Consider the following 72089-nt stretch of genomic DNA (forward strand, 5'->3'; position numbering starts at 1 on the left):
TAGGCTATACAAAGTACATGTGTTTTCTTTGCAAATGGACAGCTGAGCTAGGGATACACATTATGTTACCAAAGAGTGGAAGAAACGAGCCAACTTAACTCTAAATGGGAAAAATATTATTTATGACCCATTAGTTGAACCCAAAATAATATTTTTACCCACTCACCATCAAGTTAGGACTAATGAAAAATTTTGTAAAAGCAATGAAGAAGGATAGTCCCGGATTTTTGTACAACAGGCAGAAATTTCCGAATGTTTGTGAAGGAGAAATTAAAGAAGGAATATTTGTTGGTCCTCAGATGATGTATTTAATTCTATGTTAAATAATGTAGAAAGTGCAGCTTTGACTTCATTTAATAACGTTTGCAAAAATTTTCTTGGTAAATAATTACCACGACATTGTTCATCAACTTTCTACTTTATACAGAGCTATGGGATGTAATATGTCTTTGAAAATACATTTCCTCCACTCACATCTGGATTTTTTTCTGGACAACCTCGGAGACGTAAGTTACACACACAGTGAACGTTTCCACCAAGACATTTCAGTGATGGAAAGCTGGTATTATAAAGGGAACTTGAATACTAACATGCCAGCCGATTACTGTTGGACATTAATTTGGGATGTGCCTGAGGCTATTTATAAAAGAAAAGCATCAGTGAAATCATTCTAACACAGTAATGGCCGTGCAAAATTATAAATTTTACAGATTTTAACTATATTTTCCCTTAATTTTTTTGAAGTGTAATTTATTTAAAAATAAGGGTGATAGAAAAATTGTATTCACATATCTCTAATGTACGCAAAAATGCATATCGATAAGTGTTATCACACTTAGAGAAACATTAAAAAATTTGTTTTTTATCTATCAGTGTAATTCAGGTAACTTAATCTAAGTGTCAGGGCAGCTAAGTTAAAGCATCTAAAATCAGGAGCCATGGATATATAAACAAAGTTAGAAGGAAACTTTTAAAATTTGTACATTACTTGCGAAAAGTAAATAAGTTGATCATAGTTTCTTTTAAAAATAAATTTAAGGGTCCACATAAAATAACTAATTATGATGCAATCACTGAAATCTAGACTGTTGAAAATATACTGCTTTTAACTGTAAATGAGCTAAGAAACTCTTTTTAACTGAGGGTCAACTAACATAACATCAAGAACAAAATACTGTTTAAAATAACTCAAACTTATAATTAACTCTATTCAAAGAATTTCCTTCATCTTTTATTTCCGAATTTATTTTTTATGCAAATAAATTAAGGGTACATTAAATTGATGTTAATTACATGGTTCATTTATCTTTAAAAACAACTTGAGTTAATAAATAATTTTTATAGATCATTTACTATTAAAACATTAAAACTCGTAGAATTTAGATAACTTCTGTGAGATTTTATAAGAGATTTTCAAAAACCTTTTTAATTAGCTGTTTTAAGTGCCACAATTTAATATCAAGTCAGTAGACATTCAACGTATTTAAAGAAATTTTAACTATTCAGTTGAAATAGAAGATTAAAAATCCAGTATTTCAATTTATTCAAATATTGACAAACAATATACTTTTTTTTGTATACAATTTACAATTAATTTTCCACAATTTAAATAATTTTCAAAATGATCCTACAACTAAACTCAGAATTCAATTAATCTCAGTATCAAGAAATTGAAATACCTGGAAATACAGCTTCAACATATAGTGCCAGTACAATGAAAATTATTGAGTCCAACAATAAAAAAATCATGAGAAACCCTATGCTCCAGAATCTAACAGATTTTGGTCTAGTAAAAAGGTTAAAAATATTTACTCCTTCTGCTTTTTCAAATATTTCTATATACAACATTTCTGCAATTAACACTGCATTTGGATTAAGAAACTGAAAATAAAATTAAAACAAGGTATATAAGAAACATCAATTAAAGATTTAAAAAAATAATAATTATATTTAAATCTGACATTAAATTTGATACTACATTCAATAAGTCCCCTTACTCCTTTGCAAATATATGTTGTAGACTTACTACATATTTTGAACATTTATTACCTACTCCATGATACCCTGCTCTTGAAGAAGAGGTATCTCTTTTCAACATTTGCAAATAAGAATAACCATCACATACTCTTCAAAATTATGCAACAAACAAGTATAATATCATCTGAGTCTATATCATGAAGCGTGATGGATTAGTTTCCAACGTGCACACAAAATGAGTTTTCTCTTTAGTCCAGGAAACCACATTCCTAGCTCATAAACAAAGAGAAATTGCACATTCATCAGAAAACAATACCCTTATAAGGACACTGATTTGGAAACTGTGCTAATAAAGCACAGCAAGCTACATCACATTCTATGTCTCCAACCAATAATTCATGACAAAAATTGGGCACTCCAGCACATCAGTCATTAATGAAAATGTTGAAAAAGTTAAAAAGATTGTGGAGTATTAACAAACTATATTAGGCTTTTTGAGTAAAATTAATTTTCATTTATGAATATCTTGTATTATTTATTTAGAGCAAACCCAATTTTTTTTTCATACAAATTTATTGACAGCAATTATTGAGTAACAATAAGATTAGAAGAATAGAAAATACCTTCAAATTATCTCCTGCAGACAATGCAACTTATAAGTTGTGTGATGAAACAACATATAACAGGACCACTAGAGTAATTTCCTTTTCAAAATTAAAAAAAAGAATGAAACCGTCTTATTTGAGTAAGAAATTAAAAAAATAATTCATTAATTGTTAAAAAAGTGTGTGTATATATATATATAATTTTTTTTTAATTCCTTAAATAAGATGATTTCATTCTTTTTTTCAATTTTGAAAAGGAAATTACTCTAATGGTCCTGTTATATGTTTTTTCACCACAACTTATAATAAGTTACATTTTCTGCAGGAGGTAATATGAAGGTATTTTCTATCCTTCTTTTTATTGTTGCTCAGTCACTGCTGTCAATAAATTTGTATGAAAAAATAAAATTGGGTCTGCTCTAAATAAATAAATACAAGTTATTCAAACATCAAAATTAATTTTTCTCAAAACGCTAAATATAGTTTTGTTAATATCCCACACAGACACACATATGAGGCAATCAAAAGCCAAAGTGATTAATTCCTGAATACCCAGAACTGAGGAAACATGAACTAAAGTTAATCAACTCTTCATTATTACAGACTGCTTTTATTACTGTAATAAGTTAATTAACATGTATAATACAAAAATTAAAAGCTATTTACATTAAATTTAAACAATTTCATTAGCATTTTATCATAACTACAGTAAAATTCTGCCCATTTGTTGGAGTTGTATACCGTATCACCATAATCGACAGAATCATCAGTAGTATCAAGTTCACTAATCGTACGAGCTGTAACTAAATTTTTGTAGTATCCATGGCGTACAGATGGTATATACCACAACAACAACATATCTTTCTTCTTTTGCATTGTAATTGATAGAATTTCAGGGTACAGTAAATTTTGCTCTGTTGAAGAAAGTGATTCTTGTGGCCATCCTGTAGTAGATTTCATTATATTAACTTTTTTAAATGACATAGACTCTGTAAAGCAAACCTTAATTAATATTGTCAGAGTTTCTTTTTTCAACAGTCTTATCCATCTGATTTTGAGCCAGTTTACATGACTGCTGTCAGTAACTGTCTTGCAGTTTACAAAAGAACCTTCCAGATTCTTAGTGGAAAGAATATCTTCATGTTTCATTTCAGTAAGCGTGAAACGTTTTTCTTTTTTCTGTTTTTTACCTCCAACTATAGTGTAATACCATTCCCAAGTAGAAAAAATATTTTCTTTTTTATGTGCACGTTTCTCAATGACACCAAAATCCACATCATTTGGTAGGTAACTGTGCCCTAACAGAAGAAATTTGAGGTCAATACATTCTGTTGTAATCTGAGAATTAGCCAATAACTTTAGTAAACTTAAAACAAGCTTTATTTTATATCTGTTTTGCCCTGTGCAAGAATCACAAAAGACAACAATATTTTTATAAGTTTTAGTATTTAAAAGTAAATGTTTCTTTAGGCAAGCAGCTATCTCTTGAGAACCACGAGAGCCTTCAGTCTCAAGCTAAACATACATAAATCCCTGGTTGGTGTTACAGCAATGACAACCAAGGTTGTAAATGTATAGATTGAGCTTATAATTTGCCATAGATGTGGACAATTTCGAAAATGCTAATGCCTTTTGCAGATCAAATGTAAAAGCACAATAATTTGTATTGCACCTTTCTTTATCAAGTTGCATTTTATTTCAAACAATTTCTGCTTCAATAAGATGAATTTCTTTTTCATTCTCAACCATTTTCTTTTCTTCATTTTGAAATGCCTCAAGGATCCTATGATAACCAACACAAACCTGGCATTTATCCTTGGCAGGAGGTTTAAAATGGAGGTTAAACTTTGAAGAAAACATGTGGTAATACATTATTTGTTTTACTGGATTGACATTTTCAGATTTACATTTTTCAGCGTATAAATCGCACATATTTTTTATCGTTAGGTCTGAATTTAAATATTTGCGGTTGGGATTATGAGCCCTTGTATAATGACTGGCATATGCAGGAAATAATTTTATACGTGCAACCATACCAGAAATATCTATTTTGTTTCCAGGCTCATGCTTCCCTCTATTATCAACCACACTGGAAACATCGGATTTTGAACAAATATTGTAAATTTTATCATCACTAACTTGAAATATTTCTTACACACATCTGTAGTATCAGCTACATGAATAAAAAATTTAAATGATTTATCTCTAGGAGGCTTGATTCCTGATGATGGCCGTCACCTGGTAATGTTTTTACTTTGACACAAACTTCACATAAATATATTCTGTTCGGTAAGATCTAAAAGCTTGTAAAATGAAATAAGGCCATTTTTCTCCATTCAGATGAAATTTTTAAATTACATCTTTTTTTACAGTGCATGGAACGTCTTTGAAAAATTTACATCGATGAATTCTTCCAGAACAACTTTTACAAGTGCACCACTCACTCACTCTGTTGTTACTTTTCTGTTTCCTCTTCCAATTTTCAGGATTTCTAGGCCTTCAGCTGACAAAGAAAGTGCTGCACTCTGTGACCAAACAAGCCATGAATAAAAATTTGTTTCTACATTAATAAGCATCCATATTTGGCAAATATTTTGAAATTGGAATTAATCACTTTGGCTTCTGAGTGCCTCAAATATATATATATTGTTGCCACATATATGCGCCTATTTTAATATCGGCGGACGAACACTGTAGAAACTCACTGGCGCATACTGTATACTGGCGCACAGTATACGGACGCGCTTATGTTTACACAGCATCACTAGCGCCGCGCAGTTCTCCCACCATAGCGGCCTCACACTCTCAGGCTCCAATGAAGAGCATGCACGAGTGTGAATTTTCAATAATTATTCCATCCTTGGCTTCCGAAGTGAAAGGTTGTGTTTTATTGTGCTCTGTGTTCAGTGAGTTGTGTGCAGTCCAGACCGGTCCTCAACAGTGCTTCTACCTGAGTCGCCAGACAATGTAAGGAGGTACCCGTTAGGACACCCGCCGGGCGGCCAGCTACCTGGATTCCAGGCAATTCAGATAAGATTAGGATAATCCTTTCTTTTTATTCTTTTATAATAATATGTAAAGTGAACTTTTATTAGTCATTTGTATTACATAGTTTAATAGCCTATTATTATAGGACTGTTGTTATAACAGCATTTTAAATTATTCGACAGGAATCATTAACTTTTAATACAATCTGTTCCTATTTAGGTTTCCAGTTATATCTTTGATTTTTCTTTTGTCAGTGTTTTTATTTTACAGGAAGTGTAGATCTAAGCAGTTCTAATTTAATTTTTAATTTTAATTTTAATTTCTGTTTTATTTTTCTTTCGAAATGGAAGGACCGCCTCCACTCCGTTCTCCCTCACGAATTTGTCCGATGCAGGAGAGGAAGGCGGGGCTGGAGCTAGGAAACGCCAGAAACGACGGGACTCCGCGCCTCCTATGGAGACGGAGTCCGTAGCGGGGCTGCAGCCGCCACCCCGCAGGCTGATGATGGTGGCCCATCACAGCCTGCTATCGTCAGGCGGGAGAAAATCCCGCCGATAATGCTGGACTGGCCAGCACTATCGCGTGACATAAAAGCAAGGATTGGGGGGCGCCTGGGTGCCAAAAGCACCGGGCTGTCCATAAGGCTGCAGCTTGGCAGCGAGGCGGACTACCGGGCGGTCCAGAGTTTCCTGCACTCAAAGGGAGTTGCCTTCCGCTCCTTTCAGCTCCCGAAGGACAGGGAGCTGAAAGTAGTCATACGGGGGAATCCCTTATGGGGCTACCCCAGAGGAAGTAAGGGAGGAACCCCCTCCCTTGTATTTGAGGTGACTTCTGTGAAGAAGCTCTTCACCAGGGACGGCCGGGAAACCCCGACCTGCTTAGTGGCCCTTAAAAGGACATCCAACTCCAGGCAAATCTATGACCTCAACAGTATCTTTTACTGCAAGGTCGCAGTGACAGCTTTTCTGTCACGAGGGGGACCGCCACAGATGCCAAAAATTTGGGCGCTCATCGAATTATTGCCGGAGAGCCCAGCAATGTGTTAAGTGAGGTGGGGACCACGACACTGCCACTTGTATTAAGCCGCGTGAGGAACCAGCCTCATGCGTGAATTGTAAGGAGCCGCATCCGGCAAATTACAGGGGCTGCCCCTATTACAAGGAGCAAGTCAACAGGGTCAAGGGAATTAAAAAACCCGCGACTGTTGACGGCCGCAGCTGGGCCCGCGTTGCCGGTGGGGGAAAAGCAACCCCCAAACCGGTGGTGCCGGCACCTATAGCAGCGGTAGTGGAAAAAGGGGAGGAACCATCCCCAACACCCGCCAAGCCAAAACCGGCGGCAACCACCAAAAAGGTGGTAAAACGAAAGCCTGCTAAGAAGGCTGCGGCCAAGCCGGCCCCGGCTGGGAAGGTCAGGCAGGCAGTCAAGAAAACTGAGGCCCCGTGTCCCATTAATAGGGCGCCCGCAACCAATGGCGCCTCCAGCGGCAAAGCGAAACCGGCTACCCCGAAGGAGAGCCCTGGCATGGATTTCCTTTCACAAATGACAGTGAGGGATGCTGCCGGATATCATGATGGTCATGTCACGCCTGCTCCAGGCAAAATCTCTCAGGGACTGTATTCAGTCCTTGAGAGGACTGAATACAGTCCCTCATCCCCTGATCCCCTGAATCCCTCATGGCTATACTGTCTAGGTATGGTTAGGCCCCTGAATACAGTCCCTCATCCCCTGATCCCCTGAATCCCTCATGGCTATACTGTCTAGGTATGGTTAGGCCCACCCTCAGACTTGCAGTGGAACGCTAACTTGGTTAGCGATTTAGTAGGCCGGACGGAGGAACTATGCCGTCTGGCCGAGGATCTACTGGTAGACGTGATACTGTTACCAAGCAAGCAACTGACCCTTCGGAACTATTTCACATATAGGACGGATAGGCAGGCCAGTACGACCTGGATACCCCATCGCCGGTTGAACCGCGGTTTTAATCCATACGCGCGTTGTTCTTCATACAAACGTGATGTGTGCATGTGGAGCATCTAGGCACGGTGTATCGGCTGGTTTCGGCTTATAGCACACCAAACGATGCGGTAACCGGCGCAGATCTGGATGCCGTGCTGGAAAATTGGGATGGGCCCATGATACTCATGGGTGACCTCAATGCCAAACACGTGTCATGGAACAGCAATCTGAGAAACGCGAATGGCAGATTGCTGTACGAAAGGGCGCGAGCCCGCCGTTTGGTTGTCGTAGGCCCTGAGGTGCCCACATTCGTTCACAGCACAGGCAGACATAGGCCTGATGTGTTGGATATCGCAATCATGAAGGGGGTTCTCTCCCGTTCATGATTGAAACGATAGAAGACCTCAGCTCGGACCATTCCTCTGTCCTGTTGGAACTAGGACAGGCAGGGGGCGGCCGAGATCCCCCACCTATACCCCGAAGGTCAGTTAACTGGAAAAGGTTCTACGAGACCCTCCAACGGGAGTACAGGCCGGTGAATCCTGAGCTCCTGAACACCCCGGAGGAAATCGACGACACTGTCGAGCGCGTCACGTCGTCACTGACCAAGGCCCTGTCAGGCAGTTCATCAGCCAAAGCTCGCACAGTTGTTCGAAACGACCTCCCTCATCATATCTCCGACGCCATAGCGGAGAAACGACGACTGAGAAGGAGATATCGAAGCACCCTGTCCCCCCGTTGATAAACGGGCCTTTTATAATCAAACGGGGCAGCGAGGGTTTCTTGCATATTCGGAGGCGAAGAAGGCCGAGGTTTTCGCCGACACCTTGGAGGAGCAATTTACTCCAAACCCCCCTCCCGCCACGAACGACGAGCACACAACCGAGGTGGAGTCCTTTCTTGTAGATTATTTCTCACAGGTGGAGGACGCCTCTAGAATTTGACCAAGTCACTGAAGCGGAAGTTTCCGCAGCCATTAAGGCCACAAGTCCCGACAAGGCCCCGGGTGTCGACGGGATCAGCGACCGTGCATTCCGGAAGATACCGGCCTCCGTGATTACAACTATTTCGGTGATATTCACGTCCATTTTGTACGTTGGATATTTCCCGAATTGTTGGAAAACGGCCAAAGTCGTATGTTTACCCAAACCGGGGAAAAGTTTACTTTTCCCACGGAATTATAGGCCAATCTCCCTGTTACCGGTATTGTCTAAGTTGTTCGAGAGAATTTTCCTCGAAAAACTGAGGCGATACATGGAGGGAGAAGTGCGGCCGGAGCAATTTGGGTTCAGGGAGGGTCACTCAACGACCCTCCAACTGGTAAAGATAATAGATGACCTTGTCAGAGTCCTGAACAGGAAAGCGGTGATTGCAGCCGTTTTCTGGATGTGGCCAAGGCCTTTGACAAAGTTTGGCATAGCGGGCTGCTTTATAAACTAGCACAATCGGCGATTCCATACCGCTATGTAAGACTGATGCGGTCATATTTGCTAGACCGACGTTTTGTCGTGCGCGTAGGGGAAACAATTTCCTCCACCAGAAAAATAGCCGCTGGGGTTCCCCAAGGAGCAGTGCTTTCTCCTTTCCTGTACACTTTGTACATAAACGATATGCCGCTGTCGGAAGGGGTTAAAACGGCCCTTTATGCAGACGATACGGCATATTTCTACGAATCCGCAAATGTGGATTACGCGGTCCGGAGGCTCCAAAGGCAACTGGACTAAGTGGAACCGTGGCTCGATATGTGGAGAATCAGGGTCAACGGTGAAAAATCGGTGGCCGTGATGTTCACATACAAGACACGCAAACCGGCCAGGCAGCTGGAAATCTCAGGGGAGAAAATCCCTTTTGAGAAAACGGTTAAGTACCTGGGGGTGGTCTTTCACAAGCGGCTTACCTTCGGCGAACATGTTAATTATGTGACCCGGAGGGCTAAGGCCGCCAGAGCCTCACTATATCCAGTGCTGAACAGTGCCAGCCCGTACCCACTGGCAACTAAGGTACTTATTTTTCGGCTGTACGTACTGCCGATTCTGACATATGCTTACCCGGCATGGGGGGCAGTGTTGAGCTCCTCGCTTCAAAAGAAGATTGAGTCCGTCCAAAACATTGCCTTGCGGACGATATTTGGAGCTCCGTGGTTCGTCAGGAACGCCACTCTCCGATCCCATGCGAGATTACAATCCGTGTCCGAGGTGGTGGTGGCGCAGGCACGCAGATTGTTCGGGAGAGCGGCTGTGTCCGAACACAGTCATCTTCGGGACATCTGCCGAGAGGACCCAACCCCGATAGTTGTAAGGAAGCGGCCTCACGCCGTACTGGACGAACCACCGTGATGGTGCGGTGCGGGAGCCGTGAATCGACAAACCAGGCTTAGGGGCCTCCACACGCGTCAGAAACGTTTCCGGGGTCGCGAGTGAATAAGTTTAGAGTATTAATTGTGAAACAAGGCAACAAGTTATACTGTCTCGATAAAAGACAGTAGAATGCGGTAAGTTTTTTTTCCGCGTGTGTATGCTCTGTTTCTTTTGTTACAGATACGTGAGGTCGTTGGATCACCGAAATAGAGAGGGAAACGCCTTTTCTTTTAATCCCACCATCCCAAAAGAAAAAATATAATATAATTTTTTTTTCGTGTATGTTCTGTTTCTTTTGTTACAGATACTCACAACAGCCACCTCAACAAACAAACAAAAAAAATGGTTTCTTCACTGCGGCCACGCGGTCCCCCCCAAACCCTTCCCGGACACACGTGTGTCTGGAGATTAAGATTATGATATATAGTAAAGAACCTGCTTCTTCCACGAAGGCGATCGCCGCCCCATACCCGCGATCGCGAATAGGTATCATCAAACATTGTAAGTTCCCTATTCCCTTTCGGCCACTGACTGAACAGAAGAACGAAGAAAGAAGAAACCTGCACTTTTCCCCGTTCAGTCCTTCGGGGCCACGGGAATTTCAAGGTTAATGGCATGTAACCTCGGTTACTGCCAATTCTCGGAAAGTGCAGACCAAAGAAGAACGAAGAGGTCATCGGAAGGAGAAGAAGATAGAAGACCGTCTACGCGATCCACGTCCCGGACGAGAGTCCGAGAAAGAGCCCAGCAGAGATGCGTCCTGAAGGGCAGCCAACAAAGAAGCGGTGAAGAGCTTCTTCTCAAACTTTCCCTTAAAACTTACAATTAAATTAGTTTAAATCAGCAATTGCGACTCCTCCGGAGAAGGGGGCGCATTGCTCCCTCCATATAGTTAGTGCCCCGTTGTGGCGTATTCCTGCTAGCCTATGTAGCGTTAGCACCGAAAGGACTTCAGTGGACGGTCTGAAGGGAAATTACGTCGGGAGGACAGGTTTTCAAAAGCCTAGTCTTCCGCGGTCGGCCCATAAAATGGGTTCGATAACGCCGGTTTAACAAAGGATTGGAATGCAATTAAATCTGTCCTTAAAATCAAAATATAAAATAAGACAAATTGAAAAATTAGACACGTCATATAAAATAAACCTTTAAAAACACGCCCGATAGAATCATCCAGCAGCAAGGGACACCGTTTAGGCTCTGCAATCTGTAGGGAGAATTTATAAACTCCCGCCAACTTTGCATTCCATTCCATTCCGAATTTTTAATTCGTCATCGACCACCACCTGGAGAAGAACAAGAAGAAAAAGATGGAAGAAGACAAAAGAAGTTCCCGGCCGGCTCAACGTGGGACCTCCCGGCGGTTGCCAACATCCCCGCCGGAACAGCAGGCCTGGATGACCCGCCGAGAGAGCCGCTGGACGCTACCTTCCCGCTCCAGCTCCAGCTCGCCGGGCTTCAATCGCCCTCGTTGGCGGACTCAGCAGCAGGAGCCACCCCAACGTTGGATCGCTCGTAGAGAACCGCCTTGGCTGCGCCGGCGAAGGATGACTGACGCAGACCTGACACTGCAGGGCTCTGGGGGCCACCACTGCCTTGCTGTAGTGGGGACCCAACTGTCGTTGAGGGAAAGCCCGGTCGAACTTCAATGGAGTAGCCGCAACTCCCCAACTTCGCCGGAGACCAGCTTCCGGACACAACAGCTCTTCTCAGAGCTAACGCAATAAAAAAACGGCCCTTTTCAGGGCTAATATAAGGTTATGAATTACATGCTGTCGAAGCCATTCGGCGACAATATATATATATGCCTACACAAACTCATTAATATGAGTGTTGTATCAGGTGCTTATCATATTGTGTGTGCGTGTGTTTTCATATACAAGTATCCTAGAAAACAAAAATAAGGCAGTAATTTTTTTATCACTTCAAAAAAAGATTTGACTTCATTAATCACATAGTTTTAGATCAATCATAAGAAAATTTTAGATCGGTTTTAAAAAAAATTGTTGAAATTACTATAGTATCAAATTATAAATACTGTTTGAGTGTCAAATAAACCATCATTGTTTCTCCAAGAACATTGTTCCAGACACAGTAGTCCCAGTCTCAGTGTATTTTCAAACCACTTGTTTTAATTTTTCTAAATGATTTATACAATATAATAACTCTTACTATAAAGATTTTAATAAGGATATAAAAAAAACTGTCCTCTTTGACAATGTACCTACCAATTTTGTTGCACAGTAGCATCCATTTGTAGAAGAATTAAAGTGGTTGAGAAACAGCGCCTTACTTTACCAGATGCCAGCAATTTTCCCACTGAAAGAAACTTAGCATGAAAGCTAATTTTCTTCAATACCACACAGTGGCATAGCGTAGCAGGGGGTAGCAAAATATCACAATAAAAAATAATATCTTATAATCTGAACAAAAAATTTGGACCATTTCTTTTCATATTTTTGTTGCCACCTATAATTTGGACCGATTAAAATGAGTACGGAACTTTTTATTATTTAATCCGAGACGTAACTGGAGAATCCCCTTTTTTTTAAGTGAGTGCAATCATCTTGCTTGCTCTAGCGACTGGTTACACCATCTGTACTAACCAGCTGCCTTGTGATAATTCCCTGTCTTTTATTTTGCACTCGGATTGTACACGATGAGTATTCAGTGAGAATTAATTCTTTCATAGAATAAGAGTTCAATATTGTCTAATAACACCTGCAACATCAGTCGTCCAATTCACATTGATTCAATTAACCTCAATTCATGATTTTCTTTAAGTGCGTGTTTTGATTGTTAAATCATTGAACTTAGTCGAAAGATTTTGTTATTAACTTTACGTAATAAAACTTAATCTTGACACCTATCACAGATGTTATGATATCAATAAGTGGCATACGAGTAAGAATTTTTGTACCAAATGTGTTTTTTATATTATAAAACATACATACATGACTTCTTTATTTCTACCTTGTACAATACACAATATTTTTTTTTTCTTGGTGAAAAGTACTTTAGAATTACTGTAAATATTGGAGCCTTTTGAATTTAAATATCTAAATAAGGGAGCAGCAAATTTGGTCTGTGCCCCAGGTGGCTGAAACCCACGCTACACCACTAATACCACATTAGAATCCTACATTTCTAATGACTTAAAAATTTTCAAAAGATTCTGAAAAACTCATCTTTCTTGGTGTGACTACTAAAACTGGTATTTCTGGAAATTTATATATATATTCTCTGTTTAATAAAATCTGACTATGGTATCATTCCCGATTCAAAAATGTTTGAGAATCAGTCAATCAATGTAGTTTTGTGAGTATACCAAGCCTAACCTACATCGATTCAGTATTTTCATTATGGTATTTTGTTTTAGGTAGTTCTAATTCTATTACCCGTACATTCCAAGCTTTAAAAAGAAAAGAAAAAGATTATATGAATAATCTTTAAAAAGTCCAAACCCTTTAATGTAATCTTTGCAGGAGATATGTAATTTTAAAAGTGCCTTTTATATTTATCTCTGAGATAGTAGGTTTATTTTATTACTATCCAGTGAGAAATGGCAGAAATCATAATCATTACATCTATAAGACACAAATTACATAAGTTTCTGAAATAACTGGACTAATTTTTATGAATCACCATCACAATATAAAGAGTGATTCAAAGAAACGGGAAATTTTGAAAGTTGTGTTGGTAGCCGTGGGCGATTGGTACCACTTGGTAAGTGGCGCCAGCCTCTCTAACCTAACCTGCCATTTAGTTGTCATGGATCCTTGGAGTGGTGCGCAACATGCACTTGCTATCATTGTTTTACAAAAACAATGAGAGTGTGGAGGGAGCGCGTAGAGAATTTCGCCGTCATTTTAATCTGGGGCGGTACGACCGTGTTCCATCAGCACGTGCAATTAAAACATGGATATCTAATTTTGAGGAAACCGCTTCGGCAAGGAAAAAGAAACCTACAGGCCGTGAGCGAACCGTCCGTACACCACAGAATGTTCAAGCTTTACAAGATGCTGTCACACGAAGTCCACATCGGTCAATCCGTCGTCTCTCAGCATCTTTACAATCGCATAGTTCAAGTGTTCGAAGAATGATAGTGAAGGACTTGCAATTCCATCCGTACAAGTTGCAGATCGTCCAGGAACTGAAACCGACCGATGCAGTTGTGCGAGCACAATTCTGTAATGTAATGCTTCAGAAGATAAATGATATCGAAAAGTTTGTTTACGAACTGTGGATGTCAGACGAAGCGCATTTCCACCTCAGTGGATTTGTTAACAAGCAAAATTTCAGATACCGGGCACAAGAAAATCCTACGTAGCTACACCAGCCTCCGTTGCACAGCCAGAAAGTGACCGTGTGGTGTGCTATGTCATCTTACGGTGTTATAAGCCCTTATTTTTTTGAGGATGACAACGGTCTTGCGATTACAGTGACGTCGGCTCGTTATGTAGCCGTGCTTGAAACCTTTGTTGTGGAACAACAAAAGAGATTACCACCGATTCTTAACACAGCCTAGTTTCAACAGGACGGAGCAACGTCACGTACTGCACGAATATCGATGGCAGCTGTACGCCGATTGTTTGGACAACGTGTCATTTCACGAAATGGTGACATTAGATGGCCTCCCAGATCGCCTGATCTCTCAGCTTGCGATTACTTTTTGTGGGGTCACCTTAAAAGCAATGTGTTCCACAGTAGACCTGCTACAACGGAAGAACTGAAGGCAAAGATCAGAGAAGCAATTGCGGAAATTCCAGTTGAGATGTTACGTCAAACCATGAACAATTTATCGAAGAGACTTCGTGAGTGTTTACGTAGAAGAGAAGGTCATCTGGAAGATGTCATCTTTAAAAATTGAACTAAAATGTATGTATCCTAAAATGGCGACATTTGTACAATTACATGAAATAAAATTAATTTTCTAAAAAAAATTTTTCATTAACGTTATTTAATTTTTTAAATTTCCTGTTTCTTTGAATCACCTGTATATTGCCAACAAAACAAATATTTAAAATAAAATAAATAACTAATCTAAAAGAAAAAAAAATTGCTTTTTTAAATGAATATTTTGATAGGTAATAAAATCTATTACATGACATTAATCAGATGGCTCTTTAATTAATATCAAGGGAGATTCAAATATAAGCAGGATTTTTCATGTTCTGCTCTTACTGATTGCAAGGTAGACATAATAAAAATTTAGAATTTGATACCAATATTGCTGGCTGCTCTAAAATGGCTAAACTGGTACACACCCAAGCTGCGCAAAAAATTATTTTTAATTTTTTTATAAACAAGTTAAATTTAATTTCAGATTTAAACAAGACTTGAAAATGAGTTCAGGTCATTCAGAAAGTTGAACATAAACTGCATGAGAAATAATGAACATGTCACGTTATTGCACCCAATAAATAATATAGCATGAAATTCTAGTTTATGTAAGATCTCTTTCTCATATTATGAAAATTCACAATTTAACTGTGATAGCATTCGTTTTATATGATTGAAAAGGATGGTTGAATTTTTTTTTTAGTCTCATCGCTTATTGATTTTAATAGTAAAGTTAATGATAAATAAACCTTTAATAGTAAATAAAAGTTTAATAAATGAAATGAGGAAAAATGAATAGTTCTACTGAATGTTTGAAATGACAAGTTATATGTCATTTAACTTGCAATAATATCTAACTACTAATTAATCTTTTTAAAGTAGATTGAGTCATAATTAAAGAATTAGAATACAATGAATAATTAAATGTTACTGTTTTTTTTTGACATAAAATTAGTAATGCAAAGAAAAAGAATCAGAATAAAATATTAACAATATATCATATATGATAAATTTACTAATTAATTAATTCACTTAGAAAATAAAACCATTCACATTCATTTATTCTTTTTTTATTGCATTCACGCAATAAAAAACTTGTCTTGTTACAGCCAGAATTAACAGCTGCCATTTAATAATTACATTATACAAGTACAAAGGTCAAATCTTAATTAAAAAGTAATAAATCATATTACCATTAAAGATCTCCATAAAAGCGAATAATCATCTCCATATTCTCTGGTTGTAAATAGGAAAGGAAAATATAAGATGAAAAAAAACATCCCAGCATAAATAGAAGCCACACTTGTTGAAAAGAATGAAGAAAACAAAAATGCCAGACATACAAAACTAATGCAATAAAATGCCAAACAAAAGAAGATAATAAAAATGTCTGAATTTTCAAATATTTTACCAAACTGCAAAAAAAGATGTTAATTTAAAAAACTGAAAATTAAATAAGGCTAATTAAATAATATATAAAGCAAATTAAAAAGTTTTACTCATAATTTTCAATCTGGCAAAGCCAGTTGAAAAACCAGAGAACTTGATTTATTACTTATCTTAAGTAAAATAATTTGTGAAATAGATAATAATAATACATATGTTTTAAACATGATCTTACCATACTAGCAGTACTCTATCTGATTTAATACTTCATTACCTTTTTTCTGTTTAGCCTCCAGAAGAACCATCAGGTATTACGTCAGAGGATGATATGTGCGAGTGTAAATGAAGTGTAGCCTTGTACAGTCTCAGGTCGACCGTTTCTGATGTGTGTGTGGTTAATTGAAACCCAACCACCGAAGAACACCAGTATCCACAGTCAGTATTCAAATCCGTATAAAAGTAACTGCCTTTACTAGGATTTGAATCTTAGAACTCTAACTAATTTGTGAAGATGTGTTCACCACTAGACCAACCTGGTGGGTTAATACTTTATTATCTAAGAAACTTATTCCTTCTTTCAAACACAAAACATTAATTATACAGGATGTACAAAAAACTAATATCAGCCTTTTCAACTTTGACTTACAGCAATGAATAAAAAAAAGTGAAAGATTAAATCTTACAGTTCTTCCCTACAAATGTTCAATGTGAGCACCATTCAGCAAGCAGCATATTTCCAACTAAAAGGAAAGTTCCTTCTATACTTGAACTAGCATGTCTGAAACGGAAACGAGGACTGCTTCAATCCTGTGCCTCTAACTGGGTAGATCATCCCAACCCCATAGGTAAAAATTATTATCTTAGCCAACGCCTTCGCTTTAAGCTTCATTTGGACATCTTCAGTCTTCTTTAACTACAATATCACCCTATGAACTAGACAACCAAGTTCGCGGAAGCATGAACCCCCGTACCTAGTCCAATTTTACTACCAACGCCTATGACTGTAAATGCCTTAACTATTGTCTAAGTAATGAGTCAATATAATGTTAAACTCATACTATTAAAAATGTATTATATGAAACTATGAAATTCAGACCTACATCCCAACACCCACTATTAACATCACACCTGAAGACCACCCTCGGCAAGCCAGTGCCTCATGGCTGCATGGACTACTATGCCCTCAGTAGCACAGTCACCTCCCACCGACGGCGATTCTGCCATCCAACTCTAACAACTATTGCTCTAAATTAACCACTGACATTTAATCACATTCTAAGACTGCTCTCGTCAAGACCATGCCACGCCTCACTGCTGCATGGACAACCATGCCCTTGGTAGCGCAGTCACTTCCTGCTGACAGCAGCTCTGCCACTTGACTTCAACTTTAGACTTTTTTAACCGTTTAGAATTAACTGAGACTTGTTGCCAAAACACCTATTCCCGGTCAATCAAAAGCCTCGGCTGAAACCCTAGCCATCTGGGATCCTACTCCATTTAAACACCTTCAGCTAATCTACGTAATGCAAGGTACCAGAGGAAACCAGCCACTATCAACTATTCCGCACGGACCTTCAAATTAACTCTGAGATCCAGAAAGGAGTTTACTCTCTCAAGTTCTCCTAACTACCCTGGTACGTTCAGCCTCATACGAGGGACAGACATAATAAAGGACATGGACCACCGTGTCATCAACCATTAAATCTGGATGTAGACCTGAATGTACTAAACAAAACCTAGCCAATCTCTCTCGAAAAGCACCATGCCCAGAAAGGAATTACAATATACCAACTGGGGAAAATCCACTTAACCATGCGCAAATCAAATGTAATTGGAAATATGACATGCGTGTAATGACCAACAGGGAAGTCATCCCACCTGGCCTGTCAAAAACCCTGGTCTTCAATTTCCCGCATACGTTCCAAAGTAAGACCATCCTGTTTGGAAATATAACATTCCTTACGTTCTATGAATAGGTAAGTAGTGAAGGCACATACACAAAATCTTTTATAAAACCTCCAAAGAAAGAAATCACATGGGTGCGATTAGGTGGCCTTGGAAGCAACTCCAAACAAGCTCTTTCATAGAGTCCAAGCTGACTGATCCAGCAGTTGGTGAAAATATTATTCAACCAATCTGATACAGAGTTGTCATAGTGAGGAAGTGCACACCCTTGTTGCCAAATAAAATTCTCTGGTCCATCTTTCAGCTGAGGAAAGGAAATTATTACGTATGCTGCATATCCAAGTAAGCAACTCCTATTACACTTGCTTCTGCAAAACAGCTAGTGAAACTTGCATTCAGGCTATTGCACAGAAAACATTTAATTTTGGGGATCCCCTTTCATATTGTAATAACTCAAGGGGATTCTTTGACCTCCAGATATGAATATTATACAGGTGTTCAAAAAAGAATGTACACTTTTAAATAAAAAAAAAAACATTGGCTTCCCTGATGTGATATTAGAATCCTTTATATACCAAAAGTAAGGTAATCGATACAATTTTTTCCTACCTTACAAAGATTCAATATGGGCACCCTTCATGACACGGCAGATATCCAGTTGATAATCCATTTCGTTCCATACTTGAATTTACATGTTTCTTGTAACAGCAGCAAAGGCTTCTGTGATCCACTCTCACAGCTCCATCAGATTTCAAGGCAATGGTAGGATAAAGACTGTCTTTAACAAAGCCCCACAAAAAGATGTTGCATGTCATCATGTCTGGAGACCTAGGGGACCAACACTTCATCATCAGGACCAGTGTGACCTATCCAACGCTGTGTGAGATATTCATTCAGATATCCTCTCCCATCATTATGCAAGTGGGTTGGAGCTTCATTCTGTTGGAAAATGAAATCTTGGGAGTCCTCTTCAAGTTGTGGCACCAACCAAATCTGGAGCACGTTAAGGTAGGAGTGTCCCTTTACAGTTCTTTCTGCAAAGAAAAATGGCCCATAAAGCTTCTTTCTGCATATGGCAACAAAAATGTTAACTTTGGAGAATCTCTGACATGCCAAGGATATTCTGAACCCGAGATTGAAACATTATGCCTGTTGATTTTGCTGTAGATATGGAAAGTTGCCTCATCACTGAAAACTATCCTGTCCTCAAAATCATTATTTTCCAGGAATCCCAACATGCCTACACTGAAGTAGTATACACAGTAGTAATATATACTATACAATGTATATTAAGTATTATGCAAGTAAAGTATATACCGTAGTAAAATACAGTACAATAGTATATAATGTAAAAGTAATGTACACTGAAGTAAATACACAGCAGATATTTCAATCAAAACTTGGAGTATCTAATAGCAATCAGTGTAACTTACACCTCTCTCCATACAATAGACAACTAGAAAAAAAATAAAGAAAAGGGTAAAATTTTTTTCAGATACCCCGTATGTGTTAACTTTTCCATTAAGATAAAATGTTAACTCATCACTAAACACAATACAATCAAGAAATTCATAATCTCTTCCTACAACATTTTGATAGCAAAGTCGACATGCACAGCGTAGTCAGTAGACTTCAAAACTTGTAAAAGTTTTATACTTATGGATGAATTTCCTTAAAACATTCCACACTGTCATCACCAGCAATTGCTAGTTCATCGCCAGCCTTCCTAACTGATCTTTCTAAAACTATGCAGGAAAAACCCCTGACACATTCAACAGTTTTTACACAAATCCTCAATCATCCTGTACTCTTTTCTTTACACAGACATTTACTCTATTATACAGACATCTGGTTGTTTCAAACTGATTATGCCATTGATGAGTTTACTGTTACTTAGAGGATAACAATTAAACTTTCCACTGAATGCACATTGAACTGTAACTACAGATTCTTGTTAATTCTAATTCTTAATATTAGCAAAACCACTTTCATGAATAACAAACACTATGGCAGGTTTGCTTGGAAAAGTGAAGATTAAACACATAATGTTCACTACTGCACATCATCGTACAGTTTCACAAAAACTGGCAATATTTGCAGGCAATATCCAGCCCTACCGTTCCACCTCAGACTGTTATCATTAAATTTTATACAAACATTGTTACTCTCAAACAAATTCTAATCATTGCTTCTTTTTCTTCAGATGCTTTACATATGTTATAATCATAAAACAGCTGTTAAGAAAGAATATAAATAAAAAAATTACTGTAATCACTTTCTGTTCTGAAGAATTTACACTGCCTTAAAAACATAGGTTTTACATTATATGTGGAAACACCTTAATTTTTAAAACAGTACCACCATGATTGAAACACTTTGAAATATCAGTTGGCAGAATAATGGCTTTTTATATAATTATTTATATACATAATGTTGCACACATATATTACTATAACAGTTGAACAAAATCAGTGGACATTCTACCAATTGATTTGTTATAGTTATATATGAACCGTTATAGTTTCAATCATGGTTGTACAGTTTAAAAAGTGTTGTCACATAAAATATAATCTAAAACCTATGTTTTTAAGGCAGTGTAACTTTTGCATTGATCCACAAAAGAAAACGTATATGCATGCATGCATGCGTGCAGTGTGTGTGTGTGTGTGTGTGTGTGTGTGTGTGTGTGTGTGTGTGTGTGTGTGTGTGTGTGTGTGTGTGTGTGTGTGTGTGTGTGTGTGTGTGTGTGTGTGTGTGTGTGTGTGTGTGTGTGTGTGTGTGTGTGTGTGTGTGTGTGTGTGTGTGTGTGTGTGTGTGTGTGTGTGTGTGTGTGTGTGTACTGACCTAATTACCTATATATACATACAGGTAATTAGGCGATGACTTTTAAATTAAAAATGATTATCTAATTATATACTTACTTTAAGAATAATAGTTAAAGCTGCTGATGTACACCATAATGGTACTATACAATCAATAAACCAAGCAATCCATTGTAGATCATTGTTCACACACAAATGATACAATGATATTTTCATGTATCTGTTTTTTGCATCGACAATAAATTTTACAATCATTGCAAATTCATACATCCAACACATTATTATACATATTGATAGATATGGTAGAAATGTTTCTAAGAATCTGTAAAAAAATAGATGCACACAAATATTTTATAATCTGAACATAAATAACAGGAATCAAAATGTTACTGATAAAATTAGCATGTAATACTTTTTTGAAACTGAAGTCAAATTCTACAAAGATTAAGCCTTTCTAAACTACCAAAAATAAATAAAATTCTGAAAATGTACATATTACGTAAAAGAAAGAACAATAACTGAAATAAGTCAACTAAAGCAAAAGTTGCTTTGAAAGACCCACACATAAATTCAAGGAACAGGGAAATTAAGTTTTCAATGCATCGTTTTCTCAAATAGCTGAAAATGCATACACATTAATTGAGGAGTCCCAATGCAAAACCCCTAGCTATTAACAAGAAACGCCAAAAAAAAAAAAAATCTGTCACTGAAATATTGTAAAAGATAATTAAGTAATTTATTTTTTGTAAATTTAGAAAAAGGTTTTTATTTTCCAAAATAACTGGATAGTTATTTTTTAACACGGTGTGTTACGAACTACTACACAATCTTAATTAATATTATTGTTTATTTTTTACAGTAAGATTTCACAGCGCCAATTTTAGTTAGTTGTTTGATTTATTTTAAAAAAAGAGTAAGAAAATTATTTAATAAGATCTTATAAATTTAATAGAAAATTAAAATCTTTTATTTTTAAAAGTAAGTTTTTGTTTTCTTGATTGGTTGATGCCATGAACCTCTGCCAATTTCATCTTTTAGCCAAAAACAAGATCTTATTTTGTTTCAAACATAGGCATTTCTTTTTTTTTTACAGTTAATGGGTGATTGAAAATGCAGCTGTAAAAAACTTCATCTTGAACTTTTTCTGATGTTTGTTTAATAGTTATGAAATTTGATTTTTAAATGGGAAGTGCCAGAAAGCAATTTGTTTTAGAAAAATATCAGAAAATTTCTTCCTGTCTTGTGTTAGTACTTTTCAAATTCTGATGAGTACCTCGAATGTTGTGAAATGTGATTCAGGATTTTCCATTTTACTTATCTTCCTGATCACATTTCAAATGTCTGTAAACCTCTGTTGGGATAATAAAAGAATGCCTCACAACAGCAAATACTACCATGATTTTTTTCCACATTGTAGGCAACAAAAGACAAAAAACGCATACTTTAAATCTTGTTTGTCCCACAACCCACCTGTATAGAAGAATTTATGGTAAGAATTATTGGTTTTTCTTGTAAGAACAAAGGTTATTTGATTACAGCTTTTGCAGTACACATAGAAAAGTTTTTTCTTTAAATCCACTTGGATTCACAGTGAAGTTAGTTGCCTATATAGTAAGATAACCAATCTGGTATCTTAGGTAGTAAGAATTAAATTTTTTAGCAATCAAAATTCATAAGCACATCTTTCTCATCTACAAGTATCTAGTAAAGTTTGTGAAATGCTTCGGTTCAAGTTTTTCACATTGAACTGCTTGCGGTTCAATGCCAAATAGGCATTGCATCATCGCACAGCCTAAATTTGATGAAAGAAGAAGAATATATACTACAAAAATCCTAATAATTTGTTGCATATGTTTGTTAGTCATTTATTTTTTCCATAATCAACACTTTAGCAGTATTTTATATATTTGAATAAAACTGCCTAATAAAAACAATACTTATTACAAAATTTTACAGGATCATAATTTTCATTTATCATAGGTACAAACCATAAAACTGTATAAATTAAAAGAAGTATGTTCTTAGGAGGACCATTCTGATCAAACATTATGTCCTAGTAGTCACAGCAATGCATAATTCAAACACGATATAAACACGATTTATACTGATCTTTACTCTTCAAATGATCACATCATTCTCTAGTTCACAAATTATTTTAACTTTCTGTTGGACTTCTCTCTTTAGACTGTTCTTATTAACACTACATAAGACAGTAACACAGAATTCTGGTTCAAAGGATGTGATATATTTCTGAATATGTAGGATAAAAAATTGCATGTAAGCTCTTTAAAATAATCTATCATCAAAATGACAGCAAATACAACTAACATCAACAAATACAGCATACAATCAAATTGCCAATTAAATACCAATCTTCATATTAAAACCTGGTTTGTACTGATATCCTAGTCTACAAAATAATTGTTCATTGCTTTAGAAAGAAAGTGAAATACATATAGACAAATTGTTCAAACAATAGGAATTGAACTTAAATTGTCAGTTGATAATGGCAAGATGCATAAAAAACGCTGCTGCATTATCGCATCATTTGACCAATATTACACAAAATGTTGCAAAGCCTCAATACACAGTTAATTTGTCGTATAAATTATTGCTACACAAAACCAATGATTGAGGTGAAGTGATATTCACTCAGAACCAACAGTGATATTTAACTAATCCTTTAAAATGACTTAGATTGTAATCCAAAAGTTGAAGCTAGATGTCCTGCTTGTTTATATTCGTAATTTCTTCTGTACACTTTTTTTGTGACAAAATGTTATTAATTACACTGTGTGAAAATAAGAAAATGTTTAATCGTACATCATCGATTCTCATGAACTTGCATATTTAAGCTCTTCTACTGATATCTATCATTAGCGTTGGCAACTGCTACACTATTCATCATGAACTTTGTTCGCCCTTCCATAAACAAACTGCACCATTGCTTAACTTTACTCTCCCTCACAATGTTTGGCTCATAAACTTCGAAAAATGTTCATTGCTTTATGTTCTACCTAATTTATGTTCTTGCTAATGTTCTACCTTTTTACCTTTGAATTTCAATAGCAGTTACTTTTGTTGAAAAAGAAAAAAGTACAACAGAGTGAAAATCTCACAGTTGGCAGGATTATGCACTGCAGCAGCAATTGATCCCACTTCAGTTGGTGGCAATTTCAAAATGATCTTATGTATATGAAAAAAACACACCTTGTATTTTTTAATGCGTTTTGGTAGTCTCATGTTGATTTTTCTCTGGTAGTCTCTCGATTTTTTTGTTTGAAGACAAAGAATTTCATTCGTTATAAATTATGATTAATCAGTAAACTGAATACCACTAAGGAAGTTGGGATAATGTATTTATTTTTAAATCAACCATCAACAGATTTTTGTCCATCATTACAATTTAGTGGTGCTATTTCATGTCTTGTGACATGCAGTATATGAAATAGGTTGCTCCTGTAATGCACAACAAATTCTACATTTGTTAAACATTTAAATGACATGACAACCTTCTGATCTTTGTGGTGGATAATTGTATTTATTATTCAATATTTGCTTGTCTTGCAAATAAATGATGACCAGCAGCTATTAGTTTAGGTTTGGGGGGTTTAAACTTATAGGCAGCTATAAGTTTATACTGACCAGCAGTATACCTGTTCTCTAAAATGTCTCTAAAGTTTTAAATGTTTTACAGTTTGATATTTTTTGATCTGGATATTTGTCACAGTATTCTCGATCATAACCGTATATTCTATTATTATTTACCTTACCATAACTTCAGCATATCAGATATCAGCAAAACTATCAAATATCCAAACTCATTCAAATTCATATTGTCTCCTATTACACATAATAGCAGATTAACTGTTTTTTAAAAAAACTGTAACAAAACCATTTATAAAACCTGCTGGCTTAATTTAATCTGCGTTAACAATTTTTCTGATAGTTCTATTTGTTCTCTATTTTCTCAGAATTTAATTCTCTTTAATTTTTTTTTCATTTTTTGGCTTTGAATAATTTTCTCAAAAACTTGCCAAGTACATAGTTCTGTTACTTGTTCATTAAATTAAATAAGTCAAAAATATAGAACCTCCAAATTTGCCCCTTAATTTAGATCCTAATATTTTAAATACGGCTTCATTTTATCCTTGTTGGAGAAAGAAGAGCAAAATATGCTGCTGTCCTCTACTAAATAATAAGGAGTTTCTAGACATATATTTACAGGAACTTTGCTTATATTAATGTCAAAAATCAGTTCCTAAAGTGTTGCCATGCAGTTTTGAATCCTCAGGTGATTTCCACATGTATGCTGCTTCATTTTTTATCTAAATGTTTTTTATGTGCATTTTATTTTTCTTCCAAAAGGCTCAATAAGCCTTTCTTTCCTTTTGTTTCATGAATATATTTAAAACAACACTGACATTTACTGACTAACAAACTTAAATATACCTAAATCCTAATTTTGCATAAGTTAATTAACCATTCAACGTGACATATTCTACATAAGTCATACTCTTATATGAGTGACTTTTTTCAAAAATGTTTCATTTATTTGTATGTATTATTGTTACGACATTTTTTATAATTTATAACTAACATTTTGTTAATGAAACTTTCTAATTATTAATAATGTTTTCATAATACTACAGAATGATTTATCTGTCATGCAATTTGTATATAACTAGTGTACTTATCACTAAAGATAGATTTTAGTCTGGTAAATTTTAAACATTTTTGCATTTATGCACAGGCCAGCCTCGTAAACTGGGCACTAGTTAACTGTCTCTCTCCTTTTACCTTGTTTGGAGCACACAACACACCTTCTTTGGACCTTGCCTTTTTGCCAGATAGCGAAAAGATGGGGTGATTCAAAGAAAAGGGAAATTTTAAAAATTAAATAACGTTAATGAACAAATTTTTTAGAAAATTAATTTTATTTCATGTAATTGTTCAAATGTTGCCATTTCAGGATACGTACATTATAGTTTATTTTTTAAAGATGACATCTCTTGCAGGTGACCTCCTCTTCTACGTAAACACTCACGAAGTCTCTTCGTTAAATTGTTCATGGTTTGACGTAACATCTCAACTGGAATCCCCGCAATTGCTTCTAGGCTCTTTGCCTTCAGTTCTTCCGTTTTAGCAGGTCTACTGTGGAACACTTTGCTTTTAAGGTGACCCCACAAAAAGTAATCGCAAGCTGAGAGATCAGGCGATCTGGGAGGCCATCTAATGTCACCATTTCGTGAAATGACACGTTGTCCACACAATCGACGTACAGATGCCATCGATATTCGTGCAGTATGTGACGTTGCTCCGTCTTGTTGAAACCAGGCTGTTTTAAGAATCGGTGGAAATCTCTTTTGTTGTTCCACAACAAAGGTTTCAAGCATGGCTACGTAACGAGCCGAACTCACTGTAATCGCAAGACTGTTGTCATCCTCAAAAAAATAAGGGCTTATAACACCGTAAGGTGACATAGCACACCACACGGTCACTTTCTGGCTGTGCAACTGACGCTGGTGTAGCTGCGTAGGATTTTCTTGTGCCCGGTATCTGAAATTTTGCTTGTTAACAAATCCACTGAGGTGGAAATGCGCTTCGTCTGACATCCACAGTTCGTGAACAAACTTTTCGTTATCGTTTATCTTCTGAAGCATTACATTACAGAATTGTGCTCGCACAACTGCATCGTTCGGTTACAGTTCCTGGACGATCTGCAACTTGTACGGATGGAATTGCAAGTCCTTCACTAACATTCTTCGAACACTTGAATTATGCAATTGTAAAGATGCTGAGAGACGACGGATTGACCGATGTGAACTTCGTGTGACAGCATCTTGTAAAGCTTGAACATTCTGTGGTGTACGGACAGTTCGCTCACAGCCTGGAGGTTTTTCCTTTTCATTACCGAAGCGGTTTCCTCAGAATTAGATATCCATGTTTTAATTGCATGTGATGATGGAACACGGTCGTCCCATCCCAGATTAAAATGACGGCAAAATTCTCTACACGCTCCCTCCACACTGTCATTGTTTTTGTAAAACGCTTTGATAGCAAATGCACGTTGCGCACCACTCCAAGGATCCATGACAACTAAATGGCAGGTTAGGTTAGAGATGCTGGCGCCACTTATCAAGTGGTACCAATTGCCCACGGCTACCAACACAACTTTCAACATTTCCGTTTCTTTGAATCATCCTCTATTTTCAGTAAAATGTCTTTCAGCCAGTACTGCAGGCCGGGCTCAATTGATGGGTGACCGTGTACTGGTTTGCTGCCCTTAACTTTAAACTTGTGAATAGCTCACTCACCAGGGTATCTAAATGACAAATGGTCAACTTTTGGATATGTTTGCTTCCAAATTATATATGAATTTAACACAGCTATATTTATTAACCTTTTAAAAAACTTTTCATTCCATTTGGTCTCGTGTTTTCTTTCTATTGAGTAATTCTGGAGCATTTGGTCACATAGGTCCAAAACCTCCCATAGTTGTATTGTTTTGTTGGACTCTGATGTGTGCTGTTTCATTTCAATATTATGGTAAGTAGAAATCAGTGTGACAATTTACTTGTCACTCCACTTGAATATGAAAATACCTAACATATTACGAGTTTAACAACTGGTACATGGAAAAAATATAGTGTAAAATATTTTTTGTTTAATTTTTTATGCAGCTAAAAACAGTACAGTTTCTAATAGTTTACTCAATTGTCGCGCAGCATATGATGGGATGTTGCAATAAGGGGACAAAATTATGAATATACTCGGTACATCAAAATGCTTTGAAGGGTTAACTTAAGGTTAAGGTGATGGAACACTGGAAATGTTCAACCATAAAGGCAGGAGAAAAATAAGGTGCTGTATATGCATTACCTTTATAAATGTAAGCAAGATAATGTACTAAATAAGAAAATCAATAATCATATCAATTATCATAAAAATTCCCTTAAAGAGAAACTCCGCTTTTATGACATGAATATATCAAATAAAAGATCTAGACTGTACAATAAATGAAATATTTTTCAATCAGTATTCAACATACGTGGGTAACTATTACTTTCAAGAATGGTTTGTTAATAAATACAGGGTCCAAGTTTTAGTTATACAAAATTTTCTAAGAATCTTTAAAGGTTTACTTACACATTCCTTTGATTAAAATAATAAAAAAGGTTCATATAAACATGGGTTCAGAAATACTGTACTTTTCTTAAAAGTTATAGCCAATGAAAAATTTTCTAATACATTTTTGTTTACAGTTGGTCATTTTACAGTTTATCAAAATGAGGTCATAGATTTTAAAATTACTTAGACATTCCACTACTGTCTAAGCGTCCACTGCTGTTGAGTTTGACTCTCATGAAGTTTGAGGTTGCCCAGCGGATGTCATGTCAATGCTTTTGCAAAGATGATTTTCTGCTGGTCAAAGGAGAATCACAAACAAGATCGAATTCAACACAGCTAAAGCATGTGGAGTAAGAGATGTGGAGCAAACAACACAAAACGGTATTTAGCCCTGAAAAGACCACCATGATGCTGTTAAAGGACCGTTTGGCCGCTACGTGGCGAGCACATGTTTCAATGACCGGCCATCCTATTCATTATGTCTTGTTGCAAAAGTATTTGGGTGTACTTCTTGATGAGAATTTTAGATTCAGGAAGTACTTACAGAATGTCACTAAGAAGGTGTGTGATGCCTTCTTTGGCATTCGTAGGGTGGTCCATCCCAATGTCTAACTTTTAAAACAATGAAAATTTTGTATAAAGGTGTGTGCAAAAAAACTGTGCTTTACATAGCACCTGTTTGGGCAAACAGAATGAGGTGTAAAAGGTGCCACAATATTCTGAGGGCCCATTATCTCCTGTTACTTATTGCAACAGGGCCTATACAACAATTTCACGTGAGGCAGTTCTAGTTATTGTGGGTATTAAACCGATTGACGTTCTTGAGTCGGAACATCAATTATGCTATGCTGCAAAAAAGTCAGGTGAACTGATCGTGCAGTGTATTCGGGAAATGGAGCAGAAAGGTTTTGGTATTTGGCAGGATTGGTGGGATGAGATGGCAGATTGGCAGTATACACTCCTCTCTTTTATAAGGGTGTTGGGAGTTGCCTCATAGATCTCCCCGAACCGGCATGTGACTCACTTCCTTTCAGGGCATGCCGCATTTCAAGACATGCTGGCTCGATTTGGCTTAACTGACTCGAGTCGGTGTCCTCAATGCTTATTATCAGATGATACATATCATGTGCTGTACATCTGCTCAAAGTATGAGTTTAGGTGTAAGGTAGTTAGGGAGCTTGAGGGTATAGGTACGAGTCTGGATCTGTGGGCTAACTGGAAAGTTAGAAATGAGTGGCGTATTGTTGAAAAATGTTAAATGCTTTTGCGCCCGAATGGATTGCAGAGAGTGTTTAGTATAGAATAGTAGCCTGGTTGGCTAGGGACCCATTTGGATGCTCTTCTGCCAGGTTGATGTTTGGTATGTTCATGAGTTGAATTGTAGGTATAATTTTGGATGCTTTTGTATGGTAGGTCAAAGCTGCAAACAGTTTTTGAGGGTATGAGATTATTTTATTATAGCTCAACTGGTAAATTTTTATTGGTTATCAGTTTTTTTAATTAGTTTGGGTGAGTTTGAAAAATGTCTTGTTAGTTGATGGGTTTCAAAATTGATGGAAAAATCTTTCAAGGTATTTGCATCAGTGCCATCCTGATAGAAGCTGTACTGATGACTGAAATGTGTAATCAGGTAATGAGGGTCTAGAAGATGACCTCCAGTAAAGCCTAGGGCTTTACTGGATGGGGTGGTGTGGCGACTGGGATCATCATAAGGAGGTATCTTCCACTATTGGGATCAGGATGTCTAAAGAAAAAGCTAGAGAGCTTGCAAGGATCAATTGTGGTTTTGAGCTGCCAGTTAATTGGAAAACTGAAAGGGAATGGAACATAGTTGCTGGCTTCCTTACATTCTTAGCCCTGCAGAGGATGGCTGAAGAGATCTGATGCTGTTGTAGATGTATAGATAGAGTAGTAACCCAGGTGAGTGGCTCAGGGCCTGCCTAGGTACTTACTTCGCCAAGACAGGTGTTTTGGTACCAAGCCCAGATTAGCTTAAATATTTACTTAATTATTTAGAATGAGATGGATGTGTGTAGACCTCTGTAATGTGGCTGCGATGTGAGAGGGTATATTCATTGACCTTGCTCCCAAAAGCAGACCAAAGCAGAGAGATAAAATGTTATGTTTTCATTAAATCTGTGAATTTGTTTCTTGGTTTTTAAGTAAATCAAGAGGACTTTGAGCAAATTGAATTGTAGGACAAAATTCTTGGTTATTGCAATCAACACCTGTTTTGTTGGTATGAGGATAGTACTTTTGGTGTTTAAACTGGGAGCGGTCAACCTGTTAGAAAAAATCTAACACAAAAAGTTGTTTAAGGAATTTTTTTTATTTCTTGGTGTATGGGGCTAGCTTCACATATATGCCTCTTTAGTGTCATTTAGCAACAATGTGACCACTTTCGCTTGTTGCCAGATGGTGAGTGGATTTATATTGAAGCTGTGTTAGTTATTTTCTCACTAGTCTACCGATCCATCATTTGGAAGTTAATTTTTTCTCTGAACTCGACCAATTATGTTATTATATTTATTAGATTTCTTTTACAGTTGATCAATCATGTTATACTTTTTCTTAATAACAATATTTCTGTGTGTTGTAATTTTTATTAGCTGTAAGTGTGTACTTGTGTTAAATGGCACATATAATGGCAGATAGTGTGATTTTGGACTAGTTAGAGGAGATAGAGAAAGAAAATGTTATTAACTTTGATGAAAATGACAGTATTAGTGATAAACAGTCAGAATACAGCAAACATAATTCTGATACCGAACAGTCAGATGAAGAGTGTAATAAGAATATTGACAACGATCCTCCTCCTCCCCCGCCACCTGTTCTGTGAACTCTTGCATCAGAATATAAAGGAAGAGATCTTGTTACAAGATGGTATGATCATGAACAGCCTGCCACCAAAACTCACAGGCAAAACATTGTTACAAAATTACCTGGTGTTAGAGGAATAGCTAAAAACTGTGTAGAAATCGTTTACTGCTGGAAAATATTTTTTCCAGATGACACTTTGGATGAAATTGTGAAATTTACAAATGAAAAGTCAACACTTATGACCACTTCATATAGTCATAGACTAATCGATTGTCCTTTGAAAGGTTACAAAAAAATTAGGGGATTTTTGGAGTTTTATATATGTTAGGCATAAAAAAAGCAAATCATCGGATACATTTGAAATGTGGGCATAAGATGGTTCTGCACCAGAATTTTTTTCTGCTGTTATGACTGAAATAATATTCCACACCCTTATTCGTGCAATAAGATTTGACGATAACGAAACGCAGGACTGACTGAAAGAAGATAATTTGGCACCAATAAGAAATTTGATAATTTTATAAAAAAAGTAATGAAAACTATTCTCTAAGAGAATATTGTACTATCAATGAAATGTTAGAACCATTCAGGGGTTGCTGCAAATTTTGACAGTACATAGCCAATAAGCCCAACAAATACAGCATAAAAATCTATGCACTGGTTGATAGAACAATTTACACTTCAATTATGGAGATCTACACCAGGAAGCAACCACAGAGTCCATATGAAACAGAAAATGATCCAGTAAGTGTTGTAAAGAGTGATGACTAAATTGACAGAACTGGAAGAAATATAACTATGGATAACTTTTTCACATCGGTACCACTTGCAAATGATTTATATGTTAATAATCAGACAACAATAGTGGGGACAATAAGAAAAACAAAATATCCTTCAGAATTGCAAATTATCCTCCAAAAAATGCAGGAAGATCGAGAGGAAGCAGAATGTTTGCATTTAGGAAAGAAACAAACAAATGCCTTTTAATTTCTTATGTCCCCAAACAAAATATAAATGTACTTTTAGTCTCGATAATGCACAGTGACGATTCCATAGACCTGGACAGTGGAGATGCGCAAAAACCACACGTAATTTCATTCTACAATTTGACTAAGGGTGGCACAGATGTTGTAGACAGGCTGAAAAAGGGTACATACAACATAACTGTGGCCAATGTAAGCAATTTATTTGTAAAGAACACACTAGACTAGATCAACTAAACTGATCTGTGTTGAATGCAATGAATAATATAAAATCTGTCAAATATTTTTGTAAACAACACTTTCATATTTTGTATATTATGATGTTAATTATTTTTTGTTATTACATTTCAAGGATGAACTTTTTGTACTACATAAAAACAGTTTAGTCAAAGATATTTTCCATATAATCTTTTTGCAATTTATACTGCATTTTCATTTTCAATTTTATATTTTTTTTGCTTAGCATATTTAAAAATATTATTTGAGCTGTACCATGACAGCAATTTTTTTAGCATACGCATTTTTTTATTTTTTTATCATGTAAAAAATGTATTTTATGTAATCAAAAAAATGTATTCATTATTGCAATTAAAAATTAAAATAAAATACATAGATAAATGAATTCTAACTTTTACAAAACCTATTTTCTCAATAAACATCAATTCAAGACAACTATTAGATAAAATCTATACACACAACCAATCACATAATTAATAATAGGTCGACCGCTCCCAGGTTAAGACTCAATCAAGTAATGATCTGAACGCATAATATATACAGTTTCAGACACACATTTATTTTATGTATATTTATGTATATGTAAAATTTATATATATATACATAAAAATGTTAAATCACTAAAGTAAATGTGCCTGCAATTATGAAAAACCACGTACTTATCTTTAACAAAACAAGGAGCTGGCATCATTTGCATGTACATGACAGGCAATTTATTAATGTCAGTACCAGTTCCTTCAGCTATTATTAACTGCTCCAATATATCTTGAAGGTATATAAATCCATTGGCAAAATATTTGAATTGATTAATTTTGTGTACCGGAGCAGGACCCACGTTAAACAATGAGTCACTTGCAAACATACCAAAATCTGAAAGCATTCTGAACAGAATTTTACATGAAATTAAAATATTTTAACGAAGAACTAAAAAGGTAAAAATTTAAAAATATAATACATGCAAGAAATTTTAGTAATGTTTACAAATTAAAACATTTACTGATCTAAGCACAATTTAAAAATAATAATTATTTACCAAATTGACATTTGCTAAATATAACCATTAAAATTCTTCAAATAATCATTGTAGATTCACATTCTCTGTCATTTATAAAATCACACATCTGTACTGTTATTTGCTATTAATAAACATAATAACTTTGTCATTCAAACTCGGAAGTAAATAGTTTACAACAAGGAAGACAACAAACAAACAAGTGACCACTAACAATGGAACAAAACAAACCAGTTTAATTAGCTAAAACAAACCAGATTACTATTTATTCCTGTGCAATTTACTCATTGTATAACCACTTTCTCTGAACAGTGTGAAGATGTAACTTGCAGGGCTGAATATCAGCGACTGGCATGCTGAAATGTATATATTTATGCCTCTGAAAAAGGCAATAGGAAAGCACTTCAATCCTCAATTTCCTAACTAAACCTAACAGTGATTGTTTTTTTAAGTGACTATGCCAATTTTTGAACGTACCTGACATGTCAGGTAACTTACAATCATTATGGTTATGAAATTGAACATAAAGTATGATTCCAAATTGTACAGCAATCATTCTGGAGATTATTCTAAAGCAAAAAAAAAATTTTTAAAACTACATACAACATAGGTCAGGAAACGGTTCATTAGAAAGTTTCGGCTCGCAAAACATTTAGCCCTGCTTTTTGCTCTCACTGTGAAATTAAACTGTATTAAAATTCTTGATGTACAAATCAAGGGGTAAATTTGGTGCTTCCTTATGGTTTTTTATTTAAGAAACTAAATAAAAGTGGTCCCAGATCTCTCTCACTTAGGTTGAGGTTAAACACAAACAGTTGTCTAAAAGTAAACTTTTTTTAAGTTTGGAATAAAATAATTTTGTTAATTTACCATTAAACAAACAAAAATTTCTAGTTAACTTTGTAAAAAATTTAATTCTGAGAAAATTGATGTAAATAATGTTTATTAAAATTAAACATAAATTTGAGAAGTTCAACTTTAACACAGAAACTGGATCGGAAAAGTGATATGATTTTAAACAAAACAATTTTGATTATTGTCTGAACATAATGTAAATGAAAATAAATAAAAAACTTATCAATAACAGAAAAAATGAATAAAAAATAAATTATAAAAAATAAAAATCACATACTTTTTGGTTTTTTTATAAAAATGATTAAATATCAAAATTGTTAAACTTATTATAGCTGCCAGCATTTTATTCAAATCAGTTGCTCAATGTGGCTCCATTCTGTTCAACACATAATTCAGCTCAGTGAATCCATGCCAGCAGGGTACGTCTAATAGCATAATTATTATTCCTAATAGTAGCTCCAGTTTCTAATATATGATGCCTCAATTCTTCTTGTGACCCAATACAAGTGGAATAACTTAATGATGACTTATCATAATGATGATAATAATGACTTCATCCAACCCCAAAGGAAAAAGTCTGCTGATGTGAGATCGGGAGATCGAGTTGTCCATTTTACTGGTCTGTTTCAACCAATCCATTGCTTACTAAATGTGTTATTTAAATGATTCATCACATCACAACAGTAGTGAGCAGGTGAACCATGAAATCATCATTGAATAACCACATCTGCAAGTGGAATATCTTCTAAGAGTTCCATCAGATGTTTGCAAAAAAATGCAAATACTGATCTCCATTGAGCCCCAATGATCTTATGAACCATCAACAAAATTTCATATGTTTATTAAAATCCAGTGGTAATAACTCTTGTCCAGGTGTCGTACGGAATGGATATAATTGCTCCCATAATTTTCGCCACTTTATTGTGACGAAGTGACCTTCGTCACCTTCAACCTTCTGGTGGTTGAGGTGGGAGATATTTGTACCACATTCAATACTGCTTCTTCAGTGTAGGCATTTCTTACAAAACGTTACAACCAGCATCGAATCATTATGGTTTGACATACCTGTTTCTCGAACTCGCCTCTCAAAAGCTTCAATGTTTTACGATCCAGTACTCTTCAATCTGGATAATTTTCCTGGTATCCATGTACAGCGCAGCCAATCTATTTTTAGTTACCTTACCATTAATTACTAACAGAGTCTGTCAACTCTCCAAATGAAATAAATTTTTGTGAAAATAAATAAACACTCCAAATGAAATAAATAAACACCCATTGTGAATGACTGACTAAACAATAACAGCACAAACATCACTCAAATGAATATTCAAGTGCTAACACTAAACTTAATTGTTGATCAGTTGTTATTGCCAACTTATGAAAAAATAAAAATCTTTTATATGTTTTAGAAGGATGTTTTTTAAATTTATCTTTATAATCTTTAGCATTTTTTGTAAATTGTTCTGTTAAAAATCTTATCACTTTTATGATCCAGTTTGTGTGTTTTGTTTATAATTAATATTGAACTTCTCAAATTCTGTTTCATTTTAATAAACATTAATTACATCAAATTTCTCAAATTAAATTTTCTATAAAGTTAACAAGAAATTTTTGTTTAAGTTATTATATTCCAAACCTAAAATAGTATAATTTCTTACAAAACTTTGTCATTTTTTACCATGTTTCTCTTAAAACCTAAGTAAGGTCTCTACCTTACTAGGACTTCCTTATCTAGGACCACTTTTATGCAATTTCTTAGAAAAAAACCATAAGGAAGCATAAAATTTCTCCAACGATTTGTATTCCAAGAATTTTAATATGGTTATATTTTACACAGGGAGCAGAAAAGCAAGGCTAAAAGTTTCACAAGCCGAAACAATTTTCAGACCTGTGTTTAAATAAACTTTTTTCTTATTTTTGGTTATAGAATCATCTCCTGAGAACTTATCATGCAATTTGGAATCATTCTGTATATACTTATAACCCTCCTCTATGAATCATGAGACCTTGCCGTTGGTGAGGGGGCTTGAGTGCTCAGGGATACAGAGTAGCTGGACCGAAGGTGCAACCATATCGGAGAGGTATCTGTTGAGAGCCAGACTAAGGAATGATTCCTGAAAGAGGGCAGCAGCTCTTTCAGTAGTTGTTAGGGGCGTGAGTCAGGACGACTTAAACGGCCGTATCAACATCACTCAGTCCTCTGAGTACTGCGCAGCTGAAAGCAATGGAAAACTACAGCTGCTTTTTTTCCAAGAAAATGTGGCTCTCTGCATTTTCACATAGCAATAATGGAGGCGCCTTCCTTGGTAAAATATTCCGGAGGTAAAATAGTCCCCCGTTCGGATCTCCGGGTGGGGACTACTAAGGAAGGGGTCACCAGAAAATTAAAAAATAACATTCTACGAGTCAGAGCGTGGAATGTTAGAAGCTTGAAAAAGGTTGGTAGGCTAGAAAATTTAAAAAGGGAAATGGGTAGGACAAATGTGGATATAGTAGGAATTAGTGAGGTTCGGTGGGAAGAGGAAGGCGACTTTTGGTCAGGTGATTTTAGAGTAATTAACTCAGCGTCAAATAATGGGCAGGCAGGAGTAGGTTTCGTGATGAACAAGAAGATAGGGAGGAGAGTGGAGTATTTCAAAACGCATAGCGATAGAATCATTGTAATAAGGATAAAATCAAAACCTAAACAGACAACGATTGTTAACGTCTATATGCCTACAAGCGCCCATGATGATGATGAGGTAGAGTGTGTATACGAAGAGATTGATGAAGCAATTAAACACGTAAAAGGAGATGAAAATTTAATAATAGTTGGAGATTGGAATGCAAGCATTGGAAAAGGCAAGGAAGGAAATATAGTGGGTGAATACAAGCTGGGCAAAAGGAATGAAAGAGGGAAGCGACTTATAGAGTTTTGCACGAAGTATAATTTAGTAATTGCCAACACCCAATTTAAAAATCATAATAGAAGAATATACACTTGGAAAACGCCAGGCGATACTGGAAGGTATCAGATTAGATTATATCATGGTTAAGCAAAGATTTAGAAATCAACTCGTTGACTGCAAAACTTACCCTGGAGCAGACATTGATAGCGACCATAATTTGGTGATAATGAAATGTAGATTGGGGTTTAAAAACCTGAAGAAAAGGTGTCAGATGAATCGGTGGAATTTAGAGAAGCTTGAGGAAGAAGAGGTAAAGAAGATTTTTGAGGAGGACATCGCAAGAGGTCTGAGTAAAAAAGATAAGGTAGAAAATGTAGAAGAATGGGAGAATGTTAAAAAGGAAATTCTTAAATCAGCAGAAGCAAACTTAGGCGGAATAAAGAGAACTGGTAGAAAACCTTGGGTTTCAGACGATATATTGCAGCTGATGGATGAACATAGAAAATATAAGAATGATAGTGATGAAGAAAGTAAAAGGAACTATCGGCAATTAAGAAATGCTATAAACAGGAAGTGCAAACTGGTGAAAGAAGAGTGGATTAAAGAAAAGTGTTCAGAAGTAGAAAAAGAAATGAACATTGGTAAAATAGACGGAGCATACAGGAAAGTTAAGGAAAATTTTGGGGTACATAAATTAAAATCTAATAATGTGTTAAACAAAGATGGTACACCAATATATAATACGAAAGGTAAAGTCGATAGATGGGTGGAATATATTGAAGAGTTATACGGAGGAAATGAATTAGAAAATGGTGTTATAGAGGAAAAAGAGGAAGTTGAGGAGGATGAAATGGGAGAAACAATACTGAGATCTGAATTTAAGAGAGCATTAAAAGATTTAAATGGCAGAAAGGCTCCTGGAATAGACGGAATACCTGTAGAATTACTGCGCAGTGCAGGTGAGGAAGCGATTGATAGATTATACAAACTGGTGTGTAATATTTATGAAAATGGGGAATTTCCATCAGACTTCAAAAAAAGTGTTATAGTTATGATACCAAAGAAAACAGGGGCAGATAAATGTGAAGAATACAGAACAATTAGTTTAACTAGTCATGCATCAAAAATCTTAACTAGAATTTTATACAGAAGAATTGAGAGGAGAGTGGAAGAAGTGTTAGGAGAAGACCAATTTGGTTTCAGGAAAAGTATAGGGACAAGGGAAGCAATTTTAGGCCTCAGATTAATAGTAGAAGGAAGATTAAAGAAAAACAAACCAACATACTTGGCGTTTATAGACCTAGAAAAGGCTTTCGATAACGTAGAGTGGAATAAAATGTTCAGCATTTTAAAAAAATTAGGGTTCAAATACAGAGATAGAAGAACAATTGCTAACATGTACAGGAACCAAACAGAAACAATAACAATTGAAGAACATAAGAAAGGGAGCCCGACAAGGATGTTCCCTATCTCCGTTACTTTTTAATCTTTACATGGAACTAGCAGTTAATGATGTTAAAGAACAATTTAGATTCGGAGTAACAGTACAAGGTGAAAAGATAAAGATGCTACGATTTGGCTGATGATATAGTAATTCTAGCCGAGAGTAAAAAGGATTTAGAAGAAACAATGAACGGCATAGATGAAGTCCTACGCAAGAACTATCGCATGAAAATAAACAAGAACAAAACAAAAGTAATGAAATGTAGTAGAAATAACAAAGATGGACCGCTGAATGTAAAAATAGGAGGAGAAAAGATTATGGAGGTAGAAGAATTTTGTTATTTGGGAAGTAAAATTACTAAAGATGGACGAAGCAGGAACGATATAAAATGTCGTATAGCACAAGCTAAACGAGCCTTCAGTAAGAAATATAATTTGTTTACATCAAAAATTAATTTAAATGTCAGGAAAAGATTTTTGAAAGTGTATGTTTGGAGTGTCGCTTTATATGGAAGTGAAACTTGGACAATCGGAGTATCTGAGAAGAAAAGATTTGAAGCTTTTGAAATGTGGTGCTATAGGAGAATGTTAAAAATCAGATGGGTGGATAAAGTGACAAATGAAGAGGTATTGCGGCAAATAGATGAAGAAAGAAGCATTTGGAAAAATATAGTTAAAAGAAGAGACAGACTTATAGGCCACATACTAAGGCATCCTGGAATAGTCGCTTTAATATTGGAAGGACAGGTAGAAGGGAAAAATTGTGTAGGCAGGCCACGTTTGGAGTATGTAAAACAAATTGTTGGGGATGTAGGATGTAGGGGGTATACTGAAATGAAACAATTAGCACTAGATAGGAAATCTTGGAGAACTGCATTAAACCAGTCAAATGACTGAAGACAAAAAAATACAGTTCATGTTTTGCTGTGTGACATTGACTGGAATATGGATGTTGTAAAAGTAAAAAAAAGTCAAACTTCCTTCCTAATATTTTAGACTTTAATAATTCCTTCGACCGATTTTTGCGCGGGTTTTTATTTTGCGACCGATCAGACCTTGAAAAAAAAAATAACCCTCGTAATATCTAAGTCTTGACTAATTTCCATGCTACTGTATCTATTACAAGAGCCCAGGAAATATTTGCAGATCTAACTTTCGACCTATTTCTTACACTACAGTATAAAGCACTGCAAATTGACACTGAGTGGTTCATTTTATCTTTTATCTGTGTCTGTGTCTGTGTGTATGTATGCATGTGTGTATGATGTATGCATGCATGTGTGTGTGTGTGTGTATGATGTATGTATGCATGTGTGTATGATGTATGCATGCATGTGTGTGTGTGTGTGTATGATGTATGCATGCATGTGTGTGTGTGTGTGTGTGTGTGTGTGTGTGTGTGTGTGTGTGTGTGTGTGTGTGTATGATGTATGCGTGTGTGTGTGTGTGTGTGTGTGTGTGTGTGTGTGTGTGTGTGTGTGTGTGTGTGTGTGTGTGTGTGTGTGTGTGTGTGTGTGTGTGTGTGTGTGTGTGTGTAAACGCTACCCCTATACAGTTACTTACCAGTTCCAGAATTACATATTATAAAATTACTAACAAGCTCTATCAACAAATTAATTTTAATAAGCAATAAATAACTAACATACAGCACCTGATTTTATATTTAACAAGAGGTGGAAGTTTAGGTGAATCATCAGAGTTCAAGTCTTCAAATACAATAACAGCTAAAATGTGATTACCCTCCTCAGTAGCCTTTATCACAGCACTTTCTTCGGTTGAAAATCCCTTTACTCTGTCCTTCAGAAATGTCTTCAAAGAACAACACAAAATTTCAGCTTCAAGAAAATAACAAAATTAACTATAATAAAATAATTTATAACAAGCGTGATTGCATTATCAAATTTTCTGTCATATTCCCTAACATACTGAATATCAATATTATATTTAATAATAAACACCTTCACAAGCAGCAAACTCTCAACTGGTGATTGAATCTGAAATTATTTTAATGATTTCCTGTATCTAACATAGAAATGCACATAATTTTTTTATTTTTTATTTTGTATTTCACTTTAGTTTAAGATTTTATTCCAGGTTTTATTTTCAATATATCAGATAAGTCTTCATGAATACACTGTCACAATATGAGAAAAGTTTAAGCGGGATCTATAATTATACTAAAACAAAATTTAAAAAAACAAAAAAAGCTTTATTTTACTTAAGAAGTGCTTGCAATTTTTTTACTTTTGAAATATTAATAAAAGTATTTTTTTCTAAATTGAATTTTTAAGTTACAAAATAATTTTTCTAAACTCCTTTTTTACCCTTGACAAAAAAATTAATACACAGGATGTAAGTTATTTTCTAAAATATTACAACTTATAATTCTAATACATATAAGTGATAAATAAGTTCAACCCAATTTTCATCTCGGTTCATCTCAATTTTTTATATCAACAATATTTATTTATTTCATCAAGTGTTTTATTCATTACTTTCAGCACCGGTTCCCAATTAATTAATGGCATGGAAGCTATGCATAATTTTGGATAATGAAAAATTAGTGATGCTTCAACAAGCTTAAAGCAATCATTACGAACCTATATGTGATCAGTGTAAAATCATTTTCAACCGGTTTTCAGAACTAGGACACAACATAATGTAAAATGATCTTCTATCATTATCCCTAAATATTAAGTAAATGACATAATCGGCATATTTCACTCTCACGAACAGGAAGTCACATTCACCTCAAAATACAGCTTACATACTGACAAAAGGTTTTTATAGTATGATCTAATATAGTAATGTTCCTTACTTTATCCTTTACTTTTGTTGTAATAAAAACTGAAGAAGTTTTCATGAAGTGCAATTTTTTTTATGAAGAGGAAAAATTTTCATAAGTAAAAATGTAAACATTACACAGAAACATATATTTAAAGCAAGTTGAACCACTGAAAAGCACCATTTACTCAACTGAATTACCGAAATCTCTATGTCTGCCTGGCCAAAGACTTTGGAGTGAGGGTTCATAAAAAAATAAAGATAAAAAAGCAATAATAAAGCAGTAAACAAAAGTATATGAAAATGAAAATATTTAGCTAGTATTAAGAAAATTATTTCTAGACAGTCAACAAAGCATAAAATACAGGTAAAAAGAAGACATACATGTTGATTTTACTCTTTAATTACAAGTAAGAAAGAAAACAGTGATTCATAATAAACTTTTAACCACACTACACTAATTGCATTTTTGCAATTAGTTTTGCAATTAATGCTGATTTTTTTTTATTTATAATAATCACTGAAAGTCAAAGTAAAATACTTACTTTCAAAAACGTGATAATAATTTCAATTTCATTCAGTAAAACTTCAGGACCTGTAGTTTTATCATACAAGTACCTGAAAGATATTATAATATATAAAAATCATTCAAACAAATGTAAGATGCAGACTACTACAATAAAATTTGGCTATCTACACAACTAAAATTTGGCTAATTTCAGCAATCACAGTTTTTTCAACAGTTTAAAAATGAAGTTTTAACAAAATGGTGAAATTTTTATATCTTTTGATGATAATGCGCTGTATCCCAGAATTCCCATTAAAGAAACAATGGAAAGTTTGAAAGTTAGGTTGAATGGAACATATATAATAATGGGTTTATATAAATAACAAATGCTTATCAGTTAAATAAAAAGTTTTATGAAAAAACTGATTGAATAGCATGAATAAACACCCTGTCTGAATTTATAGATAATCTTTTCTTAAGTAACACAGAAATGAAATGAGTATTTAAATATTTTCCGTAAGTTTCATTGAGAGCATATGAATGATATATTTTAATTTTTCTCATTTTATTGAAAATTAAAAAAAATAAATGAAATAAAATTAACAGACCTAAAACTGATCAAAGAAAATAAATGGCAACAAATTTACCACTATTACACTGATTAATAATACAAATCAATGATTTTTTTTCATTGTATGCTCATATCACCTTTAAATGCAATAGTTTATAGAGCAAACCACTCCTTGGACTTTTAGTGATTGCAGTGAAATTGTATTAAATATATAGCCGAGTTTCGTATTTTTAATGCAGAAACCACTGTGACAATATACAGAAATGAAACGACAACAAATTTAGCAATACAGAGTCTAGAATGACAAAGGTTTAGGATTGCAGAAGGCATGGACAAAAATTGCATTTTGCCCTCCTTTTAATAGCTACTTAAAAAATTGTTAAATAATCACAATTTTAATGTTGGTAAGACTTTGTCTAGGAGAAGACCTCAGCTCGGACCCCTCTCCTTTCTTATTGGAGTTGGGCCAAGCAGGGGGCGGCCGAGACTCTTCACGACCTTCGGGGTATAGTTGGAAAAAATTCTATGCAACTCTCCAACGGAATTACAGGCCAGCGCATCCTGAACTCCTGACCACACCGGAGAAAATCGACGGAAGAGAGGAACCACCTTGTCCCCCAATTATAAAAGGGCTTTTTATATTCAAACGGACAGAGTGAAACAGCTGCTGGCACAACATCGAGAGGATTCGTAGAACGAATACCTCGCCACGGTTTCAGACGACCACTTCTCGGTGTTCAGGTTAAACAAAAAACTACGAGAAGGAAAAAAGCTCCGCCACCCAGTTTTGAAGCAATGAGGCCTTCTAGCATATTCGGAGGCGGACAGGGCGGAGGTTTTCGCCCTGAAAACCATTTTACTCCAAAACCCCCTCCCACCCCAGACGATGACCACACAACCTAGGTGGAGTCCTTCATCGTAGATTATTTAGCACAGGTGGAGGACGCCCCACTAGAAATAGACCAAGTCACTGAGGCGGAGGATTCCGCAGCAATCAAAGCCACAAGCCCCGACAAGGCTCCGGGTGTTAACGGGATCGGTGCCCGCGCATTCCGGAATGTTCCACCAGTTCTTATAGCGACCATAACCACAATATTCACGTCAATTTTGTACGTTGGATATTTTCCAACGTACTTAATTGCTGGAAAACTGCAAAGGTGGTATGCCTACCCAAACCTGGGAAAACTCTAATCTTTCCCCAGAATTTCATGCCAGTCTTCTTATTACCAGTGTTGTCAAAACTATTTGAAAGAATTCTCTTGGAGAGACTTAGGCGACATTTGGGAAAATAAGTACGGCCTGAGCAATTTGGGTTCAGGGAGGGCCACTCGACGACCCTCCAACTGGTTAAAATAATCGAGTCTTATTGGAGGCCTAAGTAGAAAAATGATAACTGCAACCGTTTTTCTAGATGTAGCTAAAGCCTTTAACAAAGTTTGGCATAGAGGCTTGCTATACAAAATCGCGCATACGACGATTCCCTGTGCTTGATACGGTCTTATTTACTAGACCGACAATTTGTTGTACGTGTAGGGGAAACAATCTCCTCCACCAGAGACGTAGCCGCTGGAGTCCCCCAAGTAGCAGTGCTTTCGCCGTTCTTGTACATGGCCTACGTCAACGATATGCCGCTGTCGGAAGGAGTTAAAGCAGCTCCTCTATACGCCGACGACACGGTATGTTATTATGAATTCAGAAGTGTAGATTACGCGATCGAAAGACTCCAGAGGCAATTGGATCTAGTAGAGCCGTGGTTCGATATGTGGATAATCAAGGTCAACCGCGAAAAATCGGTGGCAGTGCGTTCACATACAAGACATATGCTCCAGCCAGGCAGCTGGAAATCTCAGGATAGAAAATCTCCTTTGGGAAAACAGTCAAGTACCTGGGAGTAGCCCTGGATAAACGGCTTAGGAGAACATGTTAAATATGTGATTCAAAGGGACAAGGCCGTCAGAGGCTCCCTATATCCAGTACTGAACAGTGCCAGCCCATATCCACTGGCAACCAAACTGCTCATTTTTCGGCTATACCTCCTGCCGATTCTAACATGCTTATCCAGCATGGGGAGTTTTGTTGAACTCCACGCTTCAAAAGAAATTAGAAGCCGTCCAAAACATAACGTTGCGGACGATATTTGGAGCACTGTGGTTCGTCAGAAACGTGGTCCAGCATCGTAGTGATGCTGGACTACACACCGTATCCGAGGTGAGGATGGCGCAGGCACGTAGACTGTTCGGGAGAGCGGCCGTGTCCGAACACGGCCATCTCCGGGATGTCTGCCAGGAGGACCCTGTTCCACAGGGATAAGAAAATGGCCTCATGCCGTATTAAACGAACCACCGTGAAAAGGCGGTACGAGAGTCAAAATATGACAAACCAGGCTTAGGAGCCTCTATATATCGCGTAACCTATAAATGGAAACCGCGCGAAAATTCCGGTCGCGAAAGTGACCGTTTTCAGAATTAAATTTTGTTAAAACCATAAAAACCAAGACAACACCCCACACCGTCCCACAAAGAGACCACAATTTAATTCAGTCAGCATATGCGACTCCCTCCGGAGAAGGAAGCGCATTGCCTCCTCCAAATAACTAGCGTCCCGGCAGGCGTATTCCTGCTAGCCCATAAGGTACCCAAAGGACTTCAGCGGATGGACTGAAGGGGAATCACGCCGGGAGTACTAGGCTCAAAAGCTTAGTCTCCCACGGTCAGATCCAGTAAATAAATTTCAAGCTGGTCCATACGGATAGGAACGCAAATTACCAAATCCGTCCATAAATAAAACTTAAAATTATAACCCACTAAATAACCCATGAAACACGCCCGATAATAGAAAGATGTAGCAGCAAGGGACATTGTCCAGGCTCTGCGATCTGTAGAGAAAGATATTGAAACTCGCCATTCTTGCGTTCCGTTCAGTTTGTCTAGGAAACTGATCTCTGTCCTTCGAAGCAGTGAAGATAAAACTAAATTATATACTAAATAATCATATACTAAGGATGAATAGGAAAAACTAAAAGAAATATTGAAGTTAGAATAAAGAATCATTTGGCTCATTATAAATATAGAAGATCAAAGAAATCAGCCCAATACTGCCTGGAAATTTGAGCAAAATTAGTTTAACAGAAAAAAGTTTAAAAAACTGCTGTAATCAACAAGAAATAGATAGCTGAAAAATGTACATATCAATGACGTAGAAACTTAATTGTTGAACAACATTACAGGATCACTACCCAACTTTTAGGTTTTAAATCTATTTAAAATCTTTTTGTGAAAGTTTTCTATTGTAGCAACATCAAACTGCTAAACCTCTTCCTTAAATATTTTTTTTTTGGAAGGGATGTTTGATTAAATTGTTTAAGGTTAATGCTATCCCTATATTTCTTGAGATAAAATATTTTTATCTTAATCCAATCTGTGTGGTATGTATAAGGTTGAGGTGAACACTTTAGATGTTTAATTTATTGCTTTGGAGTGATAATGGGCAAAACATTAGCTATTAATATTTTTGGCAGATTTCCTAAAAATTTGGAAATCACAACTGCACCACCAGTTATTAATCTTATATAAGATTACTCTACCGGACGCAAATCTTAACCAATTTTATGAAACTTGGTAGGATGATATAAACTTAGTAAAAGACGAAAGATTTATACAAAATGAAAAGAGACCAGAGTTATACATTAACCACAGTTAAAAAGAGTCGAGAGGGAGATTTTGTTGAGGGTAGACGTGGCCTATATTGCTCTGTGCTTATTTAGTTTTGGATCGGGTTTTGCGGTTTTTCTTTATTGGACTGTAATTGGTAACTGTGGCTCGACGGAAAGTGAATCAATTGAGGCTGCAGCGACAGGGGAGAAGAGGAAGGAGAGAAGGAACAGAAGTCGTTCTGCAAAAAAAGTACTAATTGATCTAGAGATGGAGAAGAGGCTAGAGGGCAGCCCGCAGGGGTAGCTTTATAGATATGTAAAAGAGCTCATTAGTGTCAGTGAAACCTTAACCAAGCACGCTGAGAAGAGCCATACAGCCAGGGAGCTAAAAGAGCTGGCCGGAGATATGGCAAGAGTGGTGAAGGCCTTGCAGGGGTTCGTAGAGTCCAATCCTTTCGAGAGTAGACCAAAGGGGAAGGAGGTGGCGTGTCAGACGAGGAGCGATGTTAGAGATAAGGAGCTACTAAGCCAGCTGGAGGAAAGAGTTAAAAAAGAAGACTTGGACGTACTGGTGGCACCCAACTGGAACAGAGAATGGTTTGAAAAGACCATGGAACTCCAGGATTAATTTTTCCTAGAAAGGGAGAAAGACTTAGAGGTCGTCTTTGACCTTGCTAAAATTAAAAGTAGATTCTCAGAGTCGATTTTTAAGGCGGCTCCGAGAATTAAGGACCTGACAATTAAAGGTCAGTTGAACTTAGGCTAACTGCTTGCATGCACTGAGAGGGCTACAATTCTCCAAGGGGAAGACATGGAGGACTTTGAGAGGAGGGTGTTCCACCATAATTGAGTTAGATGAGGAGAGGCCACCTGTGTACTCATTCAAGGACACAGGTGGCTTCTCTGACCGTTCCTAGTGGAGAGGCTGAAAAGATAATTCGGAGAGGGCGTCTTCGGATTGGGCTGGTGTCTTGCCGTGTGGACCTGGCCGTGAGTGAAGTAGGAGCGATGTTACCGGTGCTGGGATTTGGGCCATAAGGCAGCATCGTGTAAAGGACCAGATAGGTCCATGAAATGTTTCCAGTGCGGCAAGGATGAACACATCAAGTAAGGCTGGTTGCCGCGAAAGAGTTGTTTGTAGAAGATGTGGTGCAGAGGACCATTACGAACGTAGCAGACAATGTGCTACAAATTAGAGATAACACTGCTTAATGTAAAGATAGGAATAAAGCTCCCATGACCTCCTACGAGTTATTTATACCAGGGAGTTTGTGGGAGACGTTATGGTGGTTGCTGAGCCAAGTTGGACTGTGGTTTTGGAGGCTAGCTGCACCAGGGATACTGGAGATAATGCGACAATAATGGTGGTGAGGCCGGGACTGACTGTTACCTAATAGGGTCACGATGATGGCTTTGTGTTGGGGAACGATGTTGTTTGTGTTGGGGGGGAGGGGGGAGTTTAGTTGCTATATCTCCCCTAACAGCGGCATGCAACGCAGGCACGACAAGAGAATGGGGAGGAGGTTGATATTGATGAAGTCATCCAGGATGCTTGCACTTCGGCCTTAGGGAGAAGAGAGGTGCAGTTGCTTCCAATGCAGATATATTGGTGGTCAGATGAGATTGCCGATCTGCAGAGGATAAGCGTTTGCATAAGATGCATCCTCATGAGATTTAGACGAGAGGATCAACAGGAGACCGAGACAGCCATGGCAGAATGGGAAGATTCTGCAAGAAGCCTCCGAAGAGCTATCAACAAAGCCAAGCAGAATAGATGAGGAGGGAGATCTGTACCCAGCTAGAGAAGAACCCATGGGACATATCATTCAAATTGGTAACAAAGGGGCTGGGAAGATCACTCCCCAGGCTTCCTGAGGTGCAACCCTGGGAAACTATGCTCACCCTGTTTTTGAGAGATGAGATGCTGAGATGGAGGGAGTTGGCAGCCACAGAGATACCGCGTGTCACTTCGGAGGAGTTGTGGTATGCGGTCTTTAGATTTCGTCCTAGAAAGAGCCCAGGGGAGCATGGAGTGCCTGCGGAGGGGATGAGGGTGTTGGTAGAACCTCCCCGATCACTTTTTGTAAGTATTTAATGAATGCCTGTTTAAGGAGAGATTCCCAACACCGTGGAAGATGGTGAGAGTGATTCTCCTCCCTAAGGGAGGTGGCAGAGAGGGTGGTCTAATGAATTACAAGCCGGTTTGTCTAATTGATAGCCTGGGGAAACCTTTCGAAGTTATTCTGGCCAACAGGCTGCAGGAGGAATTAGAGAGAACTGGGGGATTCTCGGACAAGCAATATGGCTTCCGGAAAGGAAGAAGGGCAGTGGATACTGTTTAAAAAGTGACAAAGATGTTGGAGGCGACAGCCAGGGAGTCTAGAATAAAAATCTTCTAAAGCTTGGAGTGCACTAAACGAGTCGCTACAAATAAGGATATGACCGTCTTTTAGGTTAACTGTACTCAAAGCCTTATTGATGGCGTACAGTTCTGCAGTAAATAAACTTGTAATATTAGGTAGACCAAACATATAGATTCTGCTATTAAAAATAAATGCGCATCCAACGGTATCATACTGTTTCGATATATACTATTGCGTCTGGGTTTATTTTGGAGAGAATATGGTGTAAACTTTGCTGAAAGTCGATAGGTAGTGTTGATTGCTTCTTGTATGTGGTAAGATCAAAAATAAAATTTATAAGGTTGATTCTCCACAGAGGATATAAAAAGGGATACGTTGGAAAAATAGGAGATATATCTATATTTAAAAAGTGTAATAACCGTCGAGTACGTACACCCATAGGTGCAGTGAAACGTGAATGGTCTTCATATCTTTGTAAATTAGGATTCGCAAGAACTGCGGTAAAAGCCGGGGGTGACTCGGTTGACCTTTAAGACGGGCAAAATAAGTGCTAGAAGTTGGTCACTTTGGTATCCCAAAGTGATGGTTTACCGCACTCAACAAGTATGCTAGTGACAGAGCTTTAGCTAAAAGCATCTGTAGCAAGATGGAGAAAAGCATCTAACATCTTCAGCGCAGTAGTACGTGCTTAGAAGTAGGCGATACAACCATATTCTAAACAGGAATGAACTAAGGAATAATAAAATCGCAACATACACGACCAATCGGCTCCCCAGTTAATGTTGGTAATAACTCACAGCATATCTAGAAGTTTGGAACATTTCGTTTTTAATCTTTTGATGTGATTGACCCACGTAAGATGTGTCAAAAACAAAACCTAAAAACTTACTATCGCGGAAAATACAAATTGTCTCTTCATACAGAAAGAATTGTGGTATAAAAGAGTCCTGCAAGCAAGAAAAGACTGTACATTTTGTTTTCTCAGGTGAAAATGTGAAGCTGGTAACCTTGGACCAAGCTTCAACACGAGATATCGTGTTCTGTAGTAGTCTCTCTGCTATGGCTGTTGAATGGGATGTAATATATATATGGCAAAATCATCAACAAATAACGAACATGAAACTGGTGGTTGCACACATTCAGTAATACTGTTGATAGCTATAGCAAACATGGTGACACTTAACACTCTTCCTTGAGGTACTTCATTCTCCAAGGTGACGCTGCCAGATAAGGAATCTCCAACACGAACATGGAAAGTTCGGAAGAAACCCCTGATAAATGCAGGGGTTTCCCCATTCTTAAAGGTCCTTGACTCCCCATTCTTTAAGGGTGTTAAGAATACCACGTCGCCAGGCCGTGTCGTAAGCCTTCTTGATATCAAAGAATATAGCGACGAGACAATGGCGGAATAGGAAAGCATCTTGTATAGCTGCTTCCAGTGACACTAAATGGTCAATGGAAAGACGTCCTTGGCGGAAACCGCATTGTTCTAGATATAGAAGGCCATGTCTCTCTAAGTACCATAAGAGCCTGTTGTTCAACATTCTTTCCATCATTTTACATAAAACGCTTGTCAAAGAAATAGGGCGGTAGCTTGAGAGGTTTGCTTTTTCTTTACCAGATTTAAGTACTGGTATGACAATGGCTTCTGAACAGACTGAAGGAAAAATTTGTGAGGAGAATAGACTACTATAAATACACAATAGGTGTTGTAACGCCGAATTAGGAAACTGTGAAAGCATACTGAGATGAATATTGTCAGGTTCAGGGGAAGTGTCACGTGAGTTTTTAAGTGTGTGTGACAATTCGTTGAATGAAAATGGAGTGTTTAATTCACCGAACGAATCACCAACATTTAACGGTTGTAATTCCATCTGCAATTTGTACTTCTGAAATTCATTACTGTATGATGAGGTGAGGGACACCGAATGTAAACAATCTGCCAAAATACTTGCTGTAGAAGGTGATGTAAGGAGTTCTTCTTCATGAATGAGTCCGAGTACAGATTGTTTTGGTGATCCGTACATAGTACGGATCTTTTACCACACAGTAGACGTGAGAGTAGTGCGTGAGATGGTGTCCACGTATTTCCTCCATGAATTCCTCCTAGCGTTTAAGAATACCCGACGACATACCCCTCTAGCCTTACGGTGTTCATTTGTAAGCCTGCAGTTAAATTTGCATAGTGCTTGTAATCGACTACTAATGGCGTTTTGGCAATCAACATTCCACCCAGGAACGGAAAGACGTCTTGAGTTTCCCAATGTTTGTGGGATACACCATTAATATTGTAAATTATCAGGGACGTAAAAGAGATAAGTTCATCAAGGGGGGCGCCTGCTCCATTGCCATACTGTGGTGGGAAGGCTTTATGGTAAATGTTCCACACACGAGAATACTTTACATCAGCAACTATAATTATTGCCGTGCCAACAGGAATCAAAATATTTAGATGAATAGCAACAGTACAAGGAATAACAAAAAAATCACTTCAAATAAAACAACCCTACCAACAATCTTCCTTTTCAACAATCCATTTCCGTGACCTTTTATTCACCTTGCGGTCGAAACCAAAAGCTACAGTAATTGGCCTGTGGTCACTGCCATTAATTACAAGCAGACCAATTAAGAGGAGGGAGTAAATTTGGTAATCATAAGATGCTTGACAATGTATCAGAAGATGAGGACATAAATGTGTATGACCCATCATTCAGTAGACAAAGTTCCAAATCTTGTATCACTCTGTTTATAACATTTCCTCAAGAGGAGAAGAAAGATGAGCCCCTGGAAAAATGATGGGCATTGATCCCAAAATGGGCAAATGATGGGATGACTCCTATTATTAACGACAGTGAAGGGATTTGCATGAGGAGATTTGATATTTCTAGAGCATTGAACTCAGAGTTTGGTGAGAGATACAAATTACAGATATGCAATTTAAAGGGGACTAAGATTTTTACAACAGCAGGAATGTGGTTACCTAGTTGTAGCCTTGTAGCTGACACCTCATTTTGCATAAAAATATTTTTATTTTAAGAAACTGCAATGCCCTGGGATCGGGCGATTCTCTACCATATCCTCCAGTAAATGTGGTGTTGGAGGGGGAGATTTTGAAAAATGGGACGTTGTAGACAACATCGCAGGGAAGGTGGTTGTGTGAACTCCTTTAACAGGGAGCTTAGTTGGTGACTTACCAGCAGTTGTATTTGTCCCTGTCCATAAAGGTAGAACTTTAGGGACACAAACTTTCAGAGGGATTGAACTGTTTGTTTCACTAGTTGCAATTACAGACTTTTTATTCATCTTAGTTAAGAGAAGTGAGGCTGTAAGAGATGAAACTTGATCAGATAACATCTGTACAAGTTTTTTTAACTCTGCAGGATTTGCATTGTTGGTTACCTGCACTTAATGGAGGTTTGCTAGATGTTGCAGCGGTGAAAGAAATATCAGTTTTAACCAAATTACAAGAGTTTATTAATGTTTTATATTCTCTTCGTGCGGCTGGAAAAGATAGTTCCTGTTTGGTATAGATTCTGAAAACTACCTTCTCTTCTTTAAAAAGTTGAGCAACCTCGAGAATGAGTTGTATGTGAACCACTGCAGCTCGCACATTTTTCATCTTCTTGGCAGTTAGTATCATTATGTCCTTCCTTAGCACACCGAGCACAGATCTCTATTTTCGAGCAAGATGTTCTAGTATGACCATACCCTTGACATTTAAAACACTCTTGGGTTGGGAATAAAAGGTCATACTTGATAACCAATAAAAGATAACCAATTTTTATTTTTTCCAGTGGGACTGGAAGGTTGAAAGTCAGTATAAGAGAAGGTGTTGGTTCTTCCATTCCACTGTGCCTTTTTATTATATGCTTCACTTCTACAACATCTTGGAGACGAAGCTCGCTAGCTATTTCAGTGAGATCCATATCCAAAAGGTCTCAGCAAAAAATTACTCCCCGACTCCTATTTAGGGTTTTGTGACATTCTGCACTTATATTTATACCAGCCATATTAGTCAGACATAACAAAGATTGACTCTGCATTATGTGTTTCAATCCGAATCAATCCGTCTCATAACTTCTTAATGTTCTTTGGGCAGCCACTAGAACCCATTACGACTTTGTTAATTAGGAAAGGCGAGATGAAGGGTCCCTTATGAAAGGTACCTTCCAGACTATTTCTAAGAACTAGAAATCTGATGTTCTTGCATTGTAGACTTGATTTGTTACCATTTAAATTTGCACTGTTTTCTGGACTGTTATCCTCGTCAGACAACACCAAGCAAGGCCTTTTCACTAGACTGTGATTTTTTCAGATGAACTACCAACCATCCCAGGAGTTTCTTGTGGACTCTGAATTTTTTTCTGAGTGCCGGTGATATAACAGACCACTCCATCAGAGCGCATGCATACTGGAACTAGAGCTAAATACAACTGGGTTTGCCCAGGTGCCCAGAGGACATCGTTTGAGACTCACTATGTAGAGCTATTCACCCATCAGCATGATAGTTTCCACTTGGGTTACGGTTACATTTCATAAGGTGTCGCAACACCGAATGTAAATGTAAGAAGAAATAGTATAGGATGTTGTTATGTAGTTGTGTAAGGGTATATGTTGTAATTTGCATAGAGCTTTTGGTATACTAAGTTTGGTATAGTATATAGTGTTCTGTAGCTCTGGGTGTAATTGGAAGAAGAGCTACAGAGGCTAGGACCATGGAGATGCCAACCCCCAAAGTCTAAAGAACCCTAATGATTTTCACACAAATAACTTCATAGTTATGGTAAAAAACTGGGTTTTTGGGTATGTTTTCAAAGTTAATTAAAACTGTAACTCCACTGTTCAGTTTTTTTTTTTTAAATAAAAACAGTGTCTTTAATTTTATTTAATATTTTTTTCATTTATTTTTAATACAAGCTATTTTCATAGTATCTAATGATTGTTTAAACAATAAATTTGGCCTTCTAGATTTAGATTTTTCGGAAACTTTTTGAGCATTTTATAAAAACTTACTTGTTTACATATTTATTTTGATTACTGTTTAGCATGGATCACTTTCTGTACTTAATTCAAGGAAAACTAAATAAATTATTAATAAAAAGCCAGCCTAAGTTATTTTATCCTGGACATTGTATATTTATTTCCTTGTAATGAATACACCAGTTTTAGTAATGTCAAATTTCTAACTACTGTATATCACCATGACATGGTTACTGTGGTGATACGATCAGTGAATCTTCAGTGTTATAAAAAGGATAATTTAATGTTACACCAAAATGAAATCAGTACTTTTTTTTAAAGTACTGATTTCATTTTGGTGTATATATATATATATATCCAATATATATATATATTGGATAATTAAATGAACAATAATATTTTTAATTAATTTGCTTTTATTTTAATATCTACAAAATATCTACAAAACATTCAACTCATATAATAAGTAACAAAAGATCCTCTAAATTTCTATTTCTCTATAAGAATATTATGAAAAATGTCAGACCCATGAAAATGAAAGAGAATTAACAGTCAATTGTGATTTAAACCAACTGTTGATTAAAAAGAATTATGTATTTATTGATAGTAGGGCTAACTGTATAGTCAATAATTGTAATGCAAATTAAAATAATTCTATTATATAGTTCAAATATTTAATGCTGTTAACTAATAAAATTTAAACTGTATAATTTAAATGTATTTAATAAATGTACATCATAGTGATGTAGGATGGATATTATAAGAAACAAAACTATATTCAATTTGACGGTGGATGAATTTTTTTATTCTCATTGAACAGCATGATGAAATGTGATAACGTATTAAAATTTCTATTAGGCGATTTACAGAATTTGATTCTTTGTGTGCAATGCCTAATGCCTATACATGTTTGTTTCTGTGGGTGAATATGAATTCAATTTTGTAAAACTGTTAGTTGAACATTATGTTAAGACTACCACAACATAGAACACGTATTTGATCACTAAAATCTTCAGACAAGAAACATTAACATCTTTAATAGTAACCAGTAAGAGCCTAGATCTTAGTCTCAGAAAGATCTACTGGAAGTAAGTTCAACCTAATTAGGAAGTGAGTTCTGATTTCTATTATTCAGAGTAGCACAAAATTCATTCCATCATGATGATCTTTGAACAACTAGTCTACAATAATAATTTTATCTGTAATATTAAACTTAAAATACCTTACCCAGTAAACATTTTTTCATACATATTTACAGTATCATCTGATACATTGTCAGACAGGCCTCTCTTTAAAGAACTTTTAAAAACCTTCTGTCCCAGATCAGTCACTAAAAATTCCTACAAAGAAAAAGCCAATTTTTCAATAAGATTTAACTAATATTTCAGATTAATTATTAATATTTGTGTCAAATAAGATACATTTATTAAAATGTATAAGTTACTTTTTACATGAGCTACTTTGTTCCTACTTACATACAGTATGTCGTTCAGTATTATATGTGACAGCAAGAAAAGACAGTAAAATACAGGCAGCTGAAATGAATTTTAGTAGAAAGGTAGTAAAATAAATTTTTAACCTTATCACAATAAAAAGAAGTTCTTTTGTTGTGTACAGAATGTGGACAAAGTTTTCAAGGAGGAATGGTGAACAAACAGAATTATGTGGAAGTTCATGATTAGCCTGATCCAAAAATAAATGAACAAAGATAAGGAGTGGCCGAAATAAAATGCCCAATAGCTCATAACATATAAATAAAAGAGACAGTCAAATGAAACAAATATGGCATATTATTTGTACAAGTAGATATTATTTGATAGAAAAACTTTCCAGATAGTCAGTATTGAGTATAGAGGGTGTGGAATGTATTCAAATTTAAATTTCACCAGAGCTTCACCAACTGTAGATGATATATCTGGCTGAGTATTATTGTGATGAAGAATTATCAATTCCACGGATTATCAAACATTACATATACATCTCCTTAGGTGTTTTAATTTTTCTATGCAACATGCAGAATTTACAGTTAACTCAGCTTCCAGATTGTCAAATATAAACTTGTTTGGAATCCAGAACACTTTTGAAAATTTTTCTGTAGGGTTGTGTTGTGAATTTTTTGATTGTGGTATTATGTAGTACACCAGTATTCCATGCTCTGCCCTAATGATGTACCAAGTTTCATCTTCTGTCACAACACTGAAAAGTAATTCATCTCCCTTGTCACAACATTAGAGAAGCTGGTCACAACATTCCTTTCATTTTTGTTTGAACTTTTCTGTGAGTTTGCATGGCACGAACTGTGTACACATTTTACAGTAGCAAAGTGTGTAATAATTTGTCCTCATTCTTTCAATATTTGTATGGGTGGCGATGTGTTGATGCAACAGTCATTTTGAGCCAATTTCATCCACCTCTTCATACTTATCATCATTCATAGAAATCGGTCAACCACTGAGAAATTCATTCTTATTATTCATTTTATCAGGTTTTGATGCACAAATACTTTTATTGCTCACCTACTCACAGTACTTCAGTCAACAGTTTCAATATCATAATCAGCTTATAGATGACAGTGTAAGCTAGTCGACTCCATAACAAATGTGAATGACAAAATTAGAGGGCATGGATCAATCAGTTTTGGAATGTTAGTAGTACAGAAATGAAAATACAAGATGACAATCGCTGCTTTGTGTGACATTTTGTTCTCCTGTTATGTACAGAGTGCATTACATTTCACCCACCCCTCGTAAGAGTTATGATGACGTTACTGGTTTATAATAATTATGATGAACTGCATCCCTCATAACCTGATAGTTTCACAAATGGAATGTTTTACGCATCCTCAAGAGTGAAGGATTTTAAGTAAGAGAGTAAATTGGCAACAGCTATAGCTGTTTTGAATGACTCAGTTCCTACTCAGGAACAGACTTATATTTTTAAATTCCTTTAAAGCAATCACAATTCTTTAAGGCGATAGTTCAGTAACTCTGGGGGTAAACTAATTTCCTAAGTCTAACTTAGGAATCATAATTTTTCATATTCATAGATCTGGCCTAAATCTTTCAAGTCTATGCCAGACCCAAAATGGAAGTCATGCTAACAATACCAAATCACAAGTGCAGTTCATCACTTTACAATAGCAATTTAAAAATTTAATTTCTTCCAAACTAGATTGACTATCTTTTTGACTTTCACAATTCTTAAATTAGAAACTAATTTAACAACATAGCAAATTATTTATTTGCTAATAATCTGTGAATAAATTTTTAAACAAAACAAATATTACTAATTGGAGTTGAGGGTTTAAGTGGACTAATAGGTTCACCATTTCAATGAGTAAAATTTTATTACAAGTTATATAAGTTTTTAAAGCTTAAATCTAAAAAAAAAATAATTTTTGTATACAATTATTTGTATTTAAATTCTTTTATACTATAATTTGTATACAAAAAAAAATTGTTTATCATCTTAAATATGTAAATAAAATATGGATACAAGTTATATAATAACAGGTATTAATCTAGCATTACATTAACATTATTATTTGTTTATATTAGATTTTATTTATAATGGGTTTTAATTATTTTGACATAGTGATATTATCTCTGCTTTTCATGATTCTTGGATTGTTGATATCTCACTTAGTTTTTGTATTACTGTTATTTGAGTGCAACATGTTACTAACGATTTTTGTAATGTGCAATTTTCAGGAGGAACAATGTAAAATTTTCCGTGAAACTGGAGAAAACTTTCACAGAAACTTTCAGCTTTTGAACAACCTTACAGAGGTGATGTACTGGGTCATATGCAAAGTTACAAATGGTTTTCACAATTTAAAAGTGGTTGTCAGTCAGTTGAAGATGACCCTCAACTAAGACCTTTGACTTCAACTGATGACAACCATGTACAGAAAATCAATGATCTGGTACATGCAAATCACCAATTGACTGTCAGAAAACTTGAAGAAAAGGTTAACATCTCAATTGGATCATGCCATGACATTTTCAGTGAAAAATTAAACATGCATCAAGTTGCAGCAAAGTTTGTTCTTTGTTTGATGACCAAACAGCAGAAAGAACATCAAGTGGAAGTTTGTCTGCAACTTTAATGACGATAAAACATTCATAAAGGATCATAACGGAAGACAAAGGCTGGCTTTATGGCTACGACATTGACACAAAAGTTCAACCATCACAATGGACCGATAAAGGACCTCTGTACCATAAGAAAGCACATCAGTCTCAATCCAGTGTTGAAGCGATGCTCTCAGTTTTTTCGATTTTAATGGAATTGTGCATTTTGAATTCTTGGTCAAGGTGAAACAGTGAACTGTTTCACTGTTACTATCAAGGGATTTTACAATGGTTACGTGAAACTCTGCAAAAAGAGACCAGAGTTGTGGCAAGACAACTTGTGGTTCCTTCATCTTGATAATGCACCTGCAATCAGCTTTGTGAATTTGTCAGTTTTGTGCCGAAAATCAGATGACCTCCCTCAGCCTCCCTACTCACCAGACCTGGCTCCTTAAGATTTTTTTTATTTCCAAAATTAAGATCAGTGATGAAAGGACACCATTTTTTAGACTACTAATGACATTAAAGTAAATTTGTCAAATTCGCTTATACAAAAAAAAGAAAATTATATTGCTATATGTAAACCGGCTTTTAATAAATGATATTGCATAATGTTTCTCTCTACTTTCTGTCAACCTATGTTCTTCAATTATCAAAAAGTCACAAACATGCTGACATGTCAGAGTATAAAATCTACCAACTGCAAGATTTTTATTCTTGTCCTATATCAACTAATTTCTGTTAGAGGGATTCTTTTATAGGGATTTGAAAATTAGATTGTGGATACCAATATTCTTTGGTGTTTGGGTTACAATTAACCATACATCCCAAGAATGGTCGACCTGAACTGTACAAGACTACACTTCATTTACATTTATACATATCATCCTCATTCATCCTCTGAAGTAATACCTTACAATAGTTCCGGAGGCTAAACAGAAAAAGAAAGAAGGACTGCTTCGTTAAGTGGAAAGACTACTTGGAAAATTGTGTAAATAGGAGAGGTGAGTACTTAGAAGGTAACAAGGACCAATAATCTGTAAAATTAATACTACAAAATTTTTAAAAACTTGCTTTATACTTATTATCATACTTTAACCTAATTATTATCATACATTGCATGAGTTTAATTAGTAGGTTAATTTGGAATTCAAAAGGTAACATAGCCATTTTGTAGATTTTGCAAATTTTACACCTGTACCCTTAATTTTTACAAAGGTAATTGTTGAATATTGTAGTGTCACCCGACCTTAGTAATTGTGCAAAATTTCACCAGTCGGCAATTTCAGGAAGTATGTTAAATTAAGGATGCGAGATTTGAGGACAAACATGAAAAAAAAACATTGTGACTCAAAGAAAAGCAAGTAATAAAGTAAAGTTTGGTTATTTTCTAAACAGACTTCAAATGAAATAAATTTATACACTTACCTCAACATCTCTGAGGTCATCAGAGCTCCAGTGGTTTCTCAACCACCGGACGTTCCGTACTTGTTTGTTTAATGACTGGAATAGTTCAAAGAATTTTACAAAACTACTGTATCTTGAAATGTATTTATTTAATTTTGCCATTATTCTATCAGTAACAACAGTTTTAGGCACGTAATAGATTTTACCCCTAAAAATGTTATAAACTCTTCAATTTTATTCTTAAACAATAATATCTTTTTAAAATTACAAATAAATAAATAAATGAGAAGTAAGCATGTCTTTAAAAATACTGCAAAGCTATTTTTTTAATTTCTTTTGTACTGAAATTTACTTGGCAAAAACTCTTAATAAATTAAGAGCTAATTATGTTAGTAAATTATTAATTATGTTACTAAATATGTTAGTAAATTACTAATTATGTTTAGTAAACTAAACATCATTATTCACATAGAAAGCAATTGTTGACTGGTATCTTTTGCACCTTAGATATTCTTCAGGTATCACATCATAATGGGAGACAGTTAAAAGTAATAAATGATGTACTTAGCTAAAAACATTAAGCTTTTTCTTCAATATAATAAAAAAAATCTTGCTCTCACACTAATTAGCCCTAGCTAATTAGCCCTAGCACTAGTTTAGCCCTTGAAACTATTATTTAGAAGGAAAATTAAATGGAACATTAAAGTATGTAAATATGCAAGTAAAGAATTATGTAAAAAAATTATTCTACTTTTTGAATAAAAATTTGAGATGACATCCATTAGAGATCACGTCTTCCCTCCCTTGTGATGAACTATAACAAATATTAAATGAAATCAATGACTCATAATCAAAGGTTAACTGCACAAAATTTCATAAAAATCAGTCAATCTAGTCTCCAAAGATATCAAGCAAAATAACTGAAAGAAAATTAAGTTAATTATCCCCCACCCTTGAATGAAATTCCTTAAATAAATAACCAAAATGACACAATAATTTTATGGAATCTGAAACTAGTACAAGAATATGGTCGTGTCCAGAAATAACAAAAAATACTAATTTTCACTTATACAAAAAAAAAGGAAATTATATCATTATACGTATGCTGTATATGTAACGTAGAATAACAAGAAGAATGTAAGTGATGGTCAAGGAATGCTGAATTTTCTTATAAAGTAATTCTCCATGACTTGTCTTTTCTACACAGCAGTCATTAAGAGCCATAAAGATTCTTGTAGGGATTAATATATTCGATATGTTATTGTTATCTCTCTTTTTGATAAGATGCGATGTACTGTTAAAAGTCAGGATATTGCTAATGTTCAGAAAATGATATCCTCTTCTAGTTTTTGTCTTTCTGCAATCACCCACATAATAATATTTTGAATCATCAGGATACATAATAAAATTGGTTTATACCTCAAGCCATATAGCAATAAATACACATATTTATTTACTTATAATTAAATTACAGAAATGGGAAATGAACTAAAACTACCTGCACAAAACAAAGCAGATTTGTAGCATTTCATTGGAAAGTTGAAGAATATAGGAAGAAGAATATTTAGATTATTTTATAATAAAACATCTGATGTGGATGTAACCCATTTCAGTAGTTTTTTTTTTGAACCAGTGGATTTTTTTTTTTTTAATTTACTCTGAAAAATTATTTTCATTGTTAAAAATTACTTTAATGTAAAATACCACCATAAAGTAACTGAGCTTAACTGTGGCGACATTAGCATGATACCTGTAGTAACATCACTCAACTCGTTTGAAGGTGGTTGATGTTTTTACAATGAATAGAAATGCTGCTGTTCTGTCAACATGTATAAGTAATTTTTTGTTGTAGATCACATCATATATGTTTAATCTCTGTTTAAAAACTAACATAAATGAGTTTTTATGTCAGCAGAACAGTCGAGTTTTAGGTTCAATAAATAATTTAAAATCTCTGATACCAAAGGTGAAAAATAATGAGGACAATAAATGTCATAATACAGAAGAAATAAAAAAGCTGGCTGAGGGACAAGATCGTAAAGCCAAAAATAAGAGTTAAAGAGCGAAAGAACAAAACTGGAGAGCCAAAGAACCCAACCAAAATTCTCGGCAATCAAATATAAACCCAACATCCCAACCCCGTAGGGGGAAGACACCCACCTTATGATGTTACCAGTCGCCACACCACCCCCTCTGTTCCAAGCCCTGAGGGGCTTTACCGGAGGTCATCTTTAGACCCTCTAACTGATTACATCTCACAGTCATCAGCCAGGCCTTGGTCGGGATACCATCAATGTAAATGCATCAGACACTTGCATTGGTAAAATATAAATCAAATTTCGCCTTCACGTAGACCTCAAATGGACATCTTCACATCCAACCTAACATGATTCCCATATAAACCCAACAAGAAAGTAAGATATTACTACAAACTTCATTCCTTTATCAATAAATTCTAGAAAACTTAGGAATTTTGTTTATATTCTATCCTTGGCAAGAATAATAATGTGATACCTTGATGTGTCATCAACTAGAAGAATGGAATGATGCTGAATATCATTATTTAAATGAGTTTGATTCACTGTTGGGTTGATGTTACTTATACAGTTAATGCTAGTAATGTGTTGAAACAAAGGTGTAAAAGTTTAAAAGTTTAATTGCTGGGGTAAAGTTTATACTATACACAAAGGCGAACGAAACAATGAGATTATATGAATACAAATTATAGGCATAATTTTAAATGTGAAAAATAAGGCTCATAGACATCATCAAATTTCAACTGGTTAGAGGTTAACAATGTTTCTAAGCATGAGATAACTACATCACCACATACACACTCGTGTATTTTAGTCTTGCACAGAGTCAAATTTTACAGTATTTATTTTATCTGTATTTAAGTTGATTTTCTAAAATTAACTTCTATTTATATATTTAATGAGAAAGGAGGAAAAGTTATAAATAAATGATTAAGTAACTAAAATAAAATAGCTAAAGTTAAATTGTGATAATAAAAATGATGATAATGAATTCATCATGATTATAAAAACAATGGGTAAAATGTACAATGTATATTAATGTATTGATGGTATCCTATTAATGAATCAAATGAAGAAATCAAATTGTCTTCTTCTCGGGAGCCCATAACTCTTCTAAATTTGCCTTGATGGTAGACATTCTTTACTGATTAATTCCCAATCCATTTTGCAGGACATGGAGACTTAAAATAGGCCAACTAGAATCCTTCCCAAGTGATTTTTCTTTCCGTTACTATGTTGTTTTGACTAGCCAAAAATTTGAGTTACCATTTCAATGATTAAAGTGCATCAACAAACTTTTTCTTATGTTATTAAAAAAAAAAATTGTCTAAGTACATTTTGTAATAAATAATAATACACACTAATATATTTTAGCACACAGATAAGTACATAGAATTTAAAACAGCTTACATTAATAATGGTCCAAAAATTGTCCACATTTCATCAAATCCATGCCAATTATATGCAATGCTATATAATATATCTTCATATCTTTCTTCCTCTTCTTCAAAGTCATCAACAAAAATATCAGGATCTTCAAATCTGAAATATGTGCAACCAATAAATATGAATACATATACAAAACCTCTCTCTATGAATCATGAGACCTTGCCGATGGTGAGGGAGCTTGAGTGCTCAGTGATACAGACTAGCCGGACCGAAACTGCAACCATATCAGAGAGGTATCTGTCAAAAGCCAGACTAAGGAATGATTCCTGAAAGAGGGCAGCAGCTCTTTCAGTAGTTGTTAAGGGCGTAAGTCAGGAGGACTTAAATGGCCATATCAACATCACTCGATCTTCTGAGTACAATGCAGCTGAGAGCATGGAAAACTACAGCTGTTTTTTTTTACCAACAAAATGTAGCTGTCAGCATTTTCATGTTACAAAGATGGAGGTGCCTTCCTTGGTAAAATATTCCAGAGTTAAACTAGTCCCCTATTCGGATCTCCGGGTATGGACTTCAAAGCATGGAGTCACCAGAAAATTAAAAAATAACATTGTACGAGTCAGAGCATGGAATGTTAGAAGTCTAAAAAAGGTTGGTAAGTTAGAAAATTTAAAGAGGGAAATGGATAGGTTAAATGTAGATGTAGTAAGAATTAGCAAGGTTTGGTGGGAAGAGGAAAACGACTTTTGGTCAGGTGATTTATAATTATTAACTCAGCTTCAAACAAAGGGCAAGCAGGAGTAGGTTCGAAAATGAACAAGAAGATAGGGAAGGGAGTAGATTACTTAAAAATGCACAGCGATAGAATCATTGTAATAAGGATAAAATTGAAACCTAATTTGACAACAATTGTTTACGTCTATATGACCACAAGTGCCCATGATGATGATGAAGTAGAGTGTGTATATGATAAAACTGATGAAGCAGTTAAACACATTAAACAATTAAACACAATAAAATTGGATGAAAATTTAATAACAGTTGGAGATTGGAATGCAAGCACTGGAAAAGGCAAGGAAGAAAATACTGTGGGTAAATACAGGTTGAGCAAAAGGAATGATAGAGGAGACAGACTTATTGAGTTTTGCACAAGGTATAATTTAGTAATTGCCAACACCCAGTTTAAAAATCATAATAGAAGAATATACACATGAAAAAAGCCAGGTGGTACTGCAAGGTATCAGATAAATTATATCATGACTAAACAAAGATTTAAAAATCGACTCATTGACTGCAAAACTTACCCTGAAGCAGACATTGATAGCAACCATAATTTAGTTGTAATGAAATGTAGATTGGGGTTTAAAAACCTGAAGAAAAGGTATCACATGAATTGGTGGAATTTAGAGAAGCTTGAGTAAGAGAAGGTAAAGAAGATTTTTGAGGAGGACATCGCAAGAGAACTGAATAAAAAAGATAAGGTAGAAAATGTAGAAGAAGAATGGGAGAATGTTAAAAAGGAAATTCATAAATCAGCAGAAGCAAACTTAGGCAGAACTAAGAGAACTGGTAGAAAACCTTAGATTTCAGAGGATATATTGCATCTGATGGATGAATGTAGTAGAAAATATATGAATGCTAGTGATGAAGAAAGTAGAAGGAACCACCAACAATTAAGAAATACTATAAACAGGAAGTGCAAACTAGAAAAATAAGAGTGGATTAAAGAGTGTTCAGAAGTGGAAAGAGAAATGAACATTGGTAAAATAGACTGAGCATACAGGAAAGTTAAGGAAAATTTTGGGGAACATAAATTAAAATCTAATAATGTGTTGAAGATGGCACACCGATTTATAGTACGAAAGGAATAGTCTATAGGTGGGTGGAATATACTGAAGAGTTACACGGAGGAAATGAATTAGAAAATGGTGTTCTAGAGGAAAAAGATAAATCAAAGAGGATGAAAGGGGAGAAACAATACCGAGATCTGAATTTAAGAGAGCATTAAACAATTTGAATAGCAGAAAGGCTCCTGGAATAGACGGAATACCTGTAGAATTACTGTGCAGTGCAGGTGAGGAAGCGATTGATAGACTATACAAACTGGTGTGTAATATTTATGAAAGAGGAGAAGTTCTGTCAGACTTCAAAAAGAGTGTCACAGTCATGATACCAAAGAAAGCAGGAGCAGATAAATGTTAAAAATACAGAACAATTAGCTTAAATAGCCATGCATCAAAAATCTTAACTAGATTTCTATATAGAAGAATTGAGAGGAGAGTAGAAGAAGTGTTAGGAGAAAACCAATTTGGTTTCAGGAAAGTTCTGGGACAAGGGAAGCGATTGTAGGACACAGATTAATATTAGAAGGAAGATTAAAGAAAAACAAACCAACATACTTGGCATTTATAGACCTAAAGAAAAGGCATTGATTACGTAGACTGGAATAAAATGTTCAGCATTTTAAAAAAATTAGGGTTCAAATACAGAGATAGAAGAATAATTCCTGACATTTACAGGAACCAAACAGCAACAATAACAATTGAAGAACATAAGAAAGAAGCCCTAATAAGAAAGGGAGTCCGACAAGGATGTTCCCTATCTCCGTTACTTTTTAATCTTTACATGGAACTAGCAATTAATGATGTTAAAGAACAATTTAGATCCAGAGTAACAGTACAAGTGAAAAGATGAAGATGCTACGATATGATATATAGTAATATATAGATTTGATGATATAGTAATTCTAGCTGAGAGTAAAAAGGATAAGAAACAATGAACAATGAGGAACAGATAAGGAACAATGAACGGCATGGATGAAATCCTACGCAAAACGAAAGTAATGCGAAAGTAATGAAATGTAGTAGAAATGATGAAGCTGGACCACTGAATGTAAAAATAGGAAGAGAAAAGATTATGGAGGTAAAAGAATTTTGTTATTTGGGAAGTAGAATTACTAAAGATGGACGAAGCAGGAACGATATAAAATGTCGTATAGCACAGGCCTTTATTCAAATGCCTTCAATCAGAGATATAATTTGTTTACATCAAAAATTAATTTTTACATCAGGAAAATTTTTTTGAAAGTATATGTTTAGAACGTAGCTTTATATGGAAGTGAAACCTGGACAATTGGAGTATCTGAGAAGAAAAGATTAGAAGCTTTTGAAATGTGGTGCTAAAAGAGAATGTTAAAAATCAGATGGTTGAATAAAGTGACAAATGAAGAGGTGTTTCAGCAAATTGATGAAGAGAGAAGCATTTGGAAAAATATAGTTAAAAGAAGAGACAGACGTATAGGCCACATATTAAGACATCTTGGAATAGTCGCTTTAATATTAGAGGGACAGGTAGAAGGAAATAATTGTGCAGGCAGGCAACGTTTGGAATGTCTAAAACAAATTTTTAAGGATGTAGGATGTAGGGGGTATACTGAAATGAAACAATTAGCACTAGATAGGAAATCTTGGAGAACTGCATTAAACCAGTCAAATGACTGAGACAAAAAAATTCACAGTATGCTAATGAGTGTTGAATATGTAGATTAAAAAAAAACTTCTAGTGTGGGTAACAAGCAACCTGAGTGAAATGGATTAAAAATCACTGTACAGTCAATATTTGTTGAATGATAATGAGAATGTAGTTAAAGATGCACCAGAAAAATTATAGAGCCTCATAGCTAAGCAATGAATGTAGTTAAACAGTTGTTTCCAGACTACATTATCTCCAAACATGGAGTATTATTCTTTGACTCACAAGAATACTAGATCTCACAAAACGATTTTTTTCTTGTGAGGTTGTTTAAACAGCAAGGTATTCAATGGTATGCCATGAAACATTGAAGAACTCAAAGAAAGAATTTGTCCGAAAGTTACCACAATTCCTTTGGGTATTTTAATGTTTTGTAATTGGAAACAAGAGGTAGTATTCAGAAATTTTGTAAATATCCTTATATAAATTCCTTAAATGTATAAAAAAATACAAAGAATTTTAAAAATGTTTTTAAATTTATAAAAAAAAAATATTTTAAAAATGATTAAAATATCTTGTATTTTAGCTCACTCATTTAAGTGATGTGTTACAACTGATTCGAATTATTGGCTTGTTTGCGGGTAGTGTTCTCATGTTTGTTTGAATTGTGTTTTAATCCTCCGTCAATCGTGTATGTGGGGGGGGCCTTTATATAAAGTTTCAAATAGACTGGTGGTGCTAACTTCTAGACAAGCTAATTATTCTCGTTTGAGCATATTTACAACAAGTTCGGTTGGGTTTTATCTTGTAAGCCAGATACCTACTCCAAGAGAGAGCATTCTGTATATGTCACTTGTACTGCAGATCAGACATGACCATGCACCGTGTAATTTAAGTAAATTTATTCATCCTTACTTTAATTAAAAAAGAGTTTTTGCAGTTCTATTTTACAGTATTACAGTTGTAGTATTCTTTCAACAATTTTCAACAAAATTTATTTAGTAATTTAAAATTGCTTCATTTTCTTTTTCATTTGTTCTTTTTGTTACAGGGAGAGAAATTACACTGACCCAAAGGATATTTATCACCTCATGATAACTTTCATATAAAGAAAACACTGATGACATTTCAGATTGTGATATTGGTGATCTGAATGATGTAGATTTCGAAGTTGAAGAGGAAACTTAATCCTCACCAGTGATTTAGATCAATCTCTGGACAAAGACAAGAACAAAGACGATCGTATAAACACTGAAGGAACAGATTTCAGACGGTTTATGAAAAATTGTGGATGATTTCTCCTCTATAATTACTAGCTAAACAAAATCTAAAAATATTATCTAAGTATTTCCTAGCCTGAAAAGAAATGAACTATGGAATTAGATGTTTTCTTACTTCTTATTGCTCCATATAAGATTGATAAAATTGTTGAAAACACAAACAAAAAAATAAAAATAAACTGACTGACAATTATTCCAGGACTAGAGGCTGTAAATAAATATACAACTCAATCAGAAATTATGGCATTATTTAGTGCACTTTTCCTAATTGCAGTGAAGAAAGGTAATCAAACAGATGTTGTCATCTGACTGAATTGGAATGACAGTGCTTAGAACTTATTTCAGCTCTAATAGATTTCTTTTTTTACTCAGATGCATAAGGTTTGATGACATAACAGGTAAGGCAAGAATATGAAAAGACAGACAAACTTGCAGCAATAAGAGACTTTCACAGCTCATTTATTTCTGACTGCAAAAATAATTATAATCCTGGTGAATTCGTTAAAATAGAAAAAATACTTGTTGCATTTCATGGTAGGTGTGGCTTTATTCAGTATATATCTAACACGCTAGCAAAATAATAGGCTGAAACTGTACACCATGTACGACAGCAGAAGCTTTTATATATGTAAAATAAAAATATATAGTGGAAAACTAGTAAATGGTCCATTTTTGACATCACATAAGACCATTGATACAATTAAGAGACTGGTTTAACAAATTCCTTCATCCAACAGAAATTTAACACAGAACAATTGGTATAGTAGTTATGTTGAAGCTTGCTATTTACTTAAAAATAAGTTAACCTTTCTTGGTAAATTAAGAAAGAATAAAGTGCAAATACCCTTACATTTCCAAGTAAATAAATCTAGAAAGTAGAATCTAGTTTATTTGGCTTTCAATATAACACATCTCTTACTCTTAGATAATCAAGCAGAGAGAGCAGTTATATTACTTTCCACAATGCATGACACAGATCAGTTAGATGATGAGATCAATAAGCGTTTAGTCATAATGGATTATAATCGAACAAAATGGGGGTCAATATGGTTGACCAGATGTGCTCAATCTACAATGCATTGAGGAAAATGAGGTGCTGGTCTATGGTTATTTTTTTCTGGAAATTAGATTTCTTCTTTGGATAACCAACCCTTAGGCTGGTTGGCAGCAGCTCTCCACTCTTCTCCCTTAACAGCATTTCTCTTTAGCTCCCAGTAAGAATCGCAGTTCATATCATCCATCATTATCTGTTTTATGAACTCTAACCGATGCCTTCCCCTACATTTTCTCCCTTCTATCACCCTCTTAACCAGACCTTGGTGCATAAGAATGTTTCCTATTAGCTGAGCTCTTCTTCTTTATAAGTGTTTCAAAAACCTTCTCTTTTTGTTAACTCTCTTCAATACCTCCTCGTTTGACAATTTTTCTATCCAACTTATATTCATTATCCTTCTGTAATACCATACTTCAAAAGTTAAAAACTGTTTTTCTCTCCGATTGTCCCCGACTCGCTCCTATACAATGGAATACTCCACACAAATGTTCTCAGTAATTTTTGTTAAATTAGTAATTTTTTTTCCTTTTTGTTAAAGACGTTCTTTGCCTGGTGCATTCTACACACTATTTTTTTGTTGCTTCTCATCACCTGTTATTTTACTTCCTAAATATTTAAATTCTTCTACTTCCTGAATAATCTCACCTCTCAGTTTTATTGTTCTATTCATCCTGTTCTTGATGCATACCAGTATTTTGCTTTTATGACTGTTAATACACTTGTGAAATTCTTTCGGTATCCTATCCATAACAGTTAAAATTTGTTGCAAGTCCTCTTGCTTTCTGCAATCTCTACACCTACGCTCAGTTCCACTCTTAACTTTATCTTTGGCCTTTTTGTTTATATAAGTTAAACAAGTATGGAGACAATGTACAGCCTTGTTGCACCGCTTTTTTAATGTTTGCTTCTTTTTTGTTTCTACGGAAAATTATTCCCATTTTCATTCTGATAAATACTGTAAATAATTCTTCGTTCCCTGTAGCTAATACTTACCTGATTCAATAGGTGGAACAAGATGTTCCAATTATACTATCGAATGTTTTTTCCAGGTCTACAAAAAATATGAAAGTAGTTTTACCTTTCTTCAGTTGTTTCTTTACTACTTGCCATAGTGCTAAAATTGCTTCTCTAAACCTGTTCCTAAAACCTTTCTAAATCCAAATTAGTCTTCTGTTAACAGCTCTTCTATTTTCTTTTCTATTCGCGTTTGGATAATCTTATTTATTTATTTGATGCATGACATACAAGGCTCATTGTTCTATATTGCTCACATGATTGGGGATTGTTTTCTTTGGTAATGGTACTATAGTGCATTTTGTAAAATCATGGCGTAATTCTCCAGTTTCAGAAATGTTACACTAGATGAAATGAACTAGATTTATCTGGAATTAATTCTCAAAAAAGTTTTTTAATGTTAATTACACCCTATTTGTGACATTACACCAATTTTTTCATCATGGTTGTTCTAAGATCTTATGAGATCTTAGAAGATCTTATTAACGCAACCGTGTTAGTGTGTCATAACAAATGAAACCTTTTTTTCTTTTTTCTTTTTCTGTTTAGCCTCCGGATAACTTCAGAGAATGATATGTATGAATGTAAATGAAGTACAGTCTTGTACAGTCTCAGATCAAACATTTCTGAGAAATATGGTTAATTGAAACCCAACCACCAAAGAACACTGATATCCATGATCTAGCATTCAAATCTGTATAAAAGTAACTGCCTTTACTAGGATTTGAACCTTAAATCTCTCAACTTCGAAATCAACTGATTTGTGAAGACATATTCATCACTAGACCAACCCGATGTAATAAATGAAACATAATTAATACAAACATTACCTAGATATGTGTCACTTTTTTGATCGCAAAATTACCTACACATAAAAAATACATGGCGGAAATTCACATTACTATTTGTTACTGCAAATTATACAAAATATGGTATAACATTATACCAAGGATACTGCACTGTGGCAAAGCTATTTAGCTTTGTACAATAAGTGAGCTGGCAACTGCAATCAATATTCAATAGGGCAATTTCGATTGTTCAGGAATCACGTTGTAAAGACCAACATGCTGTTTTCGCTTCATTCCTTCAAGGTTTTCAATATATTTCTTCACAAAGCATTGTCATAATGATTTCTACAAACTGACGAAATTAACAACTTTTGGCACATAATGAGAATATTCCACAAAGTGTTGTAGGGCAATCTTTATATGATCTACTCATCTGAAGCCTCTGCGCTCCGGTGTGATAGAAAATCCTCAAAATATCATAAAAGTCTGAAATTCAGCAGAATTTCCATCAGCAGCACAATACTCTTGAATTAAATATAGGATAACAGTTGAGCTACATGACTTCTTCTATGAGGTTTTATTGTATTAATCTCAATGGCCTTATACTATGCTTTTGGAAAAACACATGCTGTTCTATTGTAAATAATACTTCAGTGAGGAATTCGAGAGGTGGAATAGCATTCATAGGCAAATACTATTATTTCTAGGGACCTTGTCAAACAAACATTTTAATAGAATACTGTAATTCTTTTTACAAGAATTCAATATTCCAACAACTTAATGAACCACCTTTCACCTTCTTACATGCAGCCAAGTTGTAATTTAAAACTGATAATCTGGACAAGAGATAGTGCACAAAAATAGACTGTATTACTCAATAAACTTGCAAGATCCTTCAGACACTGCCAGTCTCAAATAATTTTGCGCCAAACACCACTATCCAGCACTTCTAAGGTAGGTGTTTGAACTGATCTCCAAATTGATCTTGGTTTCCTTCGAACAACAGGCAGTTGATAAAATCATATAAATGCAGAATATATTATAAATGACACAGAATGTAGTATCACTGGCTGTTTCCAATCGGTCTCAATAATTACTAACTTTTTTGACTAGGCCATGTAACCATTAGGTATTCCTTCACATATTTATTAGTGCTATTTATTTGGCCAAATCAAAACTCTTTACCAGCTGTCTAATTTACAGATGCGATCTCTCCTTTTATTTTAATATTATTCATTGCATGGCTTTTGAGAAATCCAGATAGCCATCCTGTATTCCCAGAAAAATCAACCTTTCTTTTTTGAACTGAATAAGGACCACAATATCATTTGACTCCTGGTTCTTTAATCTGCTTTTAAAATCAACGGTTGTCTCCTAGATAATGTTGCCATCTGTAGGAAATTCTTTGCCTTTTGAATTTTTCCTTAAGTTTCTTCATTCAAACTAAACTCCTCCTTAGCCACAGAGATTAAACCTTGTCCACTTCTAAGATGGTCCTAAATTTGTATCTTGGTCTCCAACAAAATTGCTTTTTTTATTTTTTGTAGTTGTATTAGCAACATTTTAGAGTTAATTATATCACAGAATATATATTGAGAAAATATCACACAGATCAAACTTAACATCTTCAATGGCAGACCAAATCCAAATAACTGACTGCAATGCATTCTGCAGACTTGCATGGCTTCCTGCCCCGCTTTAACTAACCCCCATTCAACACATCTCTCCATGCATACTGAATAGTACATATATATGTGTAAGGGGGAGCAAGAGAAAGTTCAAGGACAAATATTACCATTATGTATTGTTGTAATGTTGTCAGAGCCTGAAAAAAATTTTTTGCACAGTGTTATTTCAAAATCTTGTTAAAAAGACCATGTAAAAACAGAATCCTGAGAATATACCAGTCACTTTTGAAAATTACCATTATGTCAAGTTGAAAAAAGTATGTTACAACATCTCATATTACATAATACAAACAAAATTCCCTCTCATACACTTCTTCACTTCAAATTTCTACATATAAGCATTTCAATTGGTGCACAACAATTTTACATTATGTTTATAAGCCTAGTTAAACAAAGAAAAAATAGTGCTTTAAAGAAAATATGCAATTTATACCAGATTTTGTTTTTAAGAACTATTGAGATAATTTTTTTTTTTTAAATCTTCATCCAGCAAATAGTTTTTTTTTTGTCAAGGGGAAGTGAAAACGAGTAGTTATTCATTTTTTCAATTTGGTTGACATATCAAAGGTCAAATCTTTTTTTTTTACCAGAAACCTATACTTTTTGTGATGTTTTATCTTAAGGTAGAAAAATAAAAAACCTTTGTCTGGAAACTTTTTCATTCAGTTTATAATTTTAAAATTACTGAAAACATTTTGTTAAGATAATTTTAAAATTACTGAAAACATTTTGTTAAGATAATTTTAAAATTACCTTATGCTTAACAAAAAAGCATTCTTTAAGAAATAATAACTTTCTTATTGAAACAGTAACATCTACTGATG

The 72089-nt window shown here is 35.3% G+C and overlaps 1 protein-coding gene across 1 annotated transcript; it reads right to left on the reverse strand.

Annotated features, from left to right (window-relative positions):
* Positions 1–20163: 20163 nt before the first annotated feature.
* LOC142320086 (ATP-binding cassette sub-family A member 2-like) lies at positions 20164–51388 on the reverse strand. The gene is made up of 5 exons (XM_075357761.1): positions 51280–51388; positions 39859–40042; positions 32669–32890; positions 20938–21160; positions 20164–20250 (listed from the first exon to the last, which is right to left on the reverse strand). Exons 1-5 carry the CDS (start codon positions 51386–51388, stop codon positions 20164–20166), a joined length of 825 nt encoding a protein of 274 aa, XP_075213876.1.
* Between the last annotated feature and the right edge of the window lie 20701 nt (positions 51389–72089).

This window comes from Lycorma delicatula, chromosome 2 (genome assembly GCF_047948215.1).
Source record: "Lycorma delicatula isolate Av1 chromosome 2, ASM4794821v1, whole genome shotgun sequence".
NCBI classification, from domain to species: Eukaryota; Metazoa; Arthropoda; class Insecta; order Hemiptera; family Fulgoridae; genus Lycorma; species Lycorma delicatula.

Excerpts from the sequence above, each read along its gene's own strand:
- LOC142320086 (XM_075357761.1), bottom strand. The coding sequence starts at position 51,388 with ATGAATAAAAAGTCTGTAATTGCAACTAGTGAAACAAACAGTTCAATC. Across the intron at positions 21,161-32,668 it reads CCTTGTTTTGTTAAAGATAA|ATTCTTAGAAACATTTCTAC; the intron begins GTACGTGGTTTT and ends ATTTTTTTACAG. Across the intron at positions 20,251-20,937 it reads CTTTAACTATTATTCTTAAA|CTGTTTTATGATTATAACAT; the intron begins GTAAGTATATAA and ends CTTTCTTAACAG.